Source organism: Arachis hypogaea, chromosome 18 (assembly GCF_003086295.3).
Source record: "Arachis hypogaea cultivar Tifrunner chromosome 18, arahy.Tifrunner.gnm2.J5K5, whole genome shotgun sequence".
NCBI lineage: Eukaryota > Viridiplantae > Streptophyta > Magnoliopsida > Fabales > Fabaceae > Arachis > Arachis hypogaea.
Genome location: NC_092053.1, coordinates 30,300,597 through 30,372,685, shown reverse-complemented (window position 1 = coordinate 30,372,685; position 72,089 = coordinate 30,300,597). Strand labels below are relative to the sequence as shown.

Sequence of the window (72,089 nt, the reverse complement as noted above, 5' to 3'; positions counted from 1 at the left end):
ACATGGTCATGACTACATGTGAAAAATCATCAATGGAAATATAGCAAGTGCATATGATGACAATTAAATGTAAGGTGTTTATTGGCATGCCGGCAAAGGCATGAGTGGCATAGATCAAGCATTCGATGTCCAAGTTAGAATACCAATCCTTTCAAACTAATAACCTGTTTGTAATAACAATTATATTTAAATAATATAATATAAAAAGGGTTTTGTGAAAAGCAAGCAGTTAGAGTAGAAGAATAAAAGAAATCTTAAAAATAGTGCACAATGCCATACGGGCGTTTTCACAAACACATAGCATGCATGGTGAATAAACTATTGAAAGTATTAGATTGAACATGCAAGCAACCCTTAAAAATTAATATATAAATATCAAACAATTTCCGTAACAATCCACAAGCAAATCATAAGAAATAATAATGACCCAAATAAATTTTCAACACCAATTAAAAGAAAAAGAAAGAAAAAGAAAACATGGATAATGAAAGTAAAAAGAAAAAAAAAGAAAAGAAAAAGAAAACATAAAAACAAGAAGAAGAATAGAAAAGTAAAGAGGGAAAAAGAAAGGAAAAAAACTTTGATAATGGTGGTGAGGGAGAGGAAGTAGAGAGTGAGAAAGAAGGAAGAAGGAAGAGAAAAAGAGTGGGAAAGAAATAAGGAGGGAGAAGAAAAAGTAGGATTTGAGAAAGAGAAAGATAAGATATTTTGGCAGATATGGATATGTTGTGCGGCGCAAGCGACGCGGACGCGTCAGTCACGCGGACATGTGACATAATCTGTGCTAGTGGCACGAGGGCAGCCTCGCGCTCGCACAACTCTCTGTTCGAAACTCATTGTTGCCAAATTCCAGGGTGACGCGTTCGCGTGGTGGACGCGATCGCGTGAATGGCCAAGATTGGAAGACGACGCAGACGCGTGGGGCACGCGTTCGCGTGGTAGGGCCTGTGCGTGTAGCACCATTCCAGCCCCAGTCCAGCGTAACATTCTGCCATACACCCTTTCATACGTCGATTTTCAGGGCACGCGTTCGCGTGCTTGACGCGGACGCGTGGGAGGCATTGTTTTCCTCACGACGCGGACGCGTCGACGACGCGGTCGCGTGGGTCAAATTGTGCCAAAGGCATGCCTCCAGCCATGCTCTCGCGTGACTTTCTGTTCGATTTCTTTTTCTTTGTTACGCACTTGTGACGCGGGCGCGTCAATGACGCTGTTGCGTCACATGGTTTTTTTTTTATATATGCAATATGCAAATGCAGATGCAAACTATAGGCACTAGTAATGAGAAGAGTTATTGAGAAAGGAAATAAAGAAATAAAAGAAAGGAACGATCATACCATGGTGGGTTGTCTCCCACCTAGTACTTTGCTTTAACGTTCTTAAGTTGGACGCTCCACTAGCTCAGTCTTCTGCTGTTGGCGGATCCTCCAAGAGAAAGATCTCTAGCTCCTTGTTTTTCGTCACCTTCTCACCATGATATAGCTTTAAGAGATGTCCATTAACTTTGATGAATTCAGAGCTTGAAGGATGACTCAGGTGGAAAACTCCGTATGGCTCGGCCTTCTCTACTCTATATGGACCTTCCCATCTTGATCTCAACTTGCCTGGCATGAGCCTCAGTCTAGAGTTGTAAAGGAGGACTAAGTCCCCAGGTTAGAACTCTCTCCTCTTGATGTGCTTATCATGCACAGCCTTCATCTTTTCCTTGTACAGTCTTGAGTTCTCATAAGCTTCTAGGAGAAGGCTTTCTAATTCTTGCAGTTGTAACTTCCTTTCAGCTCTGGCTTTCTCAAATCCCATGTTGCACTCTTTTATTGCCCAAAAGGCTTTGTGCTCTACCTCAACTGGGAGGTGACAGGTTTTTCCATAAACTAAGCGGAAATGACTCATCCCAATGGGTGTCTTGTATGCTGTTCTGTATGCCCAGAGTGCATCTTGTAGCCTGGTGCTCCAGTCTCTTCTATGAGGTTTGACTATCTTCTGTAATATACACTTTTTTTCTCTGTTTGACACCTCGGCTTGCCCATTAGTCTGGGGATGGTAGGCTGTTGCCACTTTATGAATTATCCCATACTTCTTCAATAATCCTGTTAGTCTCCTGTTACAAAAATGGGTGCCTTGATCGCTCACGAGTGCTCGTGGTGATCCAAAGAGACAAATAATATGGTTTCTAACAAAGGAAACAACAGTGTTAGCGTCATCAGTGCGGGTAGGAATTGCTTCCACCCATTTAGAAACGTAATCTACAGCTAACAATATATAAAAATAACCATTAGAATTTGGAAATGGACCCATGAAGTCAATGCCCCAAACATAAAAAATTTCACAGAAAAGCATAATCTGTTGAGGCATCTCATCCCTCTTGGATATATTACCAAACCTTTGGCATGGGGAACAAGATTTACAAAATTCAGCAGCGTCTTTAAAAAGAGTAGGCCACCAGAATCCACAGTCTAAAATTTTTCTAACTGTTCTTTGAGGGCCAAAATGTCCTCCACTCTCAGATGAGTGATAGGCCTCTAAAATGGACTAGAATTTTGATTGAGGCACACACCATCTAATTACCTGGTCAACACCACATCTCCATAAATATGGATCATCCCATACATAATATTTGGACTCACTTTTCAGCTTGTCTCTTTGATGCTTAGTAAAGTCTGGAGGGAAAGTGCGGCTAACTAGATAATTAGCTACAGGAGCATACCAAGGGACTACTTCAGATACTGCTTGCAGGTTATCAAATGGGAAATTATCATCTATAGGAGTGGAGTCATCCCTAATGTGCTCAAGGCGACTCAAGTGGTCTGCCACTAGATTCTGGTTATCACTCCTATCCTTAATTTCTAAATCAAATTCTTGTAGTAGCAGTATCCAATGTATAAGCCTTGGTTTGGACTCCTTTTTAACTAATAAATACTTTAGAGTTGCGTGGTCTGAGTACACTACTACTTTAGTACCAAGTAAATAGGCTCGGAATTTATCCAGAGCAAAAACAATAACAAGAAGCTCTTTCTCAGTAGTAGTGTAATTAGACTGAGCGGCGTCTAAAGTCTTAGACGCATAAGCAATTACAAAAGGATTCTTACCTTCACACTGAGCCAGCGCTGCTCCTACTACATGGTTGGAGGCGTCGCACATAATTTCAAATGGCTGGCTCTAGTCTGGTCCTCTCACAATTGGAGCTTGAGTCAAGGCGGTCTTCAGCTTATCAAACGCTTGTTTGCAATCCTCACTGAACTCGAACTCAATATCTTTCTGCAGTAGTCTGGATAAGGGTAGTGCTACCTTACTGAAGTCCTTAATGAATCTCCGGTAAAAACCTGCATGGCCAAGGAATGAACGGACTTCCCTCACAGAGGAGGGGTAAGGTAAACTAGAAATAACATCCACCTTTGCTGGATCTACAGAAATGCCAGTATTAGACACAACATGTCCTAGTACAATCCCTTGTTTTACCATAAAGTGACATTTTTCAAAATTCAATACAAGGTTTGTACTAACACATCTATCTAACACTCTAGATAAACTATCTAAGCAAAGGCTAAATGAATCACCATAAACGCTAAAATCATCCATAAAAGCCTCCATACAGTTCTCAATAAGGTCAGAGAAAAGACTCATCATGCACCTTTGGAAAGTAGCTGGTGCATTGCATAAGCCAAAGGGCATTCTCTTATAAGCATAAGTTCCAAAAGGACATGTAAAAGTAGTCTTTTCCTGATCTTCAAGAGCTATATGAATTTGAAAATAGCCTGCATAACCATCTAAAAAGCAATAATGGGATTTACCTGACAGGCGATCAAGCATCTGATCAATGAATGGCAAGGGGTAATGATCCTTGCGAGTGGCTTAGTTGAGATGCCTATAGTCAATGCAAACTCTCTATGAATTCTGCACTATAGTTGTCAGAAGCTCTCCATGCTCATTTCTTACTGTTGTGATTCCAGACTTCTTGGGACTTGTACTGGACTGACCCATTCGCTATCTAAGATGGGGTAAATGATATCTGCCTCAAGTAGCCTGGTCACTTCTTTCTTGACAACTTCTAAGATGGTGGGATTCAATCTTCTTTGAGGTTGACGGACAGGCTTTGCTCCCTCTTCTAAGAATATTCTGTGCTCACAAACTTGAGAGTTGATGCCTACTATATCCGCTAGGCTCCATCCAATTGCTTTCTTGTGTTTTCTCAGCACACTGAGTAGCTGTTCTTCTTGTTGGGAAGTGAGTTCCCTTGCAATGATAACTGGAAACTTCTGCTCGTCCTCAAGGTAAGCATACTTGAGGTGTGGAGGGAGGGGTTTTAATTCTAATTTCTGCTCATGGCCAGGCTCTGGATTATCTGGAGCTGGTGATAATGGTGAAGTGCTCTCATTATCCTCTGAGAATGTCCCCACACTTGGACTTTGTCCTATGTACTTCTCTTCTAATTCCTCCTGGTGAACTTCAGCCACGGTTTCATCTATGATGTCACACTGGGAGATAGAATGATCATCCGGAGGGTGCTTCATAGCTCCATTTAAACTGAATTTCACTATTCTGCCATCTATTTCAAAAGAATAAGTTCCGGAAAATGCGTCCAGCTTGAACTTTGAAGTCTTCAGGAATGATCTTCCAAGCAGGATTGACGATGGGCTTCCTGAGTCATTAGGAGGCATTTCCAGGATATAGAAGTTAATGGGAAATGTGAGCCCATTAATGCTCACTAATACATCTTCAGCAACTCCAATCACTGTAATAATGCTTTTATCTACCAACGCAAAATGAGCTACCGACCTTTTTAAGGGAGGGAGCCTCAAAGTATCATATATAGACAAAGGCATTATGCTAGCACACGCTCCTAAATCACACATACAGTCAGAAAATATCACACCTCCAATAGTACAATTAACCATACATGGACCTAGATCACTACACTTTTCAGGTATACCTCCCATTAAAGCAGATATAGAACTACCTAAAGGAATAGTTTCTAATTCATTAATTTTGTCTTTATGTATACATAAATCTTTTAGAAACTTTGTGTATTTAGGTACTTGCTGAATAACATCAAAAAGGGAACAGTTACCTCAACCTTTTTGAATATTTTTACCATTTTGGGATCAAGTTCCATTTGCTTTCTGGGCTTCCTTGCAATTTGTGGAAATGGAATAGGGAGGGCGTTTTCCGCAGCGTCTGCATCCTTTGGTGCTTCTTTCTATGGTTGAGCTTCTTCTTCTTCTTCAACCATGTCTTGTATGTCCTCTTCCTCTTCAGTATCTTCTACTTCCACCACCTCTTTAGCTGGGGCGTGTTCTGGTGGGTTTGGCTCCTCCTGATTCCTCTCTTGTAGTATGGTTCCGGACCTTAGGGTGATGGCATTGATGCCACCCTTTGGATTGGGTAAGGGTTGAGAAGGAATTCCACTGAGCTTGCATGTTGAGTGTTTGAAGTATTGGATGATCCCATCTGAGAGATGAGAGCTTGTATGGCGGATGTTAGACCGTTAAGTGAACTTTTCATGTTCTTTTGTCCTTACGCAATGGATTGAAACATCTCGTCATTCGGAGAGGAATTAGAATAAGTGATCTGTGGAACTTGTTGTTGGTTGTGCTGTGGTCCTTGGGATTACCTCAGGTGAGGTGCTCTGTAAGGCTGGTTCTGGTTCTGCTGCCTGTTGTTGTTATTATTCCACCTCTGATTTTCTTGATTGTCTCTGCCTCCTCTGTTATTGTTGTCCCTCCAGCCCTGGTTAGAATTATCTCTCCAACCTTGGTTGGAATTGTCCTGCCATCCATGGTTGTAGCTGCCACCTTGATTGTATCCTTGATTGGGGCGATCATAAAAGTTATGAGTGGCTGCTACAATATTGTCTTCCTGTTGGAGTTGCAGACATTCATCAGTATAATGACTATAATCAGCACAGATTCCACATACTCTTTGTGGGACTAACTGTTGGCTTTGCTGTGGTGGAGAGGGTTGAGCTTGCTGAGCTTGTTGTTGACTCAACTGCATCTGCCTCAATAAGTTGGTCATTTCACATACACTCTGAGTCAGAGCAGTAGTCTCTTTGCTAGAAGATACCTCTGCAACAGCCTTTGATCGGCTTTATTTCTGCCTGTGATTCCGAGTAGATTCAGCTAAGTCACTGATCAATTGCCATGTCTCATCAGTGGTCTTGTACTTTTTCATAGACCCATTGCTAGCACTTTCCAATGTGGTCTTATCTTGAGGCCTCATGTCTTGTGTGACGTAGCCGAGCAACACTATCTTGTCAATCATATGGTGGGGACATGCTTCCAGAAGATTGTTGAAGCACTTCTAGTATTCGTAGAGAGTCTCGGATTCGTCCTGAACAATCATGGAAATGTCTTTCCTTAGTTTATCAGTAACTTCAGCTGAAAAGAATTTTTTCAAAAATTCTCTTCTAAGCGTATCCCAGTTAGAAACAGTTGCTGTGGGTTGAGTGTAGTACCACTCTCTCGCCTTTCCCTCAAGAGAGAATGGGAAGGCTTTTAACAAAATAGAAGTTTCATCTGCACCATCACGCCTGACAGTAGAACAGGCTGCCTGGAAATCCCTAAGGTGCTTGATAGGCTCTTGAGCAGGTAAGCCATGAAACTTAGACATCAAATTGAGTAGTCCAGTCTTGAGTTCAAAATCTACAGCCACCGCTGGGTGATGCGCTTCATACAGTTGCAGTGTAAAATCAGGGGCTCCAGCTTCCTGGATAGTAACTCTCCTAGGTGCTGCCATGTCACCTGCACGTAAATCAACCGAATCAGTAGAAAAGGAGCTCGTTTCTTCCTCAAGTGACGTTTCAGATTTGCCCTCGGAGAGGACTAACCGATGCCGAGCTTGCCTTATACGTGAAATAGTTCTTTCAATCTCAGGATCAAATACTGGCAAGCTTGGATCAGGAAGTGAATGCGTCATTTGATGAAAGAAACATGCAGCTCATAGTAGCAAAATAAAATAAAATACAAATAAATAAATTCCAATCAATAACTTAGCACTCTATTGCAACTCCCTGGCAACGGCGCCAAAAATTGACGCGGCAGAAATTGGCGGGTTAAGAAATTATTATAAGAGATACGTTGCAAGTACAGTTTTTAACCAACAAAAATCCACTTATCAATTTAGAAGGGTTGTCACAAAATTAGAATTAAAATACTGGGAGTCTGAATCCCAGGTCATCTCCCAACGAGTTGCAGAAAGATGTGCTATTTTATTAATCAGATGTTTTCAAAAATGGTTTTGAGTTTGATAAACAGGAAATTAAATCAGAGAATTTATGTAATTTAAATAAGAATCTTGACCGGGAGTAGATTAGTCGGAAAGTCTATCCTTGTTGGAGTTCTCCCAAGATTAATTGATAATTGAAGGTTGTTCTGCTTAGTTATCCTTTACCAGGTAGAAGAAAGTCAAGCGAGTTGGAAGTCTATTTCTATTCATAAGTTCTAATCCTCTCCCTTGGAAAGGATTAGTGTCAGTAACTAGAGGACAATCCAACAATAAACCCAATTACAATTTTACTCTTGAGTATTCCAACTCAAGGTTTTCCTTTCAATCAACTCCCAATCAAGTTATGGAACTACTCGCTCATTATGAATGTCAACTTCACAAAATAAGAAAGGGAAATAAAGGAAGACATGATAAATAATAATAAAAAAACCAATTAAAAATAAAAATAGTTCTTGTATTAACAAATTCTAAAAATAATCCAATAGTAATTCTGAACAAATTAAGGATATAAAAGAGTAAGTGACAAGTAAGGAAAATAAACTAGAATGATGAAGTCTTGGCGGAGGTAATAACTCTTCTCAATATCCCAATCCAAAAAGCGATAAAAACAAAATCCTAAAAACTATGAATGTGTAGAGAGAAAACCTAGAGGAGGAGTAAAGTCAGATCTAAAAACTAAAAATCATGTGGAATGAATGTCTCTCCGGTCTCTGCATGTTCCCTGGCTTTAATATGCTTTGCTGGGCCAAAAATGGCCCAAAATCACCCCCAACGAATTCTGCAAATTCTGCAGATCGCGCACGTCACGCGATTGCGTCATCCACGCGTTCGCGTCATCCAGCGTTTTGCCTTGCCACGCGTGCGTGTCGTCCATGCATTCGCGTCACTCGTACAGTTTTCAATCCATGCGTTCGCGTCAGGCACGCGAGCGCGTCACTGCGATTTCTCCATTTCGTGTGGTTGCGTGAGCCATGCGTTCGCGTCGCTTCTCGCTGGTCATCTCCTTAATTTCTTGTGTTCCTTCCATTTTTGCAAGCCTCCTCTCCAATTTCCAAGTCATTCATGCCCTATAAAGCCTGAAACACTTAACACAGGGATCACGGCATCGAATGGAATAAAGGAGAATTAAAATACATAATTAAAAGTCTCTTGGAAGCAAGTTTTCAACCATGGAGTAATTTTGGGAAGGAATTGTAAATACATGCTAATCATATGAATAAGTGGGTAAAGATTTGATAAAACCAAACAATTAAACACAATATAAACCATAAAATAATGGTTTATCAAGACTACTTATATGAAGTTGTGGCCAAGAAGAAGGTGATCCCTGAGGTCCCTTTCAAGCTCAAAAGGAGTGAGTATCCGGAGATCCGACATGAGATTAGAAGAAGAGGATGGGAAGTTCTCTCAAATCCTATTCAACAAGTCGGAATCTTAATGGTTCAAGAATTCTATGCAAACGCATGGATCACTAAGAACCATAGTCAAAGTATGAACCCGAATCCAAAGAATTGGCTTACAATGGTTCGGGGGAAATACTTAGATTTTAGTCCGGAAAATGTAAGGTTGGCGTTCAACTTGCCAATGATGCAAGAAAACGCATGCCCCTACACTAGAAGGGTTAACTTTGATCAAAGGTTGGACCAAGTCCTCATGGACATATGTGTGGAAGGAGCTCAATGGAAAATTGACTCAAGAGGAGAACCGGTTCAACTAAGAAGGCTTGACCTTAAGCCTATGGCTAGAGGATGGTTGGAGTTCATCCAACGCTCTATCATTCCTACTAGCAACCGATCCGAAGTAACTGTGGATCGGGCCATCATGATCCATAGTATCATGATTGGGGAGGAAGTGGAAGTTCATGAGATTATACCTCAAGAACTCTACAGGTGGCTGACAAGTCCTCCACTTTGGCAAGGTTAGCCTTTTCTCACCTCATTTGTCACCTCTGCAATTCGGCTGGGATTGTCATAGAAGGAGACATTCTCATTGAAGATGACAAGCCCATCAATAAAAAGAAGATGGAGCAAACAAGAGGGCCCACTCATGGACCTCAACAAGAGCATGAGGAAGTTCCTCATCATGAAATCCTTGAGATGCCTCAAGGGATGTACTTTCCTCCACAAAACTATTGGGAGCAAATTAACACCTCCCTAGGGGAATAAAGTTCCAACATGGGACAACTAAGGGTGGAGCACCAAGAGTATTCCATCCTCCTCCATGAAATTAAAGAAGATCAAAGAGTCATGAGGGAGGAGCAACAAAGGCAAGGAAGAGACATAGAGGAGCTCAAGCGTTCTATTGGATCTTCAAAAGGAAGAACTAGCCGCCATCACTAAGGTGGACCCGTTCCTTAATCTCCTTGCTCTTATTTTTCTATTTTTCAAAAATTATGCTCTATGTTTTATTTATGTTTGTGTCTTATTACATGATCACTAGTGTCTAAGTGTCTATGTCTTAAAGCTATGAATGTCCTATGAATCCATCACCTTTCTTAAATGAAAAATGTTTTTAATCACAAAAGAACTAGAAGTACATGATTTCAAATTCATCCTTGAAATTAGTTTAATTATTTTGATGTGGTGACAATACTTTTTGTTTTCTGAATGAATGCTTGAACAATGCAAATTTTTGAATTTGTTGTTTATGAATGTTAAAATTGTTGGCTCTTGAAAGAATGATGAAAAAGGAGAAATGTTATTTGATAATCTGAAAAATCATAAAAATTGATTCTTAAAGCAAGAAAAAGCAGTGAAAAACAAGGCTTGCAAAAAAAATGGCGAAAATAAAAGAAAAAAAAGGAAGAAAAAGAAAAAGCAAGCAGAAAAAGCCAAGAGCTCTTTAAACCAAAAGGCAAGAGCAAAAAGCCAGTAACCCTTTAAACTAAAAGGCAAGGGTAAAAAGAGGATCCAAGGCTTTGAGCATTAATGGATAGGAGGGCCCACAGGAATAAAATCCTGGCCTAAGCAGCTAAACCAAGCTGTCCCTAACCATGTGCTTGTGGCGTGAAGGTGTCAAGTGAAAAACTTGAGACTGAGTGGTTAAAGTCGTGGTCCAAAGCAAAAAGAGTGTGCTTAAGAGCTTTGGACACCTCTAATTGGGACTCTAGCAAAGCTGAGTCACAATCTGAAAAGGTTCACCCAGTTATGTGTCTGCGGCATTTATGTATCCGGTGGTAATACTGGAAAACAACATGCTTAGGGTCACGGCCAAGACTCATAAAGTAGCTGTGTTCAAGAATCAACATACTGAAATAGGAGAATTAATAACACTATCTAGATTCTAAGTTCCTATAGAAGCCAATCATTCTGAACTTCAAAGGATAAAGTGAGATGCCAAAACTGTTCAGAGGCAAAAAGCTACTAGACCCGCTCATCTAATTGGAGCTAAGTTTCATTGATATTTTGGAATTTATAGTATATTCTCTTCTTTTTATCCTATTTGGTTTTCAGTTGCTTGGGGACAAGCAACAATTTAAGTTTGGTGTTGTGATGAGCGGATAATTTATACGCTTTTTGGCATTGTTTTTAGGTAGTTTTTAGTAAGATCTAGCTACTTTTTAGTATATTTTTATTAGTTTTCAAAAAAAATTCACATTTCTGGACTTTACTATGCGTTTTTGTGTGTTTTTCTATGATTTCAGGTATTTTCTAGCTGAAATTGAGGGACCTGAGCAAAAATCTGATTCAGAGGCTGAAAAATGACTGCAGATGCTGTTGGATTCTGACCTCCCTGCACTCAAAATGGATTTTCTGGAGCTACAGAAATCTAATTGGTGCGCTCTCAATTGCGTTGGAAAGTAGACATCCTGGGCTTTCCAGCAATATATAATAATTTATACTTTACCTGAGTTTTGATGATGCAAACTGGCGTTTAAACGCCAACTTCCTGCCCTATTCTGGCGTTAAACGCCAGAACTGAGTTACAAGCTGGAGTTAAACGCCCAAACTGGCACCAAAGCTGGCGTTTAACTCCAAGAAGAGTCTCTACACATGAAAGCTTCAATGCTCAGCCCAAGCATACACCAAGTGGGCCCTGGAAGTGGATTTCTGCACTTAGTTATTTATTTCCTGTAACCCTAGTTACTAGTTTAGTATAAAAACTACTTTTAGAGACTTATTTTATATCGATCTTTGGACGTTTAGTCCTTAGACCATTTCTGGAACATATTATGTAACTTTTATGTTCTGAGACCTCCATGGGAGGTTGGCCACTCGGCCATGTCTACCCTATTTTCACTTATGTATTTTCAACGGTGGAGTTTCTACACCCCATAGATTAAGGTGTGGAGCTCTGTTGTTCCTCATGAATTAATGCAAAGTACTATTGTTTTTCTATTCAACACTAGCTTATTCTTATTCTAAGATATTCATTCGCACCCAAGAACATGATGAATGTGATGATTATGTGACACTCATCACCATTCTCACCTATGAACGCGTGCCTGACAACCACTTCCGTTCTACATGAAAACAAGCTTGAATGCATATCTTTTAGCCTCCTGGTTCACAATCCGAGTCTTCGTGGTATAAGCTAGAAATATTGGCGGCTATTCCTAAGATCCAAAAAGTCTAAACCTTGTCTGTGGTATTTCGAGTAGGATCTGGGATGGGATGACTGTGACGAGCTTCAAACTCGCGAGTGTTGGGCGTAGTGACAGACGCAAAAGGATCAATGGATCCTATTTCAACATGATCGAAAACCGACATATGATTAGCTGTGCGGTGACAGCGCATTTGGACCATTTTCACTGAGAGGACGGACGGTAGCTATTGACAACGGTGATCCCCAACATACAGCTTGCCATAGAAAGGAGTATGAATGATTGAATGAAGGCAATAGGAAAGCAGAGATTCAGAAGGAGCAAAGCATCTCCATACGCTTATATGAAATTCTCACCAATGAATTACATAAGTATTTCTATCTTATTTTATATTTTAATTATATTTTAATTATCAATATCCCATAACCATTTAAATCCGCCTGACTGAGATTTACAAGGATGACCATAGCTTGCTTCAAGCCGATAATCTTCGTGGGATCGACCCTTACTCATGTAAGGTTTATTACTTGGACGACTCAGTGCACTTGCTGGTTAGTTGTTCAGAGTTGTGAAGAAGAATTGAGATTATGAACGTGCGTACCAAGTTTTTGGCGCCATTGTTAAAGATCACGATTTCGTGCACCAGCTGTCCAGCCTGATCTCTTGGTACTAAATCGACCATAACATGAGCTACAAAGGTCCAAATGACGCGGTTCAAGTTGCGTTGGAAAGCTAACGTCTGGGACTTCACAACGATATATAATATGCCATAGCTGCTTTGAAGCCAGGTGATGCACACGCGTGGATCACGCGGACGCGTGACCTGGCAAAAACCCAATCCACGCTAATGCGTGGACGACGTGTACGCGAGACTTTGCAGCGGCCTATACGTATCAGAAATTGCTGGGGGCGATTTATGGGCTATTTTTAACCCAATTTTCAGCCCAAAAAACATATATTAGAGGCTATAAAGTGGGAGAATCCATCCATTCATAAAGACAACTTTCATATTCACAATTTTAGGTTTTAGATGTAGTTTTAGAGAGAAAGAGGCTCTCTCCTCTCTCTTAGGATTTAGGATTTCTCTTAATTTTAGGATTGCTTCTTCATTCCAGGTTCAATATACCTTTAATTTATGTTTCTCTTCTACTTTTGTTTATTCTAATGCTTTTACTTGTTAATTACTTATGTTGCCAAATTGGCTTATGAACCCTTCATGTTAGGATTGGTTTTTTTATTTAATACACATTGAGGTATTTCAGATTTATGATTGCTTTCTTCTATTTTATGATATAAATAATTTAGATTTTTCTCCCTTTTGGCTTTGGTTAAGTAATTGGTGACACTTGAGTTGTCAAACTCAGCTGTTGGTTGAGAATTGGGAATTGCTGATTGATTTGGATCCCTCTAAAGCTAGTCTTTCCATAGGAGTTGACTAGGACTTGAGGAATCAAATTGATTAGTCCACTTGACTTTCCTTTATTTAGTAAGGGTTAACTAAGAGGGAGCAATAAACAATTCTCATCACACCTGATAAGGATAACTAGGATGGGATTTCCAGTTCTCATACCTTGCCAAGAGTTTTTCTAATTAATAATTTATTTTCTTGCCAATTTATTTCCTTGTTTCTTATTTCAAAAACCCAAAAAGATACTTTTCCATAACCAATAATAAATCATACTTCCCTGCAATTCCTTGAGAGACGACCCGAGGTTTAAATACTTCGGTTATAAATTTTATTGGGTTTTGTTACTTGTGACAACTAAACTTTTGTATGAAAGGATTCTCTGTTGGTTTAGAAACTATACTTACAATGTGATTATTTTTATAAAATTATTTACTAGCAAAAGTCTTTTCGTCAAAATGGCGCCGTTGCCGGGGAGTTGCAAACGTGTGTCTTATTATTGGTTATTGTAAATATTTACTTTTGCTTGTTTATTTGTTTTTATTTTTGTTCTTAATTTTCATTAGTTACTATGAGTTCTCACCCCCGTCACTTTGAGTTTGGTTCTAATGTTGTTGAAATGAATGGAAGTTATAACAGGAACATGCATCAAGGTCGAAACAATCACAGATGGAAGGAGCCACGAGGATCTGATCAACCCTTTCGGCAACAACACCTTCCAAGATACCATGGACAACGACCATTCTACAACGCATGCCAAGACAATAGTCATGGTGGACCCCTTCGTGACAACCAACCTCCACCAAATTACTATGGTCAAGAGCCATTCCAGGGAGCGTACCAAGATGATGAATATGGTGGACCCCCTTGTAGTTACTAACAAGCCCCACCATATGCTTATGAACCACCTCCCCAACATAACTTTGAACCACCATACTCACAAGCCCCCTACTACCAAACACCATCACATGGCCCTAACCCTTATCCACCCCAATTCCAATCCAATTACTCCCAAGAACCACCACTTCCATATGCACCATGTCCATATCCATCGACCCAAGAATCACAGGCTCGCCTCAAGAAAATAGTAGATCAATTTCATGCAACCCTTCATCAACTGGAGCAAGCAATAAATCAATTACCTTCCAGATGTTCGGACACTCAAGGAACCCCATGGCTTCATGTGAAAATCTAATGAAGAACGTAGCATGAAGGAGACACTAGAAACTCTGGTGGACAGTAAGGAGCATGACTTTGTACTGGAACTAGTGGAGGAAGCTGGAATTATTGAAGAGGAAGAAATGGTCGAAGACTTAGGAGATGCGGAACGTCCATGGGGAAGCCCAGTCATAGAACCCCCTTCTAAGGAGTTTGAAGTTAATGTTGAGGAGGGTGTACAACCTCCAAGGCATATCATGGTTGAAGACTTTGAAGGGGATGATCAAGATATGGATTCAATCATTGATGAATTCTTATCTACATTTGAATCCTCTCCCATTGGACTTGACATGGAGATTAAAGAAGAAGAAGCACTACCCCCTATGCCCTTGGTGAACAATGAAGAAGAGATCGAATTGGAAGAAAGCTACCAAGAGGAAGAGGTTGATATTGAAGAAGCTTGCAAAGAGGTGGAAGTTGTCAAAGAAGAGCCCAAGGGAATGGAGCTGGAGATTACCTTGCCAAGGTTGTTAGAGACCTCTCCCCCAAAGCCATCACCATCCATCCCTTCATTCAAGTGGGTAAATCTCTCATCTCTAAGCTTAATTAGCTCACTTGAATATGCTTTGCTTGAGACGGATGGGCAACTTAGAGCTCTTTGTGGCATTAAGAGTAAGAGGGAGATGGTTAGTGGTTGGCAACACAATCCTAGGTTCATTGTGGTAGGAAGCTCATGGCTGAAGTATCATGGTTGGAAGAATACTAAATTGTATGGGTCTTGGAAGCTGTTTGGGTGCCTAAATGAGAATTCAGATTGCTTACCACCCGATCGGAACAATGATGATCAGCACAAAGACGGGTGCAAAATCAAGGTTTGGGACCCCGGAATTTAGTCTAACAATCAACACTCTTGGGGTCCTGTCACTTGCTTTGACTTGCTTGAAGGCTTTATATGCCTAGTTTGGGATCTCGGAGGCCATTGGAATCACAAACATTGGTGGAGATTCCTGGATGAGTTCAAGCACAAGCCACCATAACAAGAGACTCACCAAATGTCCAACTTAAGGACTTTAACTAAAAGTGCTAGGTGGGAGAAAACCCACCATGGTATGATCGTTCTTTTTCAGTCTTAGTTTTATTTTGTTTTGTTTTATTCTTAGTTTTATCTTATTCTATTTTTCTTAGTGTTCATTCCTAATGTCTGCATTAGCATCTGCATTTTTGCATTCTGCATACTGCATAAAAAAAAAAAGAGGCACGCGACGCGCGAGCGTCGCTGACGCGTCCGCGTCATAAGTGCTTTCGCAACAAGAAGAAAAGAAGCAGAGAGTCACGCGAGAGCGTGGCTGGAGGCGTGCCTTAGGCACAACCATGCCCACTCGAACGCGTCGCTGACACGTCCGCGTCATTTTGAAAAATAGCCTCCCACGCGTGCGCGTCGCCTGTGCGCACGCGTGACCCTGCGAAATCGACATAAAAAGGTGTATGGCAGAGAGTTAAGGAGGAGTGGGGCCAGAATGGTGCTGGAAGCACAAGCCCTACCACGCGAATGCATGCCTCACGCGTCCGTGTCATTTTTCAAAATATGGCCATTCACGCGATCGCGTCACCCAAGCGCACGCGTCGGTTCAAATTTTGGCAATGTGCGCATTAAAACAAAGAGTTGTGCGTGCGCGAGGCTCCTCTCGCGCCAATAGCACACTTCAGGTCATGCGAACGCGTCCCTGACGCGTCCGCGTCACTTGAAAATAGCCCAACCCACGCGAACGCGTGCCCCACGCGTCCGCGTCGCATGCGACGCACAGTTTATCCAGATCAGCGCCAGAATTCCTATCTCTTCTTCTCCAATCCTACTTATCTTTCTATTATCATTCTTTCTTCTTTCTTCTATCTTTTCTTATTCTTTCTTCATTCTTTCTTCATTCTTTCTTACTTTCTTCTTCTTTATCTCTTTAACTTTTCATCCCTATTCACTTTCATTCTACTTTACTTAATTTATTTGCATACTTTCAATCATTGCATTTTAATTTTGTGCATATTTTTATTTTCTTTTCTAAATTTATTATTTTTCCATTGGTGTTAAATTTTCTTATTCAACTGTGCATCTTGAATTATTTTTGTGCTTCGTGACTTGTTTTAAACTGTTGGATGTTATTAATCATAAGTCAATGCTAATTTTTATAATACCGGTATTCCTTTTGCATTGACATGAATTTATATTATCTTTCATTATCTACTATCTCTTTCCCATTGTTGCAACTTTTGCACTATTTATATGCCATGTGCTTATACTGTTTTCTCACGTAAATGTTGTAGCTACCATGTAATTGAGACCCTCATTTTTTGGCATTAACCCAACCATATTTAAATTGTTTCCTATCTTTGTTTTTGGGTTAATTTTCTTCTTTTTCCTTCTCTTTCAGGATGGCCACCAAGGAAGGAAAACAGAAAATGTTTACATGGGGTGAACACCAAGTCCATCTGCACAATCTTTTAGAGAAAGGCATCAGTTGAAACAACCTGTCCACTTGCACATCTTAGCATGCACCGAGGACGGTGCAATCTTTTAAGTGTGGAGAGGTCGATACCGACCTCCATGGGTTAGTTACTCTTCTATCTTAACACCAATGGTTTATTTTCCTTGTTAGTTGTTGCATTTGCATGTTTGATTGCATATTTATTTGATTTTGTGCATATTTTACCACCACTTGGTTAAAGTAATATTTACTTTTTCAAGAAACTTTTTATAACATTTCACTAATTTGAATTAAATTTTTTATTGAACTTGTTTGAAGAAATATTATACTGGAACATAGTTTAGAGCTTGAACACACAAAACCAGTGAGCCTACTTGATTGGTTGCATTTTATCAACCAATATTTTATTTTTGGTGTGTGTTTTTCTCTCTAAAATTGTGATCTTTGTCTTGCTTAATTCTATATTTCCATTATTTGATGTATGCATACACTTACATGATTGAGGCCTTATTTCACTAAACTTACATACCCATATGGCCTTACCTTTCATTATCCTTTGCAAACCAATGTTGAGCCTATTATACCCCCTTTGTTCTTTACTTTAGCTCATCACTAACTCTAAGCGGAAAACAATAATGTCCTTAATTTGAATCCTTGGTTAGCTTAGACTAGTGAGAGTGCTCATGAATTAAGTGTGGGGAAATTGGGATTGAAAACATTTAGTTTGAGAATTGGGTGTTATATATTCTTGAGAAAATGTGAAAGAAATGTTTAGAACATGTTCATGCATTCAATAATTTAATCATATGCATTGAGAAAAACAAAAGAAAAAAATATAATATAAAAAGAAAAAAAGAAAATAATAATAATAATAATAATAATAATAAGAATAATAATAATAATAATAATAATAATAATAATAAGAATAATAATAATAATAATAATAATAATAATAATAATAATAATAATAAAATAAAGGAGAAAAAGAAAAGAAAAAGAGCAAATAATAAAAGGGGACAAAATGCCCCAAAGTAAATGGTGATAGCAATGCATATGTATTGTACTCGAATCAGGATGCATGAATATGTGGAAAACATGGTTAATGGATAGTTAGATTTTGTATTGTGATTACATGGATTGTCTTAAGTTAGGTGGGAAAAGTTTAAGTTAATTAAGGATTCAGATTTTAGTCCACTTGGCCAAATACAATCCTACCTTGACCTTAACCCCATTACAACCCTTAAAAGACCTCTTGATATGTGTATTTTATGCATCAAACTTTTGTTGATTGGTAGAAGAAGAGCAAGCCTTAGAAAGCAAGATTAGCAGAGAATTGAGAGAATCGAACCTTAAACACCTGAGCAATTAAAGTGCATACACTTCCAGTGAGGGTTCGATGCTCGATTCTTTGTTCCCGACTTTCATGAGCTATTTTCTTCTGCAAGTTTACTTGTACTTTATTTTGTGATTTGAATTAGTGAAATCCAGTTCAAATTTGTTCTTAAAAGATTTGTTTACTTTTAACCAAGTAGGTATAAACATTCTGCATGTAGTTGCATTCATATAGATATGTTGCATTTCATATTTATCTACCATTCCTTTTCACCTTTATAGCTTCTCTTGAGCTTAGCATGAGGACATGCTAATGTTTAAGTGTGGGGAGGTTGATAAACTACTATTTTATGGTTTATCTTGTGCTCAATTGAGTGGTTTTTATCAATTTTTTACCCACTTATTCATATGATTTGCATGATTTTACGTTTTCCTTCCTGATTTTGTGCTATGATTGAAAACATGCTTCTTTGGCCTTAAATTTACCAATTGTAATCCTCTCTTATTACCACTCGATGCCTTGATATGTGTGTTAAGTGTTTTCAGAGATTATAGGACAGGAATCGCTTAGAGGATGGAAAGGAAGAATGCAAAAGTGGAAGGAATACAAGAAACTGAAGGAACTGCTAAAGTTGTCTAGCCTGACCTCTTGGTACTAAATCGACTATAACTTGAGCTACAGAGGTCCAAATGACGCGGTTTTAGTTGCGTTGGAAAGCTAACATTTGAGGCTTTGAAACGATATATAATTTGCCATAGCTGCCCCGAATCTAGGTGACGCGCACGCGTGGATCACGCGGACGCATGACCTGGCAAAAACCTAATCCATGCTAACACGTGGACGACGCGTATGCGTGACTTTGTAGCGGCCTATACGTATCAGAAATTGCTGGGCTGTTTTTGAGCTAGTTTTCGGCCCAAAAAACACAGATTAGAGGCATAAAGTGGGAGAATCCATCCATTCATAAAGACAACTTTCATATTCACAATTTTAGGTTTTAGATGTAGTTTTAGAGAGAGAGGCTCTCTCCTCTCTCTTAGGATTTAGGATTTAGGATTTCTCTTAATTTTAGGATTACTTCTTCATTCCAGGTTCAATGTTCCTTTAATTTATGTTTCTCTTCTACTTATGTTTATTCTAATGCTTTTACTTGTTAATTACTTATGTTGCCAAATTGGCTTATGTACCCTTCATGTTAGGATTGATTTTCTTATTTAATACACATTGAGGTATTTCATATTTATGATTGCTTTCTTCTATTTTATGATATAAATAATTTAGTTTTTTCTCCCTTTTGGCTTTGGTTAAGTAATTAGTGACACTCGAGTTGTCAGACTCAGCTGTTGGTTAAAAATTGGGAATTGCTGATTGATTTGGATTCCTCTAAAGCTAGTCTTTCCATAGGAGTTGACTAGGACTTGAAGAATCAAATTGATTAGTCCACTTGACTTTTCTTTATTTAGTAAGGGTTAACTAAGTGGGAGCAATAAACAATTCTCATCACACCTAATAAGGATAACTAGGATGGAATTTCCAGTTCTCATACCTTGCCAAGAGTTTTTCTAATTAATAATTTATTTTCTTGCCAATTTATTTCCTTGTTCCCTATTTCAAAAACCCAAAAAGATACTTTTTCATAACCAATAATAAATCATACTTTCCTGCAATTCCTTGAGAGATGACCCGAGGTTTAAATACTTCGGTTATAAATTTTATTGGGTTTTGTTACTTGTGACAACCAAATTTATGTACGAAAGGATTCTCTGTTGGTTTAGAAACTATACTTACAACATGATTATTTTTATAAAATTCTTTACTAGCAAAAGTCCTTTCGTCAACGTGCTGGAGACTCCTTCAAAAGCGAAGATCTACTTTCAGGGCTTTCATTTTATGTACTTAGCTTTTTTTTTGTGTGCGTGTGTGTGTGTGTGTGTGTTTATTCTCCACTGTTGTATCAAAAATTTGTACTGTCCTTCTTAGAGGTTGACTCGGAGAATCAGGATTGGTATTTATCTTTTGGTTTATTTTTAGGTTGTATGTGTGTGTGTGTGTGTGTGTGTGTGTGTGTGTGTGTGTGTATTCTCCACTGTTGTATTAAAAACTTGTATCTTCCCTCCTGGAGGTTGACTCGGAGAATCAGGATTGGTATTTTATCTTTTGGTTTGTTTTTGGGTTGTATATGTATATTTTTAGCCGGCCTTTTCTTCGCAGGTCGAGACTAGAGTATGTTATATAACTTGTTCGAATTCTATATATATATATATATATATATATATATATATATATATATATATATATATATATATATTCTCTTCTGCTTTCTGTTATCTACGCTTTCTTCTCTCAATCTTTCGAGTGCAACAAAATTTATGCTTTGTTTTGCTTACCCTTTTATTCAAGGCTCCTAGTTAAACTATCTTTCATATATAATTATGTATGTATTTTTTTATTTTTAGATATCATGACACCTCAACACCTTTGATTAACGACCTAGGTGATGGGTTGGAAACGGAATTCTAACACCAAAACTCACTGGCAAGTGTACCGGGTCGCATCAAGTAGTAATAACTCACTTAGAGTGAGATCGATCCCACAAGGATTGATGGATCAAGCAACTTTAGTGGGTGATTAGTTTAGTCAAGCTAACATTGAAGTGAAATTGGATGAAATTGAAGCAACAGAAAGTAAATTGACAAGAATTATAAATGACAGAATGTAAATGGGCAGAAAACTTAAAGAGCAAGAAATGTAAATTGACAGAATCTTAAATGACAAGAAATGTAAATTGCATCAAATGTAAAGGGGATTGGGTGCAGGGAATTTAAAGGAAGCAGTAATCAGAACTTTGAACAATTGCAAAAGAATTAAATTGTATGAAAAGTAAAAGAAATTGGGTGCTGGGAATTAAAACTTCAACAAGAAAATGTAAAGTGCAATCAATTAGAGAAGTAAAGATGGAGTGAAGTTGCAGAAGAAATGTAAATGAAAACAGCAAATGAAATTTGATCCAATTCCTTAATTCTCAGAATTATGCCGAAGGAGAACAAGGATGAATTTCAGATTAAGAATTGAAACAGAATTTCTTCAATCTCAATCCAAAACTCAAAACAGAAAGTAGAAGTTGCTTGAAGCAAGAAAATGAAAATAGAAAACTAAACTCAAAACCAATTCTTAGAACAATTGAGAAGAGAGGTAAAAGATGATTCTCAAACTTAGAATCAATGAAGCTCTTCAATCTCAATTCAAATTCCAAGAACAAGTTGCAGCAGAAAATAAAATAAAAACTAGAGAGCAAGACTCAGATCCAATCTCAATTTTCAAATTTAAACAGAAAAATTAAAAGAGAGCTCTCTAGTCTACTTGCTCCCTATTGGAGCCAGCCTCCTTACAAAAATGAAAATGATGCCTTATATAGGCTTTTTGCAAAATTTGAAATTGAAAACAAATTACAATTAAAATGAAATTTCTAATCTAATTGATCCTTGTGCCTTTGAGTCAATGGGCTTTGCTTGCTTTGGATTTGAAGAGGAGTAGATCCAGTTGGCTTTTGATTGAAATTGGAAAATGGACCAAGGCACCTCCAGGGGAGCATTCAGTTAACTAATCCAACTGAGCGCCCCCTTTGCTTTTGGCCTTCAAAAATTTGTTGCGTCCAAGCTCCTTGTGCGTGCCTTCATAGCACTCAGCGCCCTTGGTGCCTTGAGGTTCCCAGCTTCGAATCCTTGCTGAGGCTTCTTTGGGGCCAATTTCCCTTGGAGTTAAAGTAGTGGTGCTTCCTCTTGGTTCCTCATGTGCAAGGTTCGATCCTTGGTGGCTTCACTAGCAAATATTGCGCCTTGCATTTTCTCTTGACAAGCCACGATAAAGTTAACTCTCTTACTGAGTGCTATTTGTTGTGGAATGGAGCTCCAACTTCGAGCCTTGCCTCCAACATTTTCCTTGTGCCAATTTCCTTGTGAAGCATTGGCGCTCAGTTAAAACATTTAACTTAACGCCCTTGCTTTCCCTTGGTCTCCACTTCGAATCCTGGCTCTCCCAATTTGGCAAATTTCCTTGCACACTAATAGCGCTACTTTGCTTTGGAGAGAGGCTCCCACTTCTAGCCTTGCTGGTTGCATTTTGTGGTTGATTTTTGGGCCTTAAAGATGCCTTTCACTTGTGCTTCAATTTCATGCCAAATATAGATTGCTATATATCGTTGGAAAGCTCTGAATGTCAGCTTTCCAATGCAACTGAAACCATATCAATTGGACATTTGTAGCTCAAGTTATGGCCCTTTGAAGGAGGCATGGTCATGCTGTTACAAGGCTGGAAAAAAAACCGAAAAAGTTAACAAAGTTAACTTAACGCTACATGCTGATGCCTTGTGTTGTACCCTTCCTTTGATTTACTTGTAGCGCTCAGTTGGATCAATTAACTTACTTGTGTTCATTGTCATGGGCCACGCTTTTAGGCCTCAAAGTGTGCCCTAACTTCAAAGTATGCCCCAAAACTCTTTTTTTCTCCTTTTTAGCTTATTTTGTGCTTTTTGCTTCTTTTTTTTCTTATTTCCTACAAAATTTATCAAATCAAAAGATCAAAGAAATATAATATTTAAGCACAAAATCATTCAATATTTAAGCACAAATCATCAATTTCTTGTATGAAAAAGCATAGAAAAACATGACATGATGACATGTCATCACAAGGTGTAAAGTTCTGTGTGGTAGGGTGTTACAACTTCTAGGTGGCGGGGGTGGTGCAACGAAAGGATCCATATAGTTGGAGTTTAGGACCATGATGAACAGTTGATCCTGTGCATCCATTTCCAATGACGTCCCAAGCGTAGTCGGAATAGAGGGCGATGACTGAGAAGTCCTAGGGATACTAGTAGACACCCTCCCTCTACCACAACTATGAGGTCGATTCCTGACACTTCTGCCTATCGTCATGTCTGCAAAAAAACAAACCACCAAACACATGCATATGTCACAAAAATAGTAAAATAGCCAAAATAACTCACAACCTGCAACTCAGAGAAACATATGGGTGCTATGTAACTTAGTAAGAGAAACACATTAATTAAAATCAAGTACATAGCAAGCATGGTTAAATATAACATGAAAATTTTCCAACAAGATGTTAACATGCCAAATCATCGATCCACTTCACAATTTCAACGCATGCTAAATCAATTACCTAAACTATGCAAAGTACCAACATTCAAACAATTTAGGTTCTAATATCTCCACAAGGCATAAGTGCACAAACTTGATAATCAAAGCAATAATCAGTATGAACAAGTAGCACCAAGTAACAAGAAATAATCAATATGAACAAGCATCACCATGTAACAAGTAATAATCAATATGAACATTCAACACAATCAAGCATTTAAACAAATAATTCTAGTAGCATATTCATTAGAACTTAACAAATTTCAAACCCTTCTAGTAGTCTCAGAACCTAGTAACTTATTCTAATCCTATCTTAACTAACTAAATCCACTAAAACAGAAAATAACTCTAACTAAGCTAACTAACTAAAAATCAAATTAATGAAACTAAAGCTAACCAAAACAAAATTGATAAATTGTTTGGATTAAGAACTTGGATTACAGAAATAGAAAGGAAACAAAACTCGAAAAAAGAGTTGCAGTGGCTGTCGAAGGGGAAGGAGTTATAGTGGCTGCCAGAGTTGTGTCGAAGCTCACCTAAAGGAGAGATGGATAACGAGAGGGGGCTGCCAGAGTAAAGAGCAGCTAGAGACATCGTTAAGGGAGAGACGAGTGGGTTAGAGAGAGAGTGAGAGACGAGAGAGTGGAGTTGCATCGAAGCTTGCCTAAAAGAGAGACGGACAATGAGAGGGAGCTACCGGAGGTGGGCTGCCGGAGACGTCCTTAAAGAGGAGAGACGAGAAGGTTAGAGAGAGAGAGAGAGAGATAGAGAGAGAGAGAGACTGTAATTCAAAATGAGGGAGGAAAGGGTTCTCGGCTCGAATTTAGGACAAGATTACCGTCGAATTTACCGGCAGATTTATCCACCAATAACGAATCAGCAAATGAACAAAACACAGTGTTGCACTAATTAGGTTTACCGTCGAAAAAATCTGACGGTAATTATCATGCCAATTTTTCTCTTTTTTCTCTAATTATTACGAACGAATTTATAGTCAAAAACTCGAATCCGTCGATAACCCGCCGCTAATTTGCGCAGGTAAATCCGCTAGTAAATCTGACGGTATTTAATATTTTTTTTTGTAGTGAGTTACAACAAGAATCATAAGCACATATAGTAATTTATCAAAACACATAAGCACGCATATCATGTAAGATAATAAATATGCATTCAACTAAAATAGTATTAGTAATACTTTGAAGCTTAACTCATCAAATTCCTTATTTCCTACATAATAAGGGTCGTTGCCAAAAAAAATTTATTCTGGGTTTTAAAATCGAATAAGTGAAATTAGTTGTTCAAAAGTTTAAAATTTTAATTGATATTTAATTAGAGTTGAATTAGATATAATAACATAATTTATTTATATATAAAACATATATGCTTTTTTTAAAATAAAATTTAAAATTTTTACTTCATTATTTTTAGTCAATTAATCACCGAAAAGTTGAAATCGGTTCAATTAGTTTACCAATTTATTGATAGTTTTTATTTTTTATTTTTGACCAGTTTTTAGTTTTTGTTGTAAATTGGATTGATCTAATGGCCAGTCTTTATTGAATCAGCCGGTTTAATTTAATTCTTAAAATCATAGATTTAGTTATTTAACCTTTAATTTGGTTTAGTAAAAAGATGAATTTTGCTAATACACGCTGAATTGTAAAACGCTATAAAAATATTTTGTTTGGTATGTCGGGTACCGGATGGTTCGGGTTGGTACTTCGGTCAATAAGAGGGGGGATCACCTGGTTCCGGGTCATTGGGTCGAAGGAGGGATAACCGACTTCCCGAGCTCTTTGTGTGGAGAGGCGGGTGTCACTTGCAAAGACACTCCAACGCTCTAGTCAGTCAAGTGTGCAGGCGAGAAATGAGAGAATGGTATGTGACATACCTTGGGAGAGAGGTAAGACCCTCCCCATATATACCATGTCAGAGACGGGTCCCACATGGGCAGAACCCACCTTCCTCGAAGCTTCTCTATACAGCTGTAGTAGTGAGTTGTCCAGGACGTGTATCTGGGTCGGTATTTGGACGTCTTACACCCGACCGTTCGGGTCGGGTGGTTTGCGGGTTGGGTCGGCCCATGTTATATGTGGACCAGGATGTAACAGTACCTCCAACGCGCCAGCAATGATCGTGAGGGTTGTTGGTGGCATGTTATCTCTCCTTCCGTATGTTGTCGCCAGCTCGGCCGCCCGTGGAGGGGACGTGCCTCTTGCGCGCATGTCTGTTCATTGCTGGGATAACCACACGTTGCCTCCTTCCTCGCGCATAGCATTAAATGCTCATATTGGGTTGTTTCGAAACCCAACGCGCAAAGACTATTCTACCCCTAGGCCTTTCGCGCTTCTTGAATCTGGCAGTTTTGCCTCTTGTTTTCATCTCATTTCTTCACTTCATCCATCTTCATCTGCTTCTCTCTTCAAGTTTCCTAGAGCGTTATTTCTGCATCCTTGTGCATTTGCTCCTTTTCCTTTTCTTTCAAATCTTCGCAACTAATCCAGGTAAACATTCATCTCTCTTTCGACTTCATGTCCATTTTACCTCCATCATTAGTTCTTCTGCATGCATGCTGTTTGTTTGATTTGTATGATAGATGGCCTTAGCGTTAAGTAGGTACGTTAGGGGGGTTACCATTCTAGGGTATTAGCTTTTTAGGCTTTACTTGGATTTTGCTTCAGCCATGCTTGATTTTAGTTACTGAGTAGGCTAAATGTAGTTTCTGAGCTTTTTCCGGGCTCCCGACCTTGTAGACTAACCGAGAGGTACCCCCACTGTAGGTATGCCTCGAATCGTCTCACGAGCTTCCACCTCCGCCGCGGGTTACAACCCATACGCTTGGGTGACTTCCGACATGAAAGAATCCCCGAACCAGATAGGCAAGGAGGAGCTTACCGAGTTCCGCTAAGCTGAGTACTTGTGCGGTGGAACTGACGAGGAGGCGAACTACGACGTTTTTGTTCCTGCTCCCGGTGAGCGGCTATACGAGCTCAACTTTCACTCCCCCCGGGTTCCCGATTGAATTTGGTTTTATAAGTCCATGTTCACCCAAGTAGGGGTTCGTATTTCTTTTTCTGCCTTTCAAATGGCGCTCCTTAACCGGATCTCCGTGGCGCCATCGCAGCTGCATCCGAACAGTTGGGCTTCCATCCGCTGTTTTCGAGATGGTGTGTGAATACCTCGAGTTGCCGGTGTCCGTAGACATTTTTCTTTATTTTTTCAACCTCACTAATCCTTCCAAGGAAGGGAAAGCGAGGAAAGGGTTCATGTCCTTCCGATCTGCTCAGGGTGGAAGGATTTTTGGATTGTTTGAAGACTCTTACCATGGGTATAAGGATAAATATTTTAAGGTGCATCCAGTCAAAGGTCGCCATCCCTTCTGGTTATCCTTAGAAGGGGAACGCCTCATCCCAACGTATTGGAGTTTCGGGGCGGGGTCCAACACCTTCATTAAGGTGACTTACAAGGGGATGTCCGTTGTGGACAGAAAGATTGCCGACGTGTTGTTGGCCGTCTTTGGGAGAAACCATGTGAATTCCCACCTTCTTATAGGTGATTGGGAGGTCGCCAGAAATTTCATTTGTGAGTGGCTCTGACTTGTACTTCTTGCGTTGTGGTTGCTTTGATTGGTTATGCCGATTTCACGACTAACTTGTTTTTTTATTTGCTGAGGTGGAGATGTCTGCCGAGGTGACGGGCCTTGAGAATTTGTTTAAGACTTTTTTGGAGGAAAGCGATGGGGAGAAAGCTGACAGGAAGCCGGAGACCCCTCCTGAGAATAAGGAGGATCAAGCGGTGCCCTCACCCCGTGATACCGAGATGACGGACAAAAATTTTGAAGGGGTGCACGTCTCTCCCGTTCATGAGGAGGGGGCCGGCACTGGGCATTTGACCTCCGCTTAACAATTCGAGGAGGATGATGACTTGAAGATTATCCCCACCCCCAAGAGGAAGAGGTCATTCTCTAGCCCTGAGGGAGCCCTCACCGTGATGGAGGGGAACTTTGATGCCGGGACCTTCATAGACTCCCAGTTGCTTCCCGGCATAGAGGAGCACTTCCATGGCTCTGACCTTGCGAGGCAGGCGAGGTGGATGTATCGTACTCTCCTCCGTGGTGTTGCTATAGCTCGGAAGGCTGAGTTCGAGTTGTCGGGGATGCAGTCGCTGCGTAGGAAGCTCGAATCTACTGCTAAGGCCAATAATGAATTCAAGACCCAAGTTGAAACGCTTCGGGAGCAGCTGTCCCAGGCGGGGGAGAAGCTTAAGACCGTCGAGGAGAAGGCCGCGTCTGCCGAGGAAAAATTGAAGACCTCTGATGCTACCATGTCCCGTTTGACTGAGCGGGAGATGACTTTGGAGAGCCAGCTTAATGCCGCGCAAGGTCGGGTGGTGTCTTTAGAGAAGGAGCGTGATGTGGCCGTCTCGTCAGCTAGGACCACTCAAGCTGAGGCTGAAGAGCTTAAGAAGAAGCATAAGGAGACGGTGAAGCAGGGAAAGAGAGCGATCCTGATGATTGAGGAAGCTCTTAAAGCCCAGGTGAAGATCATGGCTCCCAACTTCGACACGTCAGCAATTAGGGTCTTTAAAACAATCAAGGATGGCAAGATTGTTGACATGCCCAAGAAATAATTTCATGTACCTTTTGTATTTTCGTTTGTAGAACTTGCGGAATTAACTTTTTAATATACTTTAGCAGTCGCTTGGTCGGCTTGTGATTATCATCTTTTCCTGCTTATCGGTAGAACGTTTTTGTTTTGTTTTGTTACTGTTTTGTTGGTATGGGCTTGTCGCTCGCGTTCATTTACCGTTGTGTTGGTAGTTCAACGAAGCCAAGTCGTGGCTTTACTATTGCTGTAGCCGTTTGTTATGGCTTTAGCTTAGTTGGTTCCCGGGGTGATCAGTCCCAGGGCACCGTATTGTGGTCCCGTTTAACATGTATTATAAGGAACTTGTTGTCATGAGACGTGTAAATGGAGAAGAGCAAATGGGAAAGTAATTTTGACAAGTAAACGTTAATCGATAATTAAACAAGTCTATTGCCATAAGTATTTAACAAGAGTAAATCGCTGAGCTCGTCAGATCGCCTAATCGGCGTGTTTGAGCTAGGAGTAAAATCTTCTCAAGTTACCTGCGTTCCAAGTTCTCAGGACTTCCTTGCCATCAAGCTTCTCTAATTTGTAGGCGCCCTTGCCAATCACCTCTTTGACTCTGTAGGGGCCTTCCCAGTTTGCCACTAGTTTACCTTCCCCTTGGGTCGGTAGCCCGATATCGTTGCACCGCAGGACGAGGTCGTTTTGTTCAAATTCTCTCTTGAGCACTTTGGTGTTGTAGCGCAGGGCAATTCTTTGCTTTAGTGCTATTTCTGACAAATGGGCCATCTCCCTGGCCTCGTCTGCTAGGTCCTTTTCCACCGCTTCTTCTACTCCCTTCAGGAGTAGTCGTGGGCTTGGTTCGCCAATCTCTACAGGTATCATAGCGTCCACCCCGTACGTCAGGCAGAAAGGGGTTTCTCCCATGGACGATTGTTCGGTTGGTCGGTAAGACTAGAGAACCGAGGTGAGTTTGTCGGCTCACGCCCCTTTTTTGTTATCCAGCCGCTTCTTGAAGCCCAACAAGATGACCTTGTTTGCGGCCTCAACTTGACCGTTCGTCTGGGGATGTTCTAGAGAGGAGAATTTCTGCTTTATGCCCAGCCGGTGAGGAACTCCGCGAACTTCTTGTCAGTGAACTGTGTCCCGTTATCAGAGAAAACGAAACTTTCGACAATTGGCTGAGGATATACTGGCCAGTGGTTCAGCCTCTATCCACTTGGTGTAGTAGTCTATAGCAACTATGAGGTATTTGACTTGCCCCGGGCCGACCGGAAAGGTCCTAGTAGGTCGACTCCCCATTGTGAGAAAGGTCGGGAGGATGTCAATAGGCTTAGCTCGGTTGCCACCGCCTCGTGGAAGTTGGCGTTCTCTTGGCACTTGACGCATTTCCTTACAAATTCTTTGGAGTCCATCATCATCGACGGCCAGTAGTATCCAGCTCGGACGAGCTTTCTTGCTAGGGCTTTGCCCCCGATGTGGTGACCACAGCACCCCTCGTGGACTTCTCTGAGGACTTAGTCCATTTGGTCGGTATGCAGGCACTTTAGTAAGGGCTGACTGAGTCCCTTTTTAAACAGTTGACCTTGTATGATTGCATATTTGGTCGCCTCCCTTCTCAACGCTTTAGCTACCTTCTTGTCGTCGGGGAGTTTGCCGTTTTCTAGAAAATTAGTGATGGGGTTCATCCAGGAGGGGCCTATCTTTGTCAGGTGGAGAGTAACTGTTGGTTCTTTTATCATGCCTTGAATGAGGGACCGGTTGTCGACTCCCCATTTCGTGCTCGCTAGCTTGGATAGGAGGTCTGCTCGTGTGTTCCTTTTTCTCGGAACGTGTTGGACTGCGACCTCCTGGAATTGTTTGCTCAGCTATCTGACCTTCTCCAAGTACTTCTGCAACAGTGAGTCTCTGGCTTGGTAGCTTTCATTTACTTGCGAGGTGACGACCTGCGAGTCACTGCACACTTCCAGCCTCGTAGCCCCGACTTCCCGAGCTAAGATCAGGCCGCCCAAGAGAGCTTCGTATTCCACTTGGTTGTTCGATACGGGAAACTCGAACTTGATTGATTGTTCGCATATGACCCTGACAGGGCTTTCCAAGATGATCCCAGCACCTCCGGACATTTGGTTGGAGGCTCCGTCTACATGGAGCCTCCACTGTATGCCCGGCTCCTCGGTCGGTTCCCCCGTTATTTCTACCAAGAAGTCTGCCATTGCTTGGGCCTTAATCGCATGTCGGGGCTCATATCGCAAATCGTACTGAGATAGCTCGATGGCCCAAGTCATCATTCTTCCCGCTAAGTCGGGTTTTTGGAGTACTTGACGGATTCCTTTGTCCGTTCTCACGACCACTTGGTGACCCTGGAAGTATTATCGTAGTCTTCGGGAAGAGGTTAGCAGCGCCAGAGCCAGCTTCTCCAATTTGCTGTATCTCAGTTCTGCTCCTTGCAGTGCTCTACTCACGAAGTAAATTGGTTGTTGAACCTTCCCTTCTTCCCGTACCAAAACTGCCGCCAGCGCTTCCTCTGTTATGGACAGGTACAGGTAGAGCGGTTCCCCGGCTTTAGGCTTCCCGAGCACGGGTGGTGTTGCGAGGATCTCTTTCAAATGCTTAAATGCTTCCTCAGACGCTTGGGTCCATTCAAACACTATCCCTTTTTTCATAAGGTTAAAAAATGGCAGCGCCCTAGCAGCCGACGTTCCAAGGAAACAGGATAAGGCCGTGAGTCTACCTGAGAGCCTCTGAACATCCTTGACACATCTCGGACTCTTCATTTGGAGTATTGATTGGCACTTTTCCGGGTTAGCCTCGACCCCCCTTTGGGTTATCATGAACCCTAGGAAATTTCCTGCTTCCATGGCAAAGGCGCATTTGAGTAGGTTGAGCCTCATGTCATGTTGTCGGAGGGAGTCGAACACATTTCCCAGGTCGCTTATGAGGTCCTCAGGTCGGGTGGTCTTTGCGAGGATATCATCTATATATACCTCCACCATTTTGCCTATGAGATCTCTAAATATCTTGTTCATTAGCCTCTGGTACGTTGCCCCAGCGTTCTTCAGGCCGAACGGCATTACCTTGTAGCAATATATCCCTCCCGGCGTTATGAATGCTGTTTTCTCTTCGTCAGGCCGGTGCATCGATATCTGATTATAGCCAGAGTAAGCGTCCATGAAGCTTAGGTACCGATATCCCGCCGCTGCGTCGACGAGTGCATCAATGTTGGGTAGGGGGTAGCAGTCCTTGGGGCATGCTTTGTTGAGATTAGAGTAGTCCACACACATCCTCCATTTCCCATTGTGCTTTTTCACTAGAACTTCATTCGACAGCCACGTCGAGTAGTCGAGTTCCCGAATAAATCCTGCTTCGAGGAGGCCAGTCGTCTGTCTGGCCACCTCCTCTGCTCGCTCTTGCGACATTTTCCTTCTCCTTTGAGCTACCGGTCTGGCCTCGGCCATCACGGCCAAGTGATGTGACATGAGTTGGGGGTCTATCCCCGGCATGTCGGCTAGCGTCCATGCAAATAGGTCGTCGTTAGCCCTGATCATTTCCATTAGAGGTCCCTTTAGGTCATGTGGGAGGTTTCTGTTTACGTAGGTGAACTTCTCCTCAGTGTCCCCGACTTTGAACCTCTCTAAGTTCCCTTCTGGTTCGGGTCTCGGCTTGTCGCTGACTCTGGCGTCCAAGTCAGCAAGGAACACCCCCGATGCCTCTTTAGATTTCTTCCTTAAGGAGAGGCTGGCATTGTCGCAAGCGACTGCCGTTTCCAAGTCTCCTTTTATGGATCCCACGGATCCATCGTCAGCTATGAACTTCATTATCAACATCTTTGTGCTGATCACTGCTCTGAGGTCGTTGATAGTCTTCCTCCCTAGGATGACGTTATAGGCCGTAGAGTTTCGTAGAACCACGAACTCGGCCATTACCGACCTACGTCCCTGTCCTGTTCCTACAGATATTGGTAGGGAGATTATCCCGTCTGGCTTGATGAAGTGGTCGCCCAAACCTACCATACCGTGCTGGTGCGTCTTTAAATCGGCATCCCGTAGGCCCAAGGCGTCAAACACGTTGCGAAACATGATATTCGAGTCATCCCCGGTGTCCACAAGGATCCGCTTGATGAGGCCGGTTCCCACTCTGGCCGTGATGACCATGGGCGGGCTTTCCACGGCCTCATCGAATCATTGGTCCTCTGGACCGAATGAGATGGGTGGGAGCCTTTTGGAGCTTCGCACAGAGGATGAGGAAACCGCCAGGACCTTGGCGTCTTTCTTGTGTGCCAACCTCGACCTTGGGGGTGCATCTCTTGCCGTTACCACGTTCACTATGGTAAGGTCGTGTTCCTTGTCCTCTGGCTCGTGACGTCGCCTTGCTGCACGGGTCTTGTCCTCTCCCTCGCGGTCGCGATCTCGCCTCCTTGGCTCCCTGATGAGATGGGAGAATTCGGCTAGTTTCCTGTCCCGGATCGCTTGTTCCAGCGCATCTTTCAGGTCGAAGCAATCGTGTGTCTTGTGTCTATAGCCTTTGTGATAATAACAATAGAGGCTCTTGTTTCTCCCGGTCCGGTCCTTCAGAGGTCGGGGCTTCGACAAAATTCCCTTCTCTGCTATCTTTGGTAAACTTCTATGATGGGGACGGTGAGAGAGGTGTAATTGGTGAACTTCCCGACTCGAGGAAATGGCCTGGGTGTCTTGCTCGGACCGCAATCTCTGGCGTGTTCTTTCTGTCTTTCTCCACTTCCCTGCTGCCGGGTTTGATTGTACGAGGGCTGTCGTTTGTTGGCAGCCACGACCTGGCTGACTTCTTCATCGTTAATGTATTCCCTGGCTACACTTTGGATCTCCTGCATTGTCCACACTGGCTTCGTAGTGAGGTGCTTTCTGAAGTCTTCGTTTAGAAGTCCATTCGTCAGGCATAGGCTAGCAACTGAATCAGTCAGCCCGTCAATTTCTAAACACTCGTTGTTGAACCGGTCTAGATATTTCCTGGTCAGTTCGCTGGACCTCTGCGTCACCCTGAGCAGATTGATCGGGTGCTTTGCCTTTGCGATTCTGGTAGTAAATTGGGCTAGGAAGGCGTGGCTAATATCCGAGAACCTGGCCACCGAGCCCTGCGGGAGGCTGTTAAACCACCGTATTGCAGGTTCCGCGAGAGTGACCGGGAAAACGCGGCACCTTACCTCGTCTCCCACTCCTCCAGGTTCATCCTGGCCTCGAAGGCCGTAAGGTGCTCCTGCGAGTCTTGGGTTCCGTCGTACCTCATGTCCGTTGGCTTGTCAAAGTGCTTTGGCAGCCGGACTTCGAGGATGGAACGATGAAATGGGGTTGCGCCCATTATCACTGGTCCCCGCGTTCTCCTTGTTCTTTCCTCGCCGTCTTCCCGTCGACCTTCTTCCCGATCTCGATCTGTGATGCGCCTCCTTTCGTGCCGGGTGTAGATGATGGGGTCGCGGCGTCTTCTTGGGCGTCCTTCCTCCCTGGCGCTCTCGGGCTCAGATCGTGGGCTAGCTGCTCGCCGGGAGTGGCTTCTCGGAGGGGAACGGGAGTAGCTTGATTCGGGAGTTCGTTGGCGATGTTCTCGATCTGCCAATCAGCACTCCAGGTCCTGCATCCTGTGACACAACTCCTGCATTATTCTGGCGTTGTTGTCTCCAGTTCCCCCGAAAGGGCGCCTTTCTTGAGATCGTGAGGTTCGCCGTGGAGGGGACCTCGTGCGCTCCCGGGAGGAAGCCACGGAGGCTTCCCCTCTGCGCTCGGTCTCGCGGCCTGTTCCTCTTGGGTCCAGTACAACGTCCATTCAGGCGTCCCCACAGACGGTGCCAATGTTCGGTATGTCGGGTACCGGACGGTTTAGGTTGGTACTTCGGTCAATAAGAGGGGGGATAACCTAGTTCCGGGTCGCTGGGTCGAAGGAGGGATAACCGACTTCCCGAGCTCTTTGTGTGGAGAGGGGAGTGTCACCTGCAAAGACACTCCGACGCTCTAGTCAGTCAAGTGTGCAGGCGAGAAATGAGAGAATGGTCTGTGACGTACCTTGGGAGAGGGGTAGGACCCTCCCCATATATACCGTGTCAGAGGCGGGTCCCACAAAGGTAGAACCCACCTTCCTCGAAGCTTCCCTATACAGCTGTAGTAGTGAGTTGTCCAAGACGCGTGTCCGGGTGGTATTTGGACGTCTCACACCCAACCGTTCGGGTCTAGTGGTTTGCGGGTCGGGTCGGCCCATGTTATATGTGGGCCAGACTGTAACATATTTTATTCAAAATATTAAAATATAAATTTTTCATATTTTCGATACATTTACCTTTATAATTTTTATAAACATGTTTGTTTAAGGACAATTATATACCAACTTTATATGGATTTCTAAAATAGGACTCTGATTTTTTTTTTTTTTTAAAGAAACCGATGGGCTGAGCATGAAACCTTGTGTATTTTTTATTTTTTCAAATAGATCATTTTTAATTAAAAATAAAAAATCATTTTTTGGGTTAAAATATTAATTTTAGACTAATTTTTTTGCCTTTTTAATAGGTTATTAGATTAAAAATTGAGATATTTTAATTAAAAATTAATATATTTGAGTTAGATTATTAAAAAGTTGTTAAAAATAATTTTAAAAAATGGGAAAAGAAATGAAAAAAAATTAGATAGATTAAACGGGCCGGGTCGATTATTTTGCATGCCCATCTTTTTTCTTTTTGGACGCAGCATGCCCATCTATTTAATCACAGGTTCATTGAGTCGAGCCCGTTAAACGTTTCATTTTCACAAGTTTTTTTTTTTTGGAACTAAAAGTCCATCTATTTAAAGTGATTAAATAGGCGAACCTAATGAATTTGTCCTATTTTAATAGCCCTAATGCGTGTTAAATTAATCTTTCTAGCGCCATCAAGTTTTGGGTGACAAAATTTTAATTATATACAAATAGGAAAATGCTACTTTTTAAATTTAATATTTTATTATTTTAATTTTTTAACTAATCATATTTTTTAATTTTAAGGAACCACTTTTATTTTGAATAATTATTACTGTAAAATTTATAACCACTTGTAATATATTAATTTTTTGCAAACCAAATCATAAAATTTTTAACAACTTTTCGTGTACTAATTTTTAAAAAATTAGTGAAATTTTCAAAATCAATTAAACTCACTTCAATTATTTTTTTTTATTCAAAACATGTAAAACTCATGTCAAAAACACATCTAAAATTAAATAAACAACATAAACACATTTAAAATTATGTATTAACACATCTAAATTATTGTCATTGTAGTTCTAAATTACATATTGAACACAGAAAAAATTAAACTAAAATACACGTCCAAAATTATAAGAATGCACTCTAAATATTTTATCAACACATCCAAAACTCATGTAAAAAAACTTATATATGTACATAAGAACATAATGAACAACATAAACACATCCAAAATTTAAGATGATTTAAAATTTATTTTAGAATTTTAAATTCGAAATTTTGAATTCTAACTGATTTGATTTTTGGATGTGTATTTAAATTGTAATATATTAATAATTAAATATATTAAATTTGAAATAGAAATTTAAAATTTAAATTTAAATTTTAAATTTCAGTTTTATTTAGTTTGTATTTTGAATGTATATTTAATTTTAAAAAAACAGTAAATCTATTTATAATTTTTAGATGTGTTTATTTTTTTTTTAATTATTATAATAAAAGACCGAATATTGTACAACTTTTAAAGGATATCCAGTTAAATTGAAATTATCTATCTCGATGTTCTAGTTGTTGCTTGTAGTTTCTTTGCAGAGATCGTCTTAAAGATCCCAATTATACTCAAATTGGTCTTACTTCAAAAATTAATTCGATGAAAAGAAGAGTTTATTTCAACCAATTTTTTTTATGTTCAATTTTTTACAAAATTCTCTCAAATTTTGCTGCACCAACTTAAAAAATGTACAAATAAAATAATAAGCGTCAAGTAGAATACATTTGTGAAGGAAAAACTCATCTAAGATAACATCAAGAATATATTACCTAAAAAATAAAAGGCATAAAGAAAACTACTGAAAAATAAAAGTTAAATTGAATATGAGCAAATCATACTATATATTGAGTTCAATGAAATTTCTTGCAAATTATGATGAGAAAATTCAATTTCAATGAGACATGGATTAATAAAAACCGGAAAATTCAATTAATATGAGCAAATCATACTATATATTGAGTTCATGAAATTATATCCAATGGTATGAAATTACTTACTTTTTTTTATAGTTAAGTACTTGTCAGATTTTAATAAAAGTGCTGGTCTCCTAACTTTCTCATTTTTGTATAATAAAATGAGTTTAATTTTAATGCACTACAAGTGTATTTTTTACAGTTGTGTAACTATATTCATTTTTTGAATGACAATTTATGCAATCAATATAAAAAATAGTTATTTTTGCTAATGTAGCATTATGTAATTAGATATACGTGTAAAATTATTTTACACTAATAATATATTAAAATTAAATTCTAATAAAATTAAGTAAAAATTCACCTACAAATAAAGTTGATAATTGAAAACTTTTTCATACATTAATTTGATATCATAGGGTAAAGTATGTTTTATTGTTCTTAACGTTTATGATTTTTTTAAAAAATACTTCTAACGTTTAATTGTATTTAATTTTGTTCTTAATATTTTTGATTTGTATTAAAATTATTATTAAATTTTAATTTCATCTAAAATGTTGGGGATAAAATTAAAAACGTTTAATAATAATTTTAAAACAAATTAAAATCGTTAAAGATAAAATCGAATAAATAAAAAATATTAAAAATAAAATTAAATATTAAAAATATTTTTAAAAAAAATTATAAATCTTAGAAATAAAAAATATATTTTATCTTTTGATTATATATTTATTTATTTTACGAAAATATGCACATAATCATTTGAAGCAAAAGGTTAGTTAGAGCAAGCGAGTGGAGTGAGAATTGTGAGAAAGGGAGAAGAAAGCAGTGTTTGGGAGACATGACCGGCGAAGAGGTTTCCGGCCCCGCTGGCCCCAAAGTCCTCCGCCTCCTCTACTTCGTCGGCGCCGGAGGTATTCCATTTCCCCCTTTATCTCTTTCTCTTTCTCTCTCTAGTTCTTTCTGTTTCTTCTAATTGAATTCGCAACTGTTTCAGTGATCTGCACCGCCGCCATCAATAAGTACCGCGATTACGAGAGGAAGACTCTCATTCAGCAGCAGCAGCAGCTGAAGACCAAGGCAGTCGCTGTAGAAGCTCCAACTTCGCCGGATTCTGCTGTTGCCACCGTCCACAAAGCTCTCAAATAATAAAAATAACTAAAATAAAGGTTAGGTTTTTGTTTTGGGGCAATTTTTTGAGCTCCTTGTACCGCAATTTGGCAGTTGCAAACTCTCTTCACTGGTGGTTATAATATGATATGATGAATTTTAGTATCAAATAGAAAGTGTTTCAATCATGTGTTCTTTTTTATTTGATTTGTTATCAACACAATTATAAATTTTTTAAGTTAGATTAGGAGTTCCACCATGGTGATTACTGGTTACTGATTAGATAAGCTAGGTTTATACTTTAGAGTTTTAACGTAATCCACCATTCATACTGCAGGAAAAAGGTAACTAATTACATTGACATGATCCTATCCCACCTAGTGAAATTGGTAATTTTTTGGTCATGACTATTGACTTGTGAGATTCAAGTTCCAGTAAAGCGCCTACTAAAGGCAACTTTGCTGTGGTCCTCTGTTGTTTCGGATAACTTGTATTTCGGCAATTGGATCAGAAAATGGTTGAGATTAATAGTTTACTCATTTTATAGATAACTTGTTTGATGTATAACTGTCCCAAAAATATAATTAAGATTACAAAAGAGATCTACTCATTTTTGCAGTCAGCAATCAACTTTACCCACCCTTTTTTGCAATACTACTGCCAATTACAGTGTAGTTGTAGTAGGAGGCATTTTGAGCTGAGTTTGCATCTTGCTTTTCGGAGTTGTGTTCTAAAAAATTGACAGCACAAGCATATGGCAATCTCAGAGTCCATAGTAGCACTTAAGAACAGCAGATTGCTTTCATGTAAGTTGTAACCTAGAGATCATAGGGTTACGGTGCATACTCTACCCTCCCGAGACCCTGCTAAGTTGGAGAGCTGTGCATAAGACCACTGTTTTTGCGCAATGTTTTGCAAGTGGTAAGAAGAAAATGGGGGTAGATCTTTGCCGGTGCTCCCTGATGCAAATCCAAATAAGACTACGCCTTTCCTCGAGTGAACAAGGAGAGATTACATACTTTAGTGAGCCATGGAATTGGAAGCCAATAAAATGGCTGTGATCTAGAAACTTGGTAGGCTTTTTGTGGGCTTGTCAAGAAGAGAGAAAAATGAAGGTAAGGTTAGGACCAAAATTGACTAAGGAGGAACAATCACTAGTGGTCGTTGGTCCCAAACAGGGGAGAACCAGTGTAGAAGTCAACCGTTATGAAAGTGTAACTAGGTAATGCTGAAGTAGACCCCTTAGAATTGGTACAGTTGTTGTTGCTTGGTTGGAGAAATGGTGAGCATCTTAAAGACTCAAATTTTTTTGGCTTTGCAGCATTGGAAAGACTTGCGTGCTAGAAAACCAAATTACCATTATAACATGATTGAGAGTTGTATGAGAGAGACATGGAGTACTTGATAGAGTTATTCAGATTTAGCCACTGATCGTGTGTTAGTGTGTGAATTTAAATGTATCATTGGACTGTATAGTGAAGTCAGATTAAGGCTTGGTTTGGTAAAGTTTTTTGAAGAGGTGCTCGTGCTTTTAAAATGCACAAGTTCTTCATTTTGCGTTTGGTAAATCAAAAAGACTATATGCTTGTGCTTGCAACTTTTAAAAAATAGGAGTGCTTTTGAAAACACTTAAGATGAAGCTTTTAAAAGATAGCTTGTGCTTATCAAAATTAAAATGTCTAATATAACCTCATACATTAATTAATATCCAAATTTAATTTTTTACATTAATGTCTATTATAGTATTTTTAAATTTTTAAAAACTAATTTACTAAATGCACTTGTTATTACTTATGCTTATTGAAAGTTATTTTTAATTTAATTTACCAAACATAGATGTTACAATTTTTAAAAAGCTATCTTTTAAAAACTAGGCTTTATAAGTTACTTTTGAAAAGTAAAAACTTTACCAAACCAAGTTTAAGTAGATTATGGTCATCAACATTCGGAATGTTTTGGAGATAGTGATGAAAGCAAACTCAAAGGAAAGTTGCATTTTTTGAGTTATTAAAATATGATTGCTGATAGTATCTGAGTATCTGATATGAACATGCCACCGATCATATATCTTCAAACTATGAAGATAGATGCATCAACGTTCAAGATTTTCTCTAGAGTCTAGCATTTGAATTAGCAATTGTAGCCTAATTAGGTGGACAGGAGTATTCTGAGATTCACTTAAGAAATTGAAGCAGCAGCTGGGTATTCCCCAAACTGATTTGGTCCATCCATAATGCAATCAAGTCAAGTTATGAAAGGAAGGCCAAACTAATATTGGCCAAGAAAATAAAAATAAAAAAGAAAAGAAAAGAGAAAGAAAAAGATTTAGATAGGTAGTATGGATCTTTTATTAATGTCAGTTATGAAAGGAAGACTAGTTAGTTAGATTCTTTTTGCTTATCTTAACCTTAATGCATTAAGTGCATCTATAGATTTTTAAGTAAAAACTGTAAGAGTCCAAACCATGGTTTGGAATTTTCCATGCTAGTTGTAATTTGATGATGGATAAGGCCTCTACCTTTTAAATTCTGCAAACAAGTTCACTTCAGAGAAGTTTCCTTCTAAACCTAAATTGATAGGTGAGATAATCCCGTTTCTGTGGAGTGTGGATGGTTTTGGAGTTGAACTGTTGGTGTGGATTGTGGAAAGATAATTTCTATGCAAATATCACTGCCGTTAAAAAAAATTGTTGTAACCGATGGAATCAAAACTTTGGGATATACGAAAAATAGAAACATTTACCTATCCAAATAGAATAAATAGTCAAATTAATCCTAAAAAATTACTCGCTCTCTAAATTGGTTCTTGAAAGATTTTTTGAATGAAATATGTCCTTCAAAAATTTTAAGTTAGCCATATTAGCTTTTCTGTTACTTCTGTTATTAATAGCGTCAAAATCTGCTAATCTGGCATGTTAAGTAACACCACACTAACCATAGCACACACTTGACAGTCTTAATTGACTGCTAACATGATAAGTTTATGCAATTATATCAAATCAACTCTCAATTGAGGGAGATCTCGAGGTATTGAAATTCCTCGTTTTTGGGTTCATTTGATCTAATTTCATAAATTTATTATATTAGCAGCCAATTAGGATTGTCAAATGTGTACTGTGGTGTCACTTAACATATCATATCAGTAAACTTTGGCCCAATGAGCAACATATCATATCAGTAAACTTTGGCCCAATGAGCAATGAAAGTGACGGAAGGACTAATATGACATTAAAAATTTTTAAAGAACGGATTTGATTAAAAAAATCTTTCGAGGATCAATTTGGGAAACAGGTGATCTTTTAGGAACAAATTTGACTATTTACTCTATTCAAATAACATATGGTTTTTGTAATATTTTAAGCAGGACAACAATGTAATTTTAGACAAAATATAAACTTAATCAATAATACCATGTGAGTTCTCACATGCAATTGTTTTCATGTGAAGTTGATATTTGAGAATCGTTAGATGATTTGACAAGTTTAATTAAATCATCATCTAATGGTTTTCAACTATCAACTTTACGTAAAGACAATTGTGTTTATCATTAAAGTTTGTTAAAAATTTCAAAAAATACATATAAGTTTAATTTTGTTTCAATTTTGTGTCAGAAGTTTTTGATTTGCATCGAATATATTCCTAATGGTTAATTTTTCAAAAAATTTAGGATCAATTCAGTAACAATTCCATAATTGTTGGATACTATTAAATTTATTTGCAGATTTATTAAAAAAATTTATCGGTAATATATTTATCGTCGGAATAAATTCGATCGTATAAACCTTGTTGATAATTATCTATCGGTGAATTTTTTCGTCCACCGCTAATTATCATTAAAAATTTTCGTTAGTAATTTTTATCGTTATATTTTTTTTCAATAAATTTGACTGTAATATATTATTAATTAATAATTAAATTAATATTTATCCGACGATAAATTTAAATTTTAAATTTTTTAAAAAAATCGTTATTCCTCATGTATTAAAATTTGCTCATAAGCTAAGAGCATAGTTTCTAGTGAAACATAAGATGATAAAAAGATAAATAACAATTTTAAATTCTTGGTTATTCCTATATGGGCAGAACAGTATAAATATTAACAAATAATAATAATTAGCAGCATATATTTCAACATATATTTTTTTAGTTTCAACAAAATAAAAATACACTTAATTTTCATGAATGAGAAATCAGTAGTTACCTAATAAATACCCTTATCAGCAATGTCCATATCTTGAAGTCGGAATTCATGCAAAACCCAATCAATTCCATCTCCCTTGGGTGCTTTACTCTTGTGAAACACTAAAGTCTTTATCATGTCCATAACAAGCTTCTTCTTCTCCACAGATCTATACAAAAAATGACGACATAAAGGTAATTGAATCAATCGCAAAAGGTAATTGATTATACCAAATACTTTATACATAAAGGTTTCATGTATAATCAAATAAGAGTGTAATTTGATCACTGAATGGAATCTATACTAAAATTTTAAGTATAGAAAAGATAAAATAATTTTTTCAAAACAAAAATCTAATTTCACTTGCGATTGCTTTTCTTTAGAAATAATTAAAAAAAAATGTAAAACAGGAGGTGGTAGCATCTATATCAACTTACTTTTCATTCAAATTAGATTGTAATGCAAAAAAGATTTTTAATTTCACCCCCAAAATTGAAACTAAACTTAGATGACTGTTTAGCATAAAATTATACCATGAATATAAAATCTTAGTGTAGTTTCATACACCAAAACTAGAAACAATTGTCAAGCTAATTTAGTAAATTATTCAAAATTACATTGTACAAACCTACCACAATACATGCAGTTTAGACAAAAAAAACAAAAAACAAAAAACCTAGCAGAAAAGCATATTTTGACTAGAATGTAACACAATTCAATCATTTCTACCATATTTGCTTATACAAATTAGCTAGAATTTTCTAAAACCATTCATCACTTGAGTGCCTACAACCACATTTTTCCAGAAACCAATGCATCCATCACAGAAGAATAAAGAAAGCTTAAATAGAAAAACCTTCAGCATCCAACAACTTTTTTTAAATCAAAAAATTCAACCACAAAAAAACATAATCATAAAAAATCTTGAATTAAAAAAAAACCTAAATTAAAACAGAATGAAAAAACCCTGAATCGGATATCGTCTAGTGCGTGCTGCTATTGCGCGTGGAAGACGACGGCAGCTGCTGGTGCGTGGCACCGTGGAGGAGGACGGAGAGAGAAACGCTTCGAGGATGGGAGAGGGAGAGGAAAGGGTCGCGTCGCCACGAGACGCGAGTCAAGGTACTGTGGGGTAGTATCGACGGCAGAGAAGAGGGAGGAGCTTTGTCATTGTCAGAGGCTAAGAAAGTGAGAGGAGATTCGGCGCTAGGAGAGTAGGAGTCGGGGTGTTTCGGCGTTGTGAAGAATGAGACTGAAGAGGAAATCCTTTGGAAGCTGTTGGTGGCGCCGGCACTGACAGAAGGGGCTACTGAAGGCGTGGTTTGGAGGAGAAAGATGCAGAGAGAGAGAGAGAGAGAAGAAGAAGTTTAGAGAGAGAGTGGGTCGTCTTTTAAAATGAGAGGAGAATGGGTGTGATTCTAATTTAGGGCAAAATTATCGTCAGATTTACTAGCGGATAAATCCGACGATAATGTATTGCGCGTGACCAAAATGCAGCGTTCCATTAACTGAACTTTCAGTAATTCAAATGGTAACGATCGTGCCAATTTTTTTTTCTTTTCCTCCAATTATTACCATTGGAAAATCGAATCCGACAGTATCTTTTTTACCCGACGAACTTATTACTAAATCCGCTAGTAAATTTGTCAATAAAGCCGACGCTAACGTCCAACACTAAATCTGACCGTGTTCGACGTTTTTCTTTTTGTGAACTATTTTATTTTAATACTTCTCAAATAGTAAAGTAAACAAATGCAAGCACTTAAAAGTTCATTTTTCACTTTCTTTTCTTTTCTTTTGATGCCCCCTCCCCAAACATTTTCATGTCTCTCATACAATACAGTTAATATATAAAGAAGAAAACAACTACCAAACTACATTATTGTTGTTGACCATCTTTCTTTCTTTTTTTTTTTTCTTAAAAAAAAGAAGAAGAGAAATTATGTGGAGGGACACCTGCGATTGCAGGCTGTTCCTTTCAACAATCATCTTGGAAATGCAAAATTCCAATAAAATGGACATGCCCCCAATCGCAATGATGTTCAAATACACATCAAAATAGTTGACATTAACTACTACAAGAAATCAGTAAAAATGCTGTGCTAGTGAAATTTACCCAACATCACATGCAATTGTAGGCAACAGAGATTTACTTTGCAAATTAGTGTAATTCTTGAACCATATAGTCCTTAAGGTAGTGTTTTGGTTTAGAGACACAACACAAATACAAACATAGAAATAACATAAGAATTCTTGTATTGTTTTTCCCATTTTTAAACCATGCATGCTATAGCCTAAGTTATAAAGATATAAAAAAATATAGTTACCATTCAATTATCGTATAAAAAAATTATTTGCGTTTATGAAAAAACTTTGATCATACTGCTGTAAAAAAAGGTTTAGTTATTTTGCTGTAAACTGCTTAATTATTCTAGTAATTAATTATTTTATTTAAAAATATATGAAGTAATATATATGTATAAATATATACAAATATATAATGATATTTTTTTTTTTTAGTATTTGTGGATTTTTTTTCTATCTCCAGTCTCTACTTTAGAGAAAAATAAAAAATACACAATTTTCGCTTTCTGATATATGATTTTGTTTTTGTTAGTTTTTCCTTTAAATACTCTTATATCTCTCTCTATATTTTTATCCTATTTTCCTAATCAAACACTTGCTAAGTAACTATATTCTTAATTTCTTATTACTTTGATGTACTAATATGGCTGAAAAATCTTTTTAAGAGTGTTTGAACAACTGGGTGAATGAATACTAAAAAGAAGTGTTGTATCTCAAAAAATGTTCAACGAAAAGAGAAATGATTCCAATATCTAAGGTCAACATTTGACACAACTTTCAACAAAGAAATCATAAGAGCATGTAATTCAAATCAAAGGCATTATTTCAAGTGAAGTGTGTGGATATTTAGTAACACATTCAAGCAAACTTTATTAGATCTATAAGCTCTAGTTAGTACTTACCTACACCTTGGTGACTTAGTTTATGTTGCTGTTGTCAGAAGGGTATGGGGTCTGTATGTAAGAGAGATACCAATATTCAAGATTAATTCTTTTAGGGTATCATGTTGTGTGGGTTCCTACTTCCTATGCAATGCAAGGTTGAATTATTTTTCCAGTTTTGTCTTAAGCTAAGGAGCCCTTATGCATATATCACACAAGGTTGGACCTCTCCCATACCCTACTACTATATAATAACATTTAATTTACATCTATTTACACTGTAAAATAATTCCACGACAAAAAAATAGTGGAAAATAATTTTATGAAATTAATTAATAAAAATTCAAAAATTATCAAATTATTTTAGAATATTATGTACTATTACAATTATCTATATAATTTTATTTTTTTATTTTTTTTATTGATGAGTAATAAGGTAAAATTGTTTTAAACTATTATTAATACATAGAAATTATTGTTTTACACCAGGACGCTGGATAAAATAGAAGATGGACAAGGGAAAAAAGGTAGAGGAAGACCTAAGAAGACCATCCATGAGGTGGTTAAGCGAGATCTACATGTAAACGATCTCTCTGTACAAATGATATATGATAGAGTGTTTGATAATTTGATTCATGTAGCCGACCCCACCTAGTGGGACAAGGTTTTGTTGTTGTTGTTTGTAATATATAGAAATTATTATAATATATATTTGCTATATTGCACTCTTTATTAATAAAATAAATTTTAATTTTTTATTTATTATATTTTATATCAACAGTATAAATTTATAATTTTAACATTTTATTTTTATTTTATTTTTTTATTTTTAATAACAAGTTAATTTTAAAAAGCATTGCACTCCCTGTTTTGCCTAAAATGCATTGCTATTCGCCTTACTTACATGTTTATCTACATTTTATCATAATGAAAAGGACAAAATGAGCAACAAAATAAACTAAAAAAATTATAAAGGTGACATGATATGGAGATGATAGAACGTAAGCAATCTCTATCAACTCATGTGTGAACTAACATGGCTTGCCAATAATTTCAATTTTTTGTAGTGGTGTTGATGAGTAGAGAGGTTGCTCTTTTCCCAAATCTGATGGCTTACATGTTCCCGACAAGGTCTACGTGTCAAATGGGTATGATGGCTTTTCCTTAAATGGAATCATATGTCCTCATCACTCATCACTTCAAACTTCAAACCATGGGTGCGTTCTCTCCACATTAAGGACAGAAACCAAAAATAGTGAAGACAGATTTTACATTTTTCTATTGTATATTTGTATTTGGTTATTCACTTATAGTGGATAATGAAATTTTAAAATATTTTTCTCAATGTTTCTTTTGTTTTGGGATACAAATTTTTGTCTCTCAATGTTTGTATATCTCTAAAATACAAATCAACTACAGCCCTATAAAACCCAAATTCTAAAATGTTATTTGGATACTGAAAAATTAGTTTCTATTTGATGTTTCAAAATTTTCAATATTAGATTTAGAGAGATTAGACAAAATTATAAAAATCATAAGTGACAATACACAGAATACTATATTCATATATATATAACTATATAAGTGACAATAACAGAATATACTATATTTATAATTGCTAATAAACCTGTAATAATAATATATATTTTTTAAAATTTATGACATATTAAAAACAATAAAAGTAAAAAAGGTTCACATAGTCATCTTTTGCCCATCCATTCTAAATAAAAAATTAAACTATTATAAAAATATCATAGGGGACAAAAGTCTCCGTCAACTAAAAAGGCTAAGGTCTCCGTAAATAAAAAACTCAAATAATAAAATTAAAGTTTTAGTTATTATTTTCATGTGAAAGAGTTTAACTTTTTATTTATAATTAAATTTTAATATTTGTAATCTAAAATTTGAAAGAATTTAACGTGTATAATATTTTTACATTTGATTGGGTGTTAAGTTTGTTGCACAAATAGAAATAATTAATTTTTATGTTTGCTATTTAAAAATAATATTTTTTTCTCTTTATGTATATAAAAATATAATTAGATATTAGCATAAAAAATTTATATTGATAGTTATAAAATTAACTCAAAATATTTTTTAAACAATTGAATATTGATTCTAACTTTAATTCACAACATTAGTATTTTTTTCAAATTATATGTAGTAAATATTTGAAGGAAGATAAGTGAAAATATAGATTAGAAAGATAAGTAGTAAAAATTTAAAACTAAAAAAAAATATGTATATAATGATAATAATAATAATTTTTAAATTATATTATTTTTTTGTTGAAAAGAAGAATAGAAAAAATAGAAAATGAAAAAAAAAGAGAGAGAAAGATAAAGAAGAAGAATAAGAGATGAAGTTTGCTAATTTTGGATGAAAAAATTTATTTTTATTGTAATAAAAAAATATTTGGTGACACATTTTGATTTGTCAAATTATTAATATAAAATATAAAATATAAATTATATATAGATTGAGAAAAGTAGAGAGAAATAGAAAAAGGAAGAGAGGTAGATAAGAAAATGTAGGAATGGAATTTATTAATTTTAGAAGAGAATATTTTCTCTCAATTTTAATAAGAGAGTGTTATGTGACACATTTTGGTTATTAATATATAATATATAATATTTCAATTTCAATTTCAATATTTTGATTTTAATTTTAATTTAATTTGAATGTAATTAGAGAATGTCATATTGTACATTTTGTTTTTGAAATTTGTAATTAGTCATTGATAATGATATATAAAAGAGATAGAATAGGTAAAAAAAATGTGAGATACAGAGAAAAAAGAAAGAGAGAAGGAGAATTCTTTAATTTTAGAAGAAAATATTTGATTTCAATTACAATAAAAAATAACATATGACACATTTTAGTTATAAAATTAGTAATATATAATAAATTCTTCAATACTCATCTAATTTCACCCTTCACAAAGAAAATATAATAACTATGTAAAATATATAAGAGGAATACAATATAATTCTTATTGAGCAGCTGAAGTTTTAAATACTTAAAAATATGATAATATATAGGCTATAATTTCATCGTATAATACAAATAGAAATATTGATATTAGAAATGCTGAAATCCTGTGAAAATAAACGGAGGGAGACGGAGAGAGCAATGAGAAGTAGGTGAAGGTGAAGATTTATTTTTAGAGAAATATGATATATATTATTTTTGTGTATACTTTTTTTGTATATCTTTTATTATTATTTTTTGCATTAAAAATAATTGACAAAAATAAAAAGAATGAAAAATTTATCTTTTATATCATTAAAAAAATATATAAAAACAATACAAATATAATTTCTCTAAATTTTATAACTCACATGAGCACGTTCGTTTGTTTTGCCATAGAAAGAGTATTGAATGCCATCAAATTGGGGTACCAAAACCATGCAATGTTTTCAATGAAAGGACATCTCTGTTTGCCTCTCTGTGAGATATTGTTCTGAAGGTAGATATTACTGATCATAACTTGCAGCTTTTTGTTTTTTTCCTACTTTATCAATATATAATTTTTTCCACATTATTTAGTTTTCCATAATTTATATTTTTTTCTCTAATTTAAATTTTTTAATATTAGATACATTCTAATTAGTCTTCAGCTATTTTTTTTAAATGAGAGAACCAATATATTTGGGATTTTAGTCTAAAGATTTAGTAAACAATGGTGGGCCTGTAATTTTTGGTCCGCAACCGGTTGTTTTATGACAAGCATTAGGCAGTTTGGGGGGGGGGGGGTATAAGTTATTAAGTTGTACGTGTTTTGTATTATTATGTTTTGTACCTGCTAATTTTAAGTAATTGCATTCTTACCCAAAATATTTTGTAAAATTCAAATTTTAATAAATGTATCGGATTCGAAATTTGATTGAGGCTAATAGTAAATGAAACCCTTAGTGTTATGTGTGTGAGTGTGCAGTGTTGGTCAGTATAATAATAATAATAATAATAATAATAATAATAATAATAATAATAATAATAAATAATGTACATTAAAAATTAATTATTTTAATAAAATATATATTAAGAATATATAAAACACTATATATATAGCAATTAATTTAGTAATTATTTTTTTTATGTGTGTACAGCAAGACTTTGTTGGTACAGGTTGAGAGAAGGATCGGAGACATGCCAATTTTGATGATGACGTGATCAAACTTCAGGAGCAACGGAGGGTGGTATCTGCAAAGATACTTTGACGCTCAAGTCAAAATGAGTCTAAGAAGTATAGATATGGGGTTAGGAGTGTATGACGTACTTGAGAGAGCCCTTGAATCTTTTTATATAGTTTGTCTTGTTATCTTATCTTGTTGGTTAAGATAAGAAAGATATATATTTGAATTTTAAAGTTAGTTATTGGTTCCCTGCTTTCTGGTCAGTTGGGCTGTAGGGACGACTTGTGTTTGGGGAGTTATTTAGGGCCCCAGACGCCAGGTCTGGAACAGTTGTCCCTACAGCGTGAGAGCAAATGTACGCTTGCTCTCATCGCTAGATGATGAGTTCGGTTTCTTGAAGCTCAGAAGATTGTCTGACCGTGATCAAAATGCCAACTGCTTTTGCGTTTGTTCGTTGTATTTTCCGATAGTAGGTCTTGTCTGTTATATTTTTCAAGGTGCCATAATGACACGTAGTGGGAGAGAGGAAAGTTTTTGCTTTTTTTTTTTCATTTTAACTCCTAGATCCTTTCGTATTTCCATTTTGAAATTTGGGAGTTTTCGTTCTTATGTCTTTTCTAGCTACTCACATCCCCTCCATTTTTCTCATTAGTTCTTTTCTGATATTTTCTGGTCTCTGATACTACTGCTTGGATTGATTGCTGTTGGTTGCTGCATTTTGTTATGCTAGTTTCTTCTCTTCTTGATTTCCATAACAGGTTAGTGCGATGCCTTCTCTTTTGCTTTTATACGTTGTGCTTTGTTGCTTTAGTTTTCATTCTATGTTGCTTCTTTTTGGGCTTCCTTCGTGTTATGGTAGAGAAAATGGGGATGGGAGATGTCATTGTTTTGATATGGTTTTGGAATTTGTGGGGTTCGGTAGATTTTTGACGTAGTTTTATATAGGTAGGCATCTTCCTGTATTTTTTTTTGTTTCTGGGGAGTGGGCTGATAGTGGTGCCCCCGTTTGGATATAGGTATGGTGCGGCAAAAGGGAGACTTAGCTTGTTGGCTAGGGGTGTACCAGAGATCGTTACCATTGGGTGACGTCCGATGTGTCGAGTACACCCTCCCGGTTAGATGAGGGGAACCTTTAGAAACTCCAAGATGAGGGGGTCCGTGTTGGGAGGAGGCGAGACAGAGCAACAGTATGAGCTTGAGCTCGGCGATGAAAATGAGAGGGTGTTCTATCTAGGGCCCTAGGTTCCGATTGGATATGGGTGCACAAAACTTTGTTCACCAAGATGGGGGTTCAGTTGCCTTTCTCTGGGTTCGTCATGGATCTTCTGAACCGTGTTTCCGCGGCTCCATCTTAGCTACATCCAAACAGCTGGGCAACTATCTGAATCTTCGAGCTGGTGTGTGAATTTTTGGAGATACCGGCTCCGGTTGAAGTCTTTTTATTTTTCTTTCTGTGCACCATTCCACATAAAGAGGGGAGACATCGGAAGGGATATATTTCTTTCCGTGCTTAGCCGGACTACTGGATCTTTGACTTGTTCGATGATTCATTCCATGGTTTTAAGGCGAAGTACTTCAAGGTCCATCCAGTCCAAGGTCATCGCCCTTTTTGGTTATCCGAGGAGGGAAGCGTCGAATTCGCCCATATTGGAATTTTGGGGCTGGGGCTTCCTACCTCTCAAGGATAACTTACAAGGGCCTTTCCTCTGAGAATAGAGATATTGCCAATGTTTTAATAGCAATATTCGGGGATAGACTGTTGAATCCTCGAGATGTCTTGGGGAGTCTCGAGACGGGCAAGTCGTATGTTGGTAGGTTCCTTTCTAGTCTCTGAGTTCGTGCATCTGACTCCCGTTTTTCATAACTTGTAACATTTGTCTTATTTTTGTGTTTTGTAGTTAGGATGGCAGATGGGTTAACGACCTTGCAACAATTGAAAGCTACTTTTGTCCGTGATCCAGAAGGTGGGGGTGATGGCTCTTCGCAATCGACGCCTCCAGCAACTTTTATTCCACGTTCTCAAAAAGCCTCTCAAGAGATTGTTCAAAAGGGAATTATCGGAGATGATGATATCCAAGAGATTCCGATTCCCAAGCCCAACCGGAAGCATCAGAAGCCTGCAAAAGGGGAGTAATTGGGAGGACGCTAGCACAAGTATGGTTGCTCCTTGTGTGATGGATCGCTCCTTTGATGCTCCCGATTTTATTGACCAACACTTGCTGCCTGGCACGAATGAATACTTCAAGGATTGCGATCTTACTGGTCAGGCTAAGTCGGTGTACCGTGCTCTCCTCCGATCAACTGCTATCGTCCGAAGGGCCGAGCAAATGCTTTCGCAAATTTTCCTTCTGGACGGGAAACTTCGACAGGCTTAGGCGGAGCTTAGCACTCTGAAGGGGCAATTGGAGATGTCCGAGACTGCAAGGGCAAAGGTGGCTAAGGATGCCGAGGATGTGAGTTTCGAAATCCTACGCTTGTCAAAACGGAAAACTGAGCTGACGTTCCAGGTAGCTAAGGCGCAAAAGCTAGCTGCCGATGTTGAGAGTGTTGCTGCTATAGCCCATCTAAAACTGATGCCATGAGGGTTGAGGTAGAGGGTCTGAAGAAGCAAAATACCGGACTTCTAGCTGATGCAAGGGCGGCCATTTCATCTACTGAGGAGGCTTTGAAAGCTCAGGTCCATGTGTTGGCTCCGAGCATTGATGTGTCCGTTATAGGAGTTTTTCGGACCGTGAAGGACGGGCAGATCGTTGATCTTGAGTAGCTAAGTTTTATGTTGTATGAAATTTTTATGAAGTTTGTAAGCCGTTTGTTTTGCATATGTACATTGCTTTTTGATGAAACAATTTCTTCAAGTTTGTAAGCCATTTGTTCGGCATATATACATTGCTTTGGTGGCCTTTCTTGGGCCGTTTTGTTATGAACTGTTTGTGGGCTTTTTGGTGGGCCGAATTGTATACTTATTTCGTTTGTTTGGATATCCGTTTCGTTGGTTTTGGGGATAATCGGAATCTGGAGTTGCCGTTTTATACGTATCGTTTGCTCGTGTAAAAACACAAAAAACCTAAAAGAGAGTATTTGAATGAATAATATTTTTATTAAAGGTCAGACCTCATTAAAACCTCCCATTGTCTTTGGGTAGAAAAGAATGCTTGAAAAAACGATTTGAATATGAACATAAAAAATAAAAAAGTAAAACAAAGCAAAGGAAATATGAAAACTGCAAATAAACCTTAAATTTTGCTAAGTTATCAACTCGGTGGAACTTGCCTGTGGATAGTAACGCAGTATGTTTACGGCGTTCCATGATTTTAATAGTTCGGTGCCGTTAAGTCGTTCCAGCTTGTAAATTTCTTTTTTAATTACAGACTTGACTCATCAGTAGGATCCCTCTCAATTGAGAGTTAGCTTTCCTTCTCCCGCCCGAAGTGAGAGGGCCGATATTGTATGCGTCGCAAAACTAGATCTCCTTGCTTAAAATCCCGTTTTACCAAGTCTCAATTGTATGTCAGACTTATTCTTTGTTTTTTGTTTGATCATGGTTATGGTGATCTGTCCCTCACCTCCTAATTGTTGGGGGATATGTGAGCGGTGAAAAAATATATATAAGAACGAAAGTTTCAGTATTTAAAAAAGACCCCAAATTGAGTCATTTTTCATATTCGAAAAAGACCCGTTGCATGCATTAACGGTTGCACAATCAGACACATCCAGAAAACATTTTAAAATGTAATAACCAGTGATAATAATATAATATAGTTATATAAATCAAATTGTGATGAATGCATGCCTCCGTGCAAAGTGTCATAGGGAGATTGAATCAGCAAAAGCAAATTAAAGTTGATAGCATCATTGGTAAGTTTGGTGATTATTCTAAATTTCTCACATCATTTTCCAAGTGCCTGAAATGGTTAAGAGTCTTCTATCTAGTCAAACAATTGAAAGAACTAAGTTACATACTAATAATTCATTCACTGCCATGCGAGTTGGAACCACTCAAACTTTATATTATTTAGTGGCCCCTATTTCACATATTTTCTGTTGCACTAGTGTGACCATAATAATGAGCTTTGTGTTGGAACTTGAATCAATAATAATAAATAATCATAATAATGTCAGGTATTTATATAACTTGAATAAAAATTACTATATCAAGTTTGGTCATGATCTGTGAATTGTACGGATGGATTTTGAGTTTCTTGTTTAATGTTTCAGTTACCTTCACTAAAGAACTCTGATCAAAACTTCCATTGGTATGAAATGACAATCAATGATGTATAAGATTTGATCATAAGATGAAGCTAGAGAATATATATGTTACTACTGCAACATATATCTGTGACTCTGACCATAACTGGATACACAAAAGACAAGAGATATATAAATGGGTGAAATTTTGTAATGATTTATTGTGTGTCAAACAAGAAATTAAAAATTTACATTTGCATGTAAGTTGTAACTGAGATTTTTAGCTACTCATCAAAATTCAATATTAGTTTGCTCAGTGCTTAAATTCTACTCCGGAAGTTTTATTAATTACCATATTGAGATGATTATAAATCAATTAAGCTCATTTCTGATAATACAAACTAATCCATAAAACTTTTTTTTTTTTGGGTTTTAAACTACTATTCCAGTCTTATTATCAAGAATCCAGCCGCTTAGTATAATTTTTTTACATCACAAAAACTCAAACTCAACCATTTAAAAGATGAATTTTCGTTCCTACTTCCAGTTTACTAACTCGCGATGTTAGTAACTAACAGCATAACATATAGTAATAATGTCAATATTATTTGAGTAATGATTGGAAATTTTAATTTATTATTTTAATTATTTTTAATATTTAAATGAATACAAATTTAAATATATGTATTATTTACTAGAGATATAATTATTTATATTATCTTTTTTTATTAATTTAAATTTTTGAGATAAATAATATTATGATATGATATCAAAATTTTATATGCGAAGAGTTAAACTTGCATAAGGCAAATAAAAGAACATAAAAAGTCTATGCAAAAAATCAAGCAAACCCAAAAAGAACATTTGTTTGAGGGTGCCTATTAGAGATAATCATTTATGTTATTTTTTTTATTAGTTTAAATTTTTTAAAAAAATAATTTTATAATACTATTTTATAAAAAATAAAAAATTATTATTTTGTAACAATTATACTATATGTACATTAAAAATAATTATTACATTAATTATCGGTATAAAATATATGTTAAATATAAAAAATATATTTAAAATAAATTAAATAACATATATATTTATATATAAATACATCATGATTAATTTTTAGTAAATATAGTATAGTATTTCTTATTTTTTATTTTATTTTATACTGCAGTAAATCTTGTTGATTGAGGAGTTAATTGAAAATTTGCGTCAGAAAATAAATTGGGAAAAAGACGTAACTACTTTCTGTTAGGTAAGTTATGATGAGAAGATAACAAAATTTAATTTATTATAATTTTGAGGCACTATTAAATCATTATCTTATTTTTAGAGATAATTAATCGCCCTCACACTTAATTATTATAAGTTTTTTGATAATATTCTCATAATATATACTGAAACTAATGAATTATTTAAATAGCAATTATCAAAAAAGTCTTTTATATATAGAACTTAACAATTAAAAAATTTTATGAAATATGAGACAATTTGTAGAGAATGAATACTTCACTTTTCTCATGATTTTGGACATATATTTATAGAAGAAGCAACCAATGCACATATATGATTAATAAGCACAAAGCATCATGTGCCAAAATGCTAAGTTTAAACCATTATATTTATTTATACTATTGTGTCTTACAATATTTAAATTAATGAAATGACACAACTTCTTGAAATACAATTTTAAATGTCAAACTATTGGTATTATACTTAATAACCGTAACATTCAATTTAATTTTTATAAAATATCTACACTTTCAAGAACTCATGAACAATAGATTGTATATATTTTATTAATAATGATTGAAATGCCATTCTCATTATTGGCTTTGATGATAAAATCTTTGCTTTAATTTCTTAACATCATCAATTAGAGAACAAAATGATTCCACAATGACTAGCTATAGATAATGATATGACATGCATGATGTGGAAATGTGCTAATTTTCACATGGTTAATCATTCGACTAATTAAACTATTCTTGTTTTGTAGAAAATTTAGTGCCAATAAAGACCGTTCATTACAAGTTTACAACACAAATAGCCACTAAAAGGAGTTGGGAAAAAAAAAAACATAAAGTAATGGAAGCTTAATTAATTTAGTAATAAATAATAATGAATAATCCGTGAGAACTTCAATTAGTATCATTTATCAAGATATTACATACAGAAACGGAGTCATCAAACATATATATGGAATCTAGCAAGTTAATTAAGATGCTGAAGATGGTAAATTAAATATTATATGATTTTCCATGATAATAATAATAATAATAATTAAAATAGCTAATAATATAACTCCAATTCATCTTCATTCTACATACCACTTAATTAAACCTTGCAATAAGTTAAGATATATGTGGTAATATACATCATAATCATATAATAATTAAGAGCAAGTACCCAAACGAAGCTCAAGATCCAAATCATAATCTACTTTTTTAGTAGTAGTAGTAGTAGTAGAAGGAATAGGCAACCCTATCTCCAAATCCACTCTCAGAATCTCACCTTTCTTCAAGATCTTGCACCCTTCTTCGTCTTCTCTTGTTGCGAAATTACCATCATATCCTTCAACTTGTTCCAGAATGTTGTTAGGTTTTGTGCTCAAAGGGCTAAGTAAAACACCATCCATAACAAACAAGGGCAATGTAGTAGTGGAAGGTTTTTTGTATGATGACAAGTTATTATCACTATTAGGGTTAGAGGTACTAGTAGCAGTAATAATGATAGGGTTAAGATTAAGGTTGAGATTAGGAACTTGATGATGAAGATTAGTTGATAATGGAGGTGGTGATTGATGCCTCAACCTTGCTCTATCTCTTCTATGAACATTCATGTGTCCGCCAAGTGCTTGTGCTGACTTGAACTCTTTTCTACAGAAGCTGCATGAGTATGATCTTGGTGGCCATGGAAAACCACTCATCATCATGTAGTCTTCACCATTGGCATAGCTTCTTGATGATGATGATGATGAAGACGATGAATCTTTTATTATTGGACGATTCTTGTTGTTGAAGGTGATGAAAGTGGTGTTCCTATTATTCATGGTGTGGTGTTTTGGATTATTTAGAAAGAGGTTGCAAGTTGCAATGATATCTCAAAAGAGAAGAGAGAATTGAAAAGGTTTTTGTGTATCCCTCAAAAGTTGTGTTGTGAATGACCACTTAGACACAAACAAAGTAAAAAGACACAATACTAGCCTCTCTCTCTGCTGCTATATATAACTATGGACAATATCAATTTATTTTAACTAAATATTTCTATTATTTAGTATTAAAAAAAGTAGAGTTGATTAGTATTATTTTAAATGTAAAACAAAAACATACAAAAAATGTGTTGATTACTTAACATTTCTCTTTAAGTAATTATGTTTCTTATTAAATATATTCATCATAACCAGTAATCTATATATGATTATGTGTTTGAAATTTATGTAAAATGACCAATTAAGGTTGCGAAAAAAAAAAGTCATCGAAGCAATAAAGTAGTTTAAAGTTCAACTAAATTAAAGTACAATAAAATAATATATATATTTATATATAAAAAATATTTATTAAGATAATATTTTTATATTTTATCAATTTAAATTGATTAATTGTTCAAAAAGCAAACTAATTTGATTGATTTTTTAAAATTTTAATTGGTTCATTGATAATTAATTTTTACCCTGAATCAAATCGATTTAATAGCCAATTTCTATTTAACTTGATTAATCTGACCAGTTTATTCTCAAAACTACGAAAATAACTACTTAAAGATAAAGTATTTTAAATAAGATACACATATCTAATATTATAGTAATAATAAATTGGTGGAGACTCATATATAATTATTTTAATATAAAATTGATGGTTAAAAATTATAAAATAATAATTTAATCAAATATATAAAATTATTTAATAATTTTTAACTATTAATTTTACATAAAACCAATTTCATCATGTTTTTACAAAATTGTAAGTAGAGTAGATAGATGATATATTTGAGTTAGTATATATATGAGACAAATATAAGTAGTATGTATGTAGTGATGAAAAAAGTAGAATAATATAAAAAATTGGAAAGCAAGGAAGGAGAATGGGGTGGGGGTTAAGGGGTGAGGAGAGAAGAGAGAGGAGAGTGAAGAGTAGCATAGTGTTAGTGTTAGTGTGTGTTGTGTTGGTCAGTGGTTGCCAAAAATGGAACCTCGGCCTAAAGGAAGGGTTACAACACCTTTATGCCATATTTCTGTCACTGGTCAAGTTATCTGTCTTTCCATGACATACTCTTTCACATTCATTTTCCTTCTCGGTAAAGATCACAACACACAAGCACACCCATTAATTATTATCATATCAATAATAATCAATTCTATTACATGTTATGTTCCTTTTCTTTTCTTTTACTTTTCTCTATATCTCATCAGCACTATCATCATAGAATGAATAAAACAAGAGGAAGAGGGTGGAGTTAATTAATGAGCTGTGAGTGAGTGTGCCTGCACCAGGACATACATGATTTTTACATATGTGTGTGTTTTTGCTAATATATAGGTAGTGTTCTCATCCTAGTCAATATAACAAGATTTCATAAAAAACTTAGGACTTAATTTAAAAATTATATATTAAGATCAATTATAGTGTGAAAATGTAAATTCTTACAAAAAAATATTAAGATTCATTTTAAATTATAAAAATTATTATCTAAGAATACGAGTGATATTGTTGACACTACACATGTACCTGTTTTTAACTATAAAAATATAATTTATATAAAACAATTTTTTATAGTAGTGTGTCCCGTTAATTTATTCTATCTCATTAAAATATTTGAAAAAGAAACACAAAAATATTCTACAAATTAAATACTTAAAATCTACCGATATGTATATGTATTTACACATATTTATACATATTTTATATATTTTTAATAAAATAATTTATTATCAATATAATTATTAAAATAATCAAACATTTTATACATACCAAAATCAATCACTAATTTGTTATTATTATTTTTTATATTTTTATTTGTATCTTAATTATTTATATGTGAATATAGTTTAATTTTTGTTATATACACTATAAGAAAATGAAACATTTGTAACAAAAATTTTGTAACAAATTTAAAATTGTTACAAAAAATTATTCTTTTGTAACAAAAATTAGTAACTGTTACAGAATAACAATATTTTGTAACAACAATACAATTTGTTACAAAACGTTTTGATATTTGTAACGACTTGATTTTTTTTGTTACAAATTATATTGACTTTTGTAACGAACCAGTGTTTTGTTGCAAAATTTTAAAATATTTTGTAACAAAAGATGAAGTTGTTGCAAAAGTTTAAAATATTTTGTAACAAAATATCCATTTGTTTCAAAAACTCCAATTATTTTGTAACAAAAAATTAATTTGTCACAAAATTCAATATTGTTTGTAACAAGTTATTTGTTTGTCACAAAATACAAGAATTTTTGTAACTAAAAAAATTCATTTTAAAATGTTAAAATCTTTAAGATAATTTTATTTTATTTTAAAAATTTTATTTTTTAAAATATTATTTGTGTTAATTAATTATTTTTTATAAAAAAATTAAAGATTAAATGATTTATTTTTAAAAATGGTATATATTATTTTATATTTTTTTATAAAATTAATATATAATTTTACTAATAATTAAGTCTTAAATGTTAATTAAAATTTAAAAATAAAACAAATATAAAAAATAAAAATCGTAATTCTAACCTTCACTTTTATTTTTTATTTTGCTGTTTGTCATCCTCATCCATTTATTTATTTATTTATTTATTAGTGATTTTATTTTCAAAAATTATTTCATTGAGAATAATTAAATCAAGTTTTGGTAATTAAAATGGAAATTTTACCTAATTTCATAATTATTGAATAATTTTTTATATTTAAATTATAAGGCTTAGTAGTTGTAAAAGAAAAAGAATTTTATACTATTTAGTTTAAATAATTGAGATTTTACAATTTAATACTTTAATTTTTATAATTAATTATATTATCTTATATTTTAAATTAAAATACTTGATTGAGAATTAATTAGCAAATTGATAATTTAATTAATATTTTAAAATAATTTAAAAAAATTAAATTAGATTTTTAATGAAATGCTCTATTTTCTAGTTTAATTAAAATTACAAACTTTAATTTTTAAATTAGGAAAACTCTAACCCTAGAACCCTCACCCTTCTTCTTCTGTAACAACTCTAGTTTTTGAAAATCAAATAATTAGTTATTTGTGATTTATTATATTTGTTGATAATTTTATTTTAAGAAAATTATTTAACTAAAATAATTAAATAGAGTTTCATGATAATTGGAGTTTAAACTAATTAGAATTTTTATATAATTTTTATTGGATATTTGGTATAATTGAAATTATAATTTTGGTAGTTGAAAAATAAGAAAAAATTGTATAATTTAATTTAAATAAATTCTATTATGAATGACTTGTGTTATTAATTCGAACTCTTAAAAATTAATTTATTAGAAATGATTAGATTGATTTTTATAAATATTTTAAGTTTAATTTAATTAATATTTATATACAATTTTTATTATAATTGGTAATTTCATAATTTGAAATTAAAGTTTCGGTGATAGAAAAATAATTAAAAGTTATATCATTTAATTTGAATAATTAATATTGAGTTTAAACTATATTTTATAAAAATGTCATTAATATGTTTATTTTACAATTTAAATTAGAAATAATTAATTGAACTTAGCAATATGATGATGAATAATGTTCCTAAATATTTTTAATAGAGTATATTTGATTTTAAAATTACTCTACCTTCTAATTTTATCAAAATATCTATTCATATCTATCCATATTCTTTTATAAAATCTCTAATTTCTAACCCTAAATCCCAAAAATTCCCAAATTGAAAATCAGAAACCCTAACCCTCCCCCACTCTCCTTAGCAGCAGCCGTCAGCCACACTTTCTTCCCCTAACGGTCATACAACACACACATAGCTGCGAAAGAAAGGCAGAAATGGAAAGGGAGAAGAGAGAGAGCTCGGAATCGGAGAAGAAGAGGGAGCCGCACTTTGCGCTATCCAGCTCGTCGCCACCGCCGCGTCTTGCTTGTGCCGTCACCTCCACTGAGCGGTTGCCGTCATCGCGCAAGAAAGGAAAAGGAGCTCTCGAGGGGTCGTTGAGCCGTTATGGTCGCCGTTGTCTCGGTTGTTCCCCCGCCGTTGGACCCATCGCGCGCGTAGTCGTCCAAGGAGCACCGCTGACCATTGCTGCTGCCACTAGGGTTTACCGCCATCGCTGTGCCTTGCTATCGCCATCAGAGCCGTCGCTGAGGAAGGGAGCCCGAACGCCATCGCTGAACAGAACGCGATGGTACTGAGAGGCATCACTGTTGATGACGCCGAAGCTCGACAAGGGCTGTAGCGCCGTCGCCGAACCACCGCGCTGCTATAGCTATTGCCGGGAAGGTTGTCGGAGCTTGCCGAGGATACTGTTCTGATTCTGAAGCAATTCATCCATGTCACTGCTCATCTTTATCCTCTGTTCAGCCTCTGGGTTCTGTGAGTTGCCGGAGCCTCTGCCGCCATCAGAGCGATTGTTCGGTTGATGCCGCTGCTGCTGTCAACGCTGGTGGATATTGAAGCTACTGTTGCTGATGCGAGCTAAAAATAAAAAGAGGTTCGCCGCGTTTGATTTCCTCGGATTGTGACATCGAGGTAGGAGATTTATTTTTAAAGTTAAACGTTTTTAATTTTAGAATGCCTATAAAGTTATTCGGATAATTGCAAATAGTTAATAATGATTAAAGGTTGATTAATTTATGTGAATTGTTTGAAATATGTTTGAGAATAGTTAGTTGGAGTGATTATTTTGATTTATTATTAGAATTGAATGTGGTTGTGATTACGCTGAATTATAATTGAAATTAGATGCGGTTGTGAATTGTATTTCGAATTATTGATTTTTGCGATGAATTGGCTGAGATTCTGATCTTGAATGAATTATTTTGAATTGTTTGAAATTGAATTGGAAATTTAATATATTGGAATGGCTGTAAAATGGATTTGTGACGGGTTGGAATTGGTTGAAATGTGGCTACAAATGGTGATTCATTTAATGTTACTTATTAAATTAAAATATGATGAGTTAATTATTGAATGAAATGTATTTGAGAAAAGTTAGTTGTGGTGATTATTCTGAGTTATGATTGAAGTTGGATGCAGATGTGAATTGAGTTTGGGTTATGGCTGTGATATTGATTGGCTTCGTTGTCGTGAGTAATTAACTGAAGAGATTTACTTTGGTTTGAGGCTGTGATTGTTATTGGTTTTCTGATTAGGTAAATTTAGAATTTGCTTATCTTCTCGCTCTTCCTGTTAGTGAATGGTTCTGATTTTTTTCTTCCTGAGTTCTTGTTTGTGTTTTGATTAAGGCTTTATAATATTGATTGATTTTGTTCTTTCTGAGTTTCTGTTAGTGTCAATCATCCAAACCCCCTTTCATGTATATAAAAAACGTTAAGTCATGTCTTATTCTAGACTTAGATGATGGTTAATCTGATGGATGGAATGATATATTGATTTATTATATATTTGAAATTAAAACTGATGAGATGCTGTATAAATACTAATATTTAAAGCCATCTGCATCCAAGCTATGTAGTTGAACTGATAGCAAGAAGAAGATACATGTAAAACAAAATGTGATTTTCAAAGAAAAAATACTATGAATTGTTAAACTGTACTGATTATAAATTTTAATTATTGAAATTTATGAATTTTGATTAGATTTTATTATTAAGAATGGGTGTATAGTTTCTGTGGTGAGGATATTGATGCTTTGATAAGAATGTGCTTATGCCTTTGGTTGGTAATGCAATATGGTTTTGAATTTCAGCAGATTGTTGATATTGGCAAAACTCTGCCATTGTTCATGGAGCTTCAAACCTTAGGTGACAGGACGTGAAGAACCATGCTCTGCAAAGTGTCTTGTTTTCAATGTTGCAAATCTCATTTAATTTGAGTTGAACCGTTTGGTTATGTTAATTGTGTGATTTTCTCACGTGTTTGTGCTAACTGAACAATTTGAAATTATAGGTACTAGAGAAAGTAAAGCTCAAATTTTCTAGACAAAATTTTTTAGAATTGTATTAATTGACATCATATTGTTATTGATCTTCTCCTAGATATTAATTGCTAATTTCATTTTATAACTATCTTTTGATCTTATAGGTACTTTACATCAACAAAGTGTTGGTGTTGAAGGTTTGAAAAATGTTTTAAAGCTTAGGAGGAATGGCTCTGCTGCATCTAATATAAGTAGTGTTGCTTCTTATTGTATTGCAATATTATGCTTACTATTTCAGATTTTGTTGTAACTCCTTTAAAGCGCATAAGTAGCTTGTGTTTCGATGAAAAGCTATTTGTTCAGTCACTTTACAAGGTGATTTAATTTCCTTAAACTTCTATTATCTCATATTTGATAACAACTTGCTCTGTTACATAGATTTCGGGAAAAGAAGTTCTAACTTCTAAGAACATTTTCTTTGTACAGGTCTTGATTTCTATCTCAGAAACTGCTCCCATCAGATTTTATTTTTTGGTTGGTGGTCTTTTCAGGTGTGTGGCACTTATTAGAAGCTTCTCCATGAAAAATGAGTTGTATGAATATGATAGAGTTTGTAATTTATAGTTTATATTTTGGAGATTTATAATTCCTTGTTTTTCTTGTCCTATATATCTATCTAGTTCATTAGGGTTCTTCAATGTGTCTTGTTAGTTTGTATTTTAAAGTTTATATGTTGAAGATTTATAAAATAATTTTAGTTAAATGAAAGATATTTGAACTATCTATGTTATTATATATTATATAAATTAAATATTGACTTGTTGAGTAAATTAGTTAATATATTAATTAATTAAAAAATAATATAATTTGGCAAATTATGCGTGTACTTTGTATTAAAAAAATTATTACCAAATAAATAGTGTTTTGTAACTAAAGAAAAAAAATGTTACAAAATCAAGTTACATTTTGTAACAAAATTTTATGATAGGAAAAAATATATTGTCACTAAAAATATTTTGAAGATCAAAATTTGTTATCACTTTTATAAAGACTTTTGGTTTTTTGTATCAGAAAAATTTGTTACAAAATATTACTTTGAATTATAATAGTTTCATTTTTTGTTACAAAAACTTTTTGTAACAGGACATACTGTAACGGCCCTTTTTTTGTTACAAAATCCTTTTGTTTCAAAATTTCGATTTTTTGTCACAAATTTTTTTGTTACAAATATTGCTTTTTCTTGTAATGATAAAATTTGATTAGAATATTAAGTCATTCTATATCCCTATACATATACAATATATCTGATTTTTAGTGTTTCAATAACATATTTGAAATGGCTAATGAGTTATAACTCAAATAACATAGTCTTTTATACTCATTTAAAAGTCGAAGATTCAAATTTCTCTATCTTTAATAAAGAAAAAAAAAAAAAACATGTTTGAAGTCTGTATTCATTCTCATAAACCACATATGGAATCTTATAGCCTATAGCCTCCATCACCATGGTATAAGTTTGTGTCTATATCTGGGATAAAGTCTATAATAAATTTGAGCTCTAATTTTGAAGTGATCTTTTTTATGTTCACTTAAAATGGCTAGTTTATGAAATCATCACGCTAATAATTGAGGTTATATTAGATAGTCAAATATTTTTTCCTTTATGTGAAAATGAGGTTTTTTAATTTCACCCCCGTCATAAATTGAGGAATCATATAAGCTAAAGGGTAATAATTTTCACACTCGTATTGCCATCATTATCGTATCGTTCAATTACAATGTTTCATCGCCTTCATATTCATGGCAACTTCAACAAAGTTAAATGCAAAATTAGCATTATCAACATCTCCTTCATCCAACAATTTCATCGAGTAAAATAACTACTTTTGGGAGAAAAAAAAAAAAAAAAACCTTTCTTTCATCCACTCTTAAATAAAGTAATTACATGACCAGCAAATATTATCATGGCTAACAATAATTTGTATATTTATTTACAAAAGTTTTACACACAAAAAATATAAAATTTACACTTATATTTTACCAGAATTTACACACATAAATCAATACAATTTACACTTACATTTTTCAGAATTTACAAACGTGCAGTGGATTAATAAATTTATTTGTTAAAAACAATTTAGTATTTATACTGGTCAAACAATGACAAAAAATACTAAAAATTACTAGTCCACATCCAAGAGTTTTTCTTACAAAAATACTATTTGCACGTCAAAATTAGCCACTGAATTCAGCCACTGTATTTATATATGTACACATATGCAATCCAAATCAACTACTCAACAAATCTGTCACGCGCCAAACTTATCAAACCCACGCCTTTCAACACGTCAAACCTACCCAACTCACGCCTTCACTGCCAAGCTCATTCATCAACAGAGAAAAATAGAGCATGTAACTGCCATAATAAAATAACAGACATAGAGTTGGAAGACGAAGAGAGAGGAACCAAAGGCTTACGTGAAGACGGTGTTGGAGAGCACAACAAACACTAGTGGCAGATCTTAGCATGGTCGAAGAATGACGGTAAGCCACGACGAGTAGTGGCAAGTAGCGGCAATGTCGAGGAGATGATGAGAGTAGCACACTGACGCCCCACTCTATTAATCCTTGTCTGCTCCTATTGGAAGCTCTCTTGCTATCTTGAAGGAATCAACCTCTGTATTTTCTATTTTAAATTGTTTCTTTAATGTTACACTACAAGAAAAACGTTGATTACTGTCAGATTTTGCGAATTTTTCGTTGGGTTTACCAGCGGATTTTGTGGCGGTTGCAACACTAAATTCGTCATCAACAATATGTTACTGTCGGATTTGTATTTTCGACCCTAAATCCGATGGTAAAGAATAGCGTGAAAAAACGTTTAGCGGGTGCACATTTTATCGTCAGTTTTAGGGGTGAAAAAATTCAACGGTAATGTAAATAAATGAAATGCGCCATTTTGGTCACACATTGTACGTCACTGGCGAATTTTTCCAACGGTAAATCTGATGGTAAAATTGACCCTAAATTTGAATTTGCGAACCCTTTCCCATTTCTACAGCATCATCAGCCTCACTTCTCTCTCCTTTCTCTTTCTCTCTTGCCGTCAGCCCCTATCGCCACCATTTGCCATGGTTTTACCGTCACCAACCGTTTTCCAAGACTCCAGCCACCGTCGTCGTCGAGAAGCATTCACCCGGAGCTTGTTTCTGCCATAGAGGAGCTTGTTTCTCCCCTGTGAGTTGCTGCCTCCGTTATTCACCATCGCCGCTGTTTGCCTCTGTTGGCTGCGATGCTACCCTTCCTTTTTCATCCAGGTATGTCTTCTTCCCTTTTTTTCTTCCATTTTTTTAACATTGTTGGCATTTGGTAAACTCTAGCCCTGCATTCCTCAGCCCCAAGTGTCCATTATTGCTACCACCACGTCGATAAAGTCTTCTGTGTCGCTACTGTCTCCAAATAAGTGAGTTATTAATAATAACTGATTGAGTTTATAAACATTTTTTGTTTGATTTTTCTTAATAATAACTGGTTGGTTTAATTTTAATATTTTTTTTATGTCTAGTAAACTATTAGAAACCAAACTGGAATAGTTGAAGGAATTAAAATGAGTTAATATTGGTTGAATCTACTATTATCTCATCCGATCTCTGTCGTTGCCACCCTCTTCGCCTCCACCACGCATCACAGGTTCTTCCTTTTGTCCCCCCAATGACATTATCAAATTACTAATCGGATTTTATAAGATTGTGAACTATTACCCTACATCTATAGAATTTATTCAAGGTTTAATTACTCTGTTGGTCCCTATAGTTTCACCAAATTTTTAATTAGGTCCCTATACTTTTTTTCCATTCAATTGGGTCCCTACACTGCTTTTAATTTTGTAATTACATCCTTTTCATGTTAAAAATGTTAAAATTAACATAATATTTTTACTAAAATGCATGCGGTCAAAGATTTAATTAAGTTTTTAATTATAAATACCTTCAATTTGCGAATAAATATTCAGTTAACTCTAATATTTTTTACACTAGGAAGGACTTAATTACAAAATTATAGTAGTGTAGGGATCCAATTGAAAGGAAAAAAAGTATAGGGACCTAATTAAAAATTTGGTGAAACTATAGGGACCGACAGAGTAATTAAACCTTTATTCAATAGCCATTTATGATGTATTGCATGAGTAACTGTGAGTAGTTATTATTTATATTTGGCCTCATTGTTGACCTTGTTAGCAAAGGAAGCTCTATGACTTATTCCTTTTTGTCTTGATTACACTTTGATTCATCTTGGTTGCTAAAGTTCAATTTTTCTTACCCCAGTTCCAACTTCATGGACTTCCACGACCGCTCCGCCTCCTGCATGTGTTCGCCTCCACCGATCTCAGAACCCGCGCCCCTACCAGCCTCAGACACTGCCCCTTTGCTAGATTGTTCGTGCCTCTTTTTCTCTTTGTGCATCCTCTGCAAGGTTCTAATTTGGTGAACAGTATTTGTTACTCAGCTTTGTTCTTTTTTCCTGTCTTTGCTTCAAGAACCTTAGTCATCACCTCAGGTTCTCTCTTTGCTCTGCTTTTCAGTCTATTTTTTTAATTAGTTAGTTATTTAGAATTTTGATGTTGTTAGTGGATTTAAGTGGTTAAGATAGGTTAGGATTAGTTTATTAGATCTTTGTTAACTTGTAAATGTTGGATTATGGCTTTTATGAGTTGAATGCTACTGAAAATTGCTTGATTATGCTAAATTTCTGAATTGCACACCACATGTTTGATTGAATGCCTATGTGATGCTTTGTATTCGATTTATATGTTGTAGCTACTTAAAGATTAAATGGCTTGAACACTAATAAATTTCCTGAAATTTGCTGTAGTAGAAATCTAAGAATAATGACTTAAAACCCCTCGTATTTTTCGGTGTCATCACTCATCACCGAATCTCAATAACATAAGACCCATGAGGTTTCACTAGTAAAGAGAAAATCTCAATTTAGATGAGTGAATTATAAGTAACAAATTTATTCCTAGCAAAATATTATTATTCTCCCTTTTTGACTAATAGTGAATCTTAAACTTATTAATATGATGGAATTTGTTTTTCTATTAATATTTAATAGTAGATTACTAGATTTAGTTTGAGGTTTAAGAAATGTTATGTATTTATTATTAAGGCTTTTATTGGCCAATCTGCTGAACAAGTTCTGATGCTGCTACAAATTTTTCATAAGAACTTTTAATTTGAAATTCACATGTCTTTGACAAACATGGCTAATAGTTTTAACCTGTGTCACTGTTCTAAATCCAATTCTTTGATTTGTGCTTGTATTATGTCCCTAACATTTTGAATAAATCAACATGATTATAGAAAGAAAGAAAGAAAGAAATACTAATCATTACTAAGAAAAAAATTTGATCAATATTTTCTCGTGCTAATTAGCTTTTTAGAATGAAAATTTTGAATTACAAGTGGTTTATAAAGTCTTTCATTAATAGCCAATAGGACACAAATGCAGCAAATACAATTTTTCAATCTAAGTGGACCAGTAGCTCAATGCAAAAGTGGTGTTTGTGCTCAATTTCTAATTTTTATTAGGAAGAATGGAATGAGGATAACCGATTTCGATAAATTATCTGCTTAATGATTAACTTCAATTTTAATAAAGTCATGTTGGTTACTTTACTAGTTATGATTACATTTTATTTTGCCAATTCTAATATTATGTTCTAAAACTGATCACATAATAAATTATTTGAATTTGGTTGGCTTTTCTCCAAAAATTTGAGGAGTTCAAAACTTAAGAATTTTTCATGTTTACCAATGCAAGCTAACAAAAACAGAGCACTTGTTTTTCTTACCTAGGTTCAAAGTCCTTTAAAAATATAATTTTCAATGAGTCATTCAATCTATTTATTTGTGAATATAATTATATTGATTTGCTCTTAAAATTTGTTACTTATAATTCACTCATCTAATTCACTCAATCTATTATCATATCTTTTGCTTATCTTTCAGTCCTCTTTTTAAAAATTCAATCAGTGGCATTTCTGCTCCAGACAAGACATTCCTTAGGGTGTGTATGCTTGTAAATAAGATTTAAGAGAAGAGAGGGAAGAAGGCTTATATTTCCCTCAATAATTTCCATCTAATTACTTTTAGAGTTCACTCAAAGTGGAGATTTCATAACCCAACATCAGTCTATTTTAAACTCCCAAACAAGTGTTATGTTAATTCCTAGTATAATTCATCTTACCCTTAACCTTACCTCTTCTTTCCTCATAACTCCCAAACACACTTCATGTCTTAATAATAACTGAGAAAAAGAATCATGCAATTTGTACTTACACTTCTGAAAAAGTCATTGTATGTGATGCTAGTTTGTTCTTCTTCTTTTATTGTTTTCAAAAATAATTTTCATTATGTGTTAGTATTTGTTTATGGCATATTTAGTTGTGATTAAAATTAATTGGTTTTGTAGGGCGAATTTAAAAAGAGAAAGACAGAACTTTCTCAAGTAGCTTTATCCTTGGATAATGAGGGAAATGTTGAGGCATCTAAGGAAGGCCTAGATATACCAGATGATTACACTATTTAGAATGAAGTTGTGACAAAGGAGAAAAAGAAAGCTACTTTTGGTTTAGGTTCTTTTGGTTTAGATCTCTATTCAAAGTTGGATTCCAGAAATTGCTCAGAGACATCCAAAGACAATCTAAATATTGAGCAAGAACTTCACATGTGGAAAGAAAAGGCAAAGGAGAAAGAAATAATCAATGAAGAGCAAAATGTTAAGTTGAATGATGCTGAGCATAAGTTAAAGGATCAAGGACGTCAACTAAAAGCTCAACAGAAAAGAATTAGTTCTACTGAAAAGACACTTCATCATGCTTTGTATAAAAAGTTGAATCTCCCATTTTCTTCAACCATGTTTGTTCTTGCGGATGATGAGCTTGGGACAGGCTCTAGTGATGATGAGGATGATAACATGAGTGATTAATGTCTGAAGTATATGTTTTTTTTTATTTAGATTAAGGAATTTTTAGGTGATTAGTTAGTACATTTTATTTTATTCATGATATTTGACCTTTTTAAAGGTTTTTTTATTTGTTTTAGTTTAATTATTTTTTTATTTTAGTTTGATTACATTTATTTACAAGTATTTTAATAATAAATATTTTTTTAATCTTTTTATGGTAATTCGCTTTTTCATGACTTTATTATGTGTTTATAATTTCGATGATGTAATATGAAAAAATGATTATGATGGTCTTAATATAGAAAGCAAATCAAATACAATTTATTTTATAAAATATTTATATATTAAATAGCAAATTATTTTGTATGAAAATTATTTGAAATATTATATTAAATTTGTAGAAAATTTGTGCGAAAATAATTTTTTGTTTTGTATGAAATTTGTTTCAAATACGTAAATTCATGTAAATTAAATTTGTCTGAAATTTAATTGAAAAGAAATATTTGATTTGTCTAAAATTTGTTCGAAAAAAATTTGTTATATTTGACTAAATTCGTTAGAAATTTGTCTGAAATAAAGTATATTTTTTGTTTGAAATTTGTCTGAAATAGGTTGTCTTTATGTTGGCTAATCTGTCTGAAATTCATCTAAAATACATCATAATAGTTAGAAATCTAGCAGATAAATGCCTATTCGAAATTTGTCACAAAATCGTCTGAAAAAAATTTCGGACAAAATTTCAGACAAAATGTAAATTAGCAACAAGACTTTTTGGGAAAAAAAAATTCGTCCCAATTTTGTTTGAAAAAAAAATTTTGTCTCTAATTTGTTTAAAATTTATTTTAATTTTGTCTCAAAATTCGTCCGAAAAAGCCCCATTTTTAACAGTGCACTTTCCCATGGTTTCAGAATTTATGGAAATTAGTGCATCCACATGCCTTGTGATCTCTTTATTGTAATGTTCTTTCAACGCCATCAAAATTTGTAGATTTGATAATGTATTTGTGGATGTGGATATCTTTCTCCTTGCAAATGTTTGCTTGCATGACATGACTACATGTAACAATAAAAATTACGAGAAGTTTTGAAATTAGGAGGCATATAAAAAAGAAGTGTTGCAAAAGAAGGGATGTTGACTTTGGTAAGGGTTTGTATATTTCAATATTGTAACTGTTTTGCATGTTGATAAACAAAAATAAGGTCGGTTTCATTTTTAGATTCAAGCTTGTTTGTATTGATGTTGGAACTTGTTTTTCTAGAATTTTAAATGTATGGTTGCTATTAATATTGTTTATTATTTACAAGTTTTGTCAATAAATTATGCAGGCAGAACAAGAGCTTTCATTTTTAGTAAGAGCAAGAACTTCTTTATTCTCAGCTTCATAATGATTGCTCCATATATATATAATTTTGTGTTCCTCAGCTTCATATTATGTTTGCTTATAATACTGCACAAATTTTCAAGTCTTTTATTTATGGCTTTCTATTATTTATTATTTATCATGAAAATTAGAATTGTACACAATTAGTTTTTGGTTTTTCGAATTGTGTAACATGCAATTGGCATGATACACTCTCTTAGATTATTGAATATTTAAATAATTTTTTAAAAAAAAAACTTAAAATTTAAGTTTATTGACGGATTTACTGTGAGTTAAATCCGTCGATAGTTATTAATGTAATTATTAGTAAATAATATATTACCGTCGGATTTATCGGAAGATAAATTCAACGGTAATTAGCGGCGAACGAAAAGATTCGCCAATAAATAATTACTGGTGAGATTTATACTATCAGATTTATTCTACTAATAAGTCTTAATATTCAACAATTTTTGTGTAATGTTAGGATTTTAAGTTTCTACAAGATTTTTTTTGGTGTTCAATGTCGTGGGTGGTGGCATTGGTTTTTGCCTTGGATCCGTTTTGCCAGAGGCTTTTAGTGGATTATGGCAATGTTTCATTGTCTATCCTTGACCTTAAAAATAAAAATATTTTGGAAACATTCAAAGATGAAAATATAACAAAAAATACAAAACATTTTTATCATATTATAATTTGATTATAATCAAACATTCTTTTTTTTTTTTTTGGACTTGGCTCTAGGCCAGGCAACTAACCCGGCCCAAAGCAACAGAAGTTATTAGTTCCCCACCCCAACCCATTCCGAAGCCCGCCTCGGAAGTGACCCGCCCCGATACACCTCAATTTGATCTTCTTCCTCCTTCGTGCAGAGATCTTCACCTCTATGCTCTTCATCCTCAGCTATGGTGCATGTCCCTAGATCGAAGCTCCTCCTTTCTCCACTGCCATTGCCATCTCTAATCCTGCGGAATTCCTCTCGATTTTGGCCTTTGCTGCGCCTTTCCGCTGATGCCCCTTCCGGACCTGCTTCACCAACCCTCCCACCATACACCTTTGCAGGTGCCGCTTCGCATTCATTGGGTTTCCGTCGGAACTGCCATGAATCCCCTGGCGCATCCCTATTCTGCCGATAGTTACCCCATCCTTGTCCTAACGCAACCTGCGACACTGCCCGATCGGCTGAGCCTCCTCCTCGGTCCCTGTCTCCTATAACAATGGCTTTAGTGTGGCTGTTAATGGCTAGTTGGTGAACTACTGTGGGTTGATTCTGCTCCTTATCTTCCGCTGGTGGCTTATCTCGGGTTTCTATTTCAACCCTCCTAGGTAATCTCTCCTCCCTTCGCAGTTCTTGGTGGGTAGTTGTGTCGGGAACCATGTTAACTTGAATCTGCATACCTTGATGCTGTATACCTTGAACGTGCTGAATTGTTGCGAAACTTGCTTCTATTCTGATTGTATTCCTAACTTGAGCAGGCGGATTCATTGTCCACTGTCTCCCTAGGTCATTCCCCGCTGCCATCGCTGCCAGTTGGTGAGCTAGCTTGTTGCCATCTCTTGGAGTCCAGGTAGCTCCTACATCTGGAGTCTCTTCCAGCAATTGGAGAATGTCACGGAAGATTGCATCCGCTTTCGCTATAGGCATTTTTGACTTGATTGCCTGAATCAGAGGTAAGCAGTCTGTTTCAATTATGCACTTGGGTATTTGTAGATTTTTTATGAGTATGAATGCCTCCCTGTATGCCTGAGCTTCAGCTGTTAATGCTGATATTGTCTTGAATGTTGCTGTAGTCCCTGTGATGACTTTTCCTTGCCAATCCCTGACTACCACTGCTAGAGCAGCCGTACCTGTATCCTTGTGAAAAGCTGCGTCTGTGTTCGCCTTCAACCTATTCCTTGGCGGAGGTCTCCAGGTAATTCTCTTTCTCTCACCTCTCCTTACTGTTTCTGATTTTTTTTCTGTACTGGATTCCTGTGTTGCTTTCTGAAATTATGATGTTAGACACTCTGATTAGATTATTACCTTTAGTGGGCTGATTTTTTATTGTTGGAATATATGCTGATTCCTTGCT

At 35.7% G+C, this 72,089-nt stretch overlaps 4 protein-coding genes across 4 annotated transcripts; all 4 read right to left on the bottom strand.

Moving 5' to 3' along the window:
• Nucleotides 1-28,395: 28,395 nt before the first annotated feature.
• Nucleotides 28,396-28,809, bottom strand: LOC140181347 (uncharacterized). Its single transcript, XM_072224886.1, has one exon. It carries the CDS (start codon nt 28,807-28,809, stop codon nt 28,396-28,398), a length of 414 nt encoding a protein of 137 aa, XP_072080987.1.
• Nucleotides 28,810-30,251: 1,442 nt separating this feature from the next.
• Nucleotides 30,252-32,033, bottom strand: LOC140181346 (uncharacterized). Its single transcript, XM_072224884.1, has 2 exons — nt 31,197-32,033; nt 30,252-31,025 (listed from the first exon to the last, which is right to left on the bottom strand). Exons 1-2 carry the CDS (start codon nt 32,031-32,033, stop codon nt 30,252-30,254), a joined length of 1,611 nt encoding a protein of 536 aa, XP_072080985.1.
• Nucleotides 32,034-32,060: 27 nt separating this feature from the next.
• Nucleotides 32,061-33,213, bottom strand: LOC140181345 (uncharacterized). Its single transcript, XM_072224883.1, has 3 exons — nt 33,059-33,213; nt 32,643-32,999; nt 32,061-32,502 (listed from the first exon to the last, which is right to left on the bottom strand). Exons 1-3 carry the CDS (start codon nt 33,211-33,213, stop codon nt 32,061-32,063), a joined length of 954 nt encoding a protein of 317 aa, XP_072080984.1.
• Nucleotides 33,214-55,016: 21,803 nt separating this feature from the next.
• On the bottom strand, nt 55,017-55,673 carry LOC112772247 (uncharacterized). The gene has a single exon (XM_025817146.3). The coding sequence runs from the start codon at nt 55,671-55,673 to the stop codon at nt 55,017-55,019; it is 657 nt and encodes a 218-aa protein (XP_025672931.1).
• Nucleotides 55,674-72,089: the final 16,416 nt, after the last annotated feature.

Excerpts from the sequence above, each read along its gene's own strand:
- LOC140181347 (XM_072224886.1), bottom strand. The coding sequence starts at position 28,809 with ATGGGAGAAACCCCTTTCTGCCTGACGTACGGGGTGGACGCTATGATA.
- LOC140181346 (XM_072224884.1), bottom strand. The coding sequence starts at position 32,033 with ATGGTCATCACGGCCAGAGTGGGAACCGGCCTCATCAAGCGGATCCTT. Across the intron at positions 31,026-31,196 it reads CGACGTGGCTGTCGAATGAA|ATATCGATGCACCGGCCTGA; the intron begins GTTCTAGTGAAA and ends GGCTATAATCAG.
- LOC140181345 (XM_072224883.1), bottom strand. The coding sequence starts at position 33,213 with ATGGGCGCAACCCCATTTCATCGTTCCATCCTCGAAGTCCGGCTGCCA. Across the intron at positions 33,000-33,058 it reads CTGGAGGAGTGGGAGACGAG|CCTCCCGCAGGGCTCGGTGG; the intron begins GTAAGGTGCCGC and ends GTGGTTTAACAG. Across the intron at positions 32,503-32,642 it reads GCCAACAAACGACAGCCCTC|AAGTTTACCAAAGATAGCAG; the intron begins GTACAATCAAAC and ends TCCCCATCATAG.
- LOC112772247 (XM_025817146.3), bottom strand. The coding sequence starts at position 55,673 with ATGAATAATAGGAACACCACTTTCATCACCTTCAACAACAAGAATCGT.